This window comes from Ranitomeya imitator, chromosome 5, assembly GCF_032444005.1.
Source record: "Ranitomeya imitator isolate aRanImi1 chromosome 5, aRanImi1.pri, whole genome shotgun sequence".
Classification (NCBI taxonomy): domain Eukaryota; kingdom Metazoa; phylum Chordata; class Amphibia; order Anura; family Dendrobatidae; genus Ranitomeya; species Ranitomeya imitator.
In genome coordinates, this window is record NC_091286.1 from 583,270,174 (window position 1) to 583,342,262 (window position 72,089).

At 43.4% G+C, this 72,089-nt stretch overlaps 1 protein-coding gene across 2 annotated transcripts; it reads right to left on the bottom strand.

Moving 5' to 3' along the window:
• Nucleotides 1-3,187: 3,187 nt before the first annotated feature.
• Nucleotides 3,188-47,192, bottom strand: NRROS (negative regulator of reactive oxygen species). Of its 2 annotated transcripts, none has more exons than XM_069727904.1 (3): nucleotides 46,838-47,192; nucleotides 23,456-23,582; nucleotides 3,188-9,414 (listed from the first exon to the last, which is right to left on the bottom strand). In XM_069727904.1, the coding sequence occupies exons 2-3, from the start codon at nucleotides 23,561-23,563 to the stop codon at nucleotides 7,480-7,482; spliced, it is 2,043 nt and encodes a 680-aa protein (XP_069584005.1). In that variant the 5' UTR covers nucleotides 23,564-23,582; nucleotides 46,838-47,192; the 3' UTR covers nucleotides 3,188-7,479. The 2 variants fall into 2 exon arrangements, with proteins under 2 accessions (XP_069584005.1, XP_069584004.1); XM_069727903.1 differs by having other exon boundaries at nucleotides 23,456-23,579; nucleotides 46,838-47,174.
• Nucleotides 47,193-72,089: the final 24,897 nt, after the last annotated feature.

A 72,089-nucleotide genomic window follows, 5' to 3' on the forward strand; every position in this document is an offset into this window, starting at 1 on the left:
TTCATGGGCAGAGAGTGCGGGTGCATCCATGGACCGAATTTGCCGGGCGGCAACTTGGTCTAGCTCAAATACCTTTTGCAAGCACTACAAGCTGGACGTTCTTTCAAAGCAACAGACTAGCTTTGGGAGAAAAGGCCCTCCAAGCTGTAATCCCGCCCTAATAGGAGTTATTTGGTATTTCTCCTGTGGTGCTGTCATGAGGGACGACCTGGAAACTAGGAGTTAGTCATACCGGTAACGGTATTTCCAGGAGTCCATCATGACAGCACCCATTATTTGCCCTCCCTTGAACTACTGTCTGATGTGTGATATGAACATGTATAGAGAGGAAGTTCAATAAAATTGTGTTGTATCCATCCTGATGTGGTACTTTGTAAAATCACTGAAGGGTGGAGGTGGGGAGGGGCTATTTAACCTCTTCTGTGTTCCTGTCCCTATCAAGGATATGAAGAGCAACCTCCTGTGGTGCTGTCATGATGGACTCCTGGAAATACCGTTACCGGTATGACTAACTCCTAGTTTTGAATGGATCCTCTTTTCCCTAATTAATTGATTTTGGGGAGGTGCAGATACTATATATATTTGAGGATATATTCCTTTATTATACTTCTATGAGACTGTGTTTATAAATTTCTATAAACCTAACCATGGCCACACAGGAGCATGCCCGAAACTCCAGCCTGATCTGTAGAGATGAGGAGTGAGAGAATGCAACCACTGAGGGAAATAGAGAATGCTTATTGCTCAGCTGGACTCAAACAATACTTATTTTAATATAAAGTAGAAAAACTTGGATCATCCATATTATACAGATTTTCAAACTAAGCACCTCAGCCACATTAGGTTTACGAGATCTATTTAATTGATTATTTCCATCTCTTTTTGATGCCTTAAATAAGAAAAACTCAATTCAGGCTTTGACTATTGGAGGTGGAACCATGGAAACAGCAGAGAGCTGCTGAGCTGCAATGTTTCAGCAACTCCCTTTGATTTCAGAGGGAGTTACAGAATGGGAATTTCAAAAACTCCTCATATCCTGTTATCAAACTCACATTCATTTCAACAAAATCAAAAAAAATGAGCCGGAGCATAACTTGGTATATTTGCAAAGTGTAAGAGCATGTTCACACATTTCACCGACAAAACCCAAGAAAAAATATTACCATGTACATGTAAATAAGTAAATAGTAATAGTCCATGTAAATAACATAGGGTAATAAGTTTCTTAGCCCTGATTGGGTGCTTTGTCCCTATTGGGGACGCCTTGTCGCAGAGGGATGGCTTTTACACTCTTTTGATCAAAATATATATCCTCATTTTGCTTTGTTCTTGTTTTTTTTTCATATTCTTTTCAGTAAGAGTAAGTTGGGAGTGAGTAGCACTTTTCTATTTTCATAGCTCGATTTCTAGTGAACCTGATCAAAGTTATTCCCATCTCAGCCTTGAAATCTGAATAAATCTTTAAAAAGAACTTGTCGGATAAATCATGTTACCAAAACCACAGGCATCATGAATCAGAGCCTGGCTGCATGGTTTCAGTCAGGTATGTTTTTCTATGAAGCACTCTGGCATTTCAGAAAAAACATAGTTTGAAGAACTTAGTTGATTGACAGTTCTGTCCTATGTGTGCAAATAGGGAAAGACTTGTCAATAATCAGAAGCGGCGCTGGGAAAAGTCAACTTTACAAACTATTTTATCTGAAACGCCAGAGCGTTTGAGAGTAAAACCTGCCTGGCTATAAAAATGCAGCCAGGCTCAGTTTGTTGTTGCCCTTGATTTGGACAGTATGAATTGACTGACAGGTTCCTTTCAATAATATATGCAGTTTGCATTGTAAAATGTGATAACAAATGTCTCCTGAAGTTTTAGTCATAGATGTTACTATAGTGTTGCCTACAGATTCCTCTTTTTAATCACAAATGTCCTTCTGAACCCAAACCTCACTTACCAAAGGCTGGGATTTTATTGGTGTCTGAAGGGAATGGTGGTTCAAATAGCGAACATTGTGGACGCCTTTTGTTTCATGCACTGGGGCTTATTCTCATTATCTATGCTACTGGCTTTGAGGGTTTGATAGTGGCAGCTAAACTGTTAAAAACAATCCGATCACAATTTTACAATAATGTTTTAACGACATCTCCTCTTAATGAGAGGTGAGAAAGATTCAGAGATAGTTACTTGTGTGGTTTCCTGCTAATTCACTCAGTTGAACACCCGCAAATCACTCAAAGAACTGAAACTTCATACTAATTACATATCAGATGCCGAGAAGTCGGAGTTCAATCTACACTTGAGTTTTCTTCTGTGACCTAAAACTAGAAATAATGTGGATTTTTATCTTTAACACCTCTAACTTCTGCTCGCGCTATGTGTAGGAAGCTTCAGAGAATGCTACGCGTCAGTTCTTCTGAACACTTTTATCTAACATCATGAGGGCATCTTCATTCAAACAGCTCACAACTTCTGTATCTTCTCAAACCATCAAGTAAACCATTGCACAGTTTCCTTGCAAAGGCTTGATAAGAATCTGTTTAATGCAGCAGAATGAAACAAGAGGGCATAAATATGTCATGGCCTCTGTGCCACTTATACTGTATGTCGTCAGCAGAGTGCCAATGTGATTAGCTTGGGACAGACCGGTCTTTAGGGATGTGCTGCCTGCAGAAGGAAATCATTTTTAAGGCGTTTCCCAATGTACAATTTTGAGACAAAACGAAAAAAAAAAAATGCCAAAATGTCTCCATCTCCTCCACTGCCGGCGTCCACGGGAATCGCAATGGACTTCAGTGATATCCGAGTGCAGTGCGAGGTTTCACAAGCACCCATAGACTTATGTAGGTGCATGTCATCCGAATTTTGCATGCATTTGCAGCATGTTGCTCTTTTTTTCCTGACTAAGGCTGCCATCACACTAGCAGTATTTGGTCAGTATTTTACCTCAGTATTTGTAAGCCAAAACCAGGAGTGGAACAAATAAAGGAAAAGTAGAAGCATATGCACCACTTCTGCATTTATCACCCACTCCTGCTTTTGGCTTACAAATACTGATGTAAAATACTGACCATATACCATAGTGTGACGGCAGCCTAATTGCGATCTGATCAGAGCAGGAAAAAAAAACGGCATTGAGAACAAAAACATAGGATTCAATTGGTACGAATGCAATCCAAGTTTGCTGCATCCTGCTAATGCATTAGTTTCTGTGTCCTGAGCAGGTAAATATCGTTGCCTTTTTTGCTGTGATAATTCTTGAATTTTTGGGAGAATTGTATTCCTTTTTCTGTGGCTTTGCGTTGAATTTTAATATATCTTACACTACACTTGTTTTCATGTGTAGGCAAAACTCCTGTGTGTGATGCTGGTCACTGTTCGCTGGCAGAGAGGCTAGGTAGTCAAGAGGTCCAGGATCAGATACTAAGAGAGCTTATGATAAACAAAGGAATAAGACAAAGGCGTAGTCAGGTTACAGGTCCGAGGTCAGGATTCCCTGAAGGTAGCAGATCACGACAGAGGGGCAAGGCAAACAGATGGTCAGAACAAAGGATAAAGGTCAGGTAACAATAGATCTGAGCACAGGAACGAAAAAGGCACACAGACACTACCGAGTACAAGCTACAACTGTCAGTTTTTAGAGGCAGAGAGCCAGCTAAATTGCCAGGTAATCACAACAAACAAGCGACACATGGAGATAAACCGGCACTCCCCGGCTCTGATTGGGTGGCTGGACTGTTACGCAACACACTGACAGCTCACCATGCCCCAGCCTCCGATTGGACTACTGAGCCTTCCATCACCATACTGACTCCTCAGCACATTCCTGCCCTAGATTGGACGGCTGAACTGTCCAACTACACCAATAGGGCAGCATGGTGGCTCAGTGGCTAGCATTGCAGCGCTGGAGTCCTAGGTTCAAATCCCACCAAGGACAACATCTGCAAGGAGTTTGTATGTTCTCCCCTGTGTTTGCGTGGGTTTCCTCCGGGTACTCCGGTTTCCTCCCACATTCCAAAGACATACTGATAGGGAATTTAGATTGTGAGCCCCATTGGGGACAGCGATGATAATGTGTGCAAACTGTAAAGCGCTGCGGAATATGTTAGTGCTATATAAAAATAAAGATTATTATCATTATAGAATGAATCGTGACACTGTGCTATAACTTCTTGTACTTTTCTCCTTGGCTTCAGTCTTGTCTATTTTCTCCACTCTCTCCATTGTAGATTTGTGTACCTCCCTCTGCCACCTGCTATTTCTAACACTGAGAGGAGGGACAGGCAGCAGAGTGAATCCATAAGAGCAAAGGCAGTGGCTCTGATGGATTCGTGCAAAAGCAGCTAAATAAAAGACTTGCAGACATTTGTATTAACAAAATGGTAGCCAATTTGTAATGAAGACTATGCAGAAATTTGCTTCACTTTTCATCTAGGAAGCAATGTACAGTGTGGTACGTCATTTGCCGCAGGAACTCCTGGAGAAAGTGGATTTAACAGGTGAACGTGTTTACTTTTTTGTTGTATCATATTATTTGCTATTAGATCAGGGAGAGTTTTGCAGGCATGTCCAGCACCATCAGAGGTGATTAAAATCAAAGCTAGTTTTTTTGTATTCTTTGACAATAATAATAATACTTTTAAGAACTGTGACATACATGTCAGCAACTAGTCTGTTTTGAAGCCATTTTTTTTAGGTACACGAACGGTTCCTCTTTTTGAATGTGTTTACCGACATTGTGGTGACGTATTATTCTGTTTACCACTAGATCATATGAGTTTAGTAATTCAGTATTAGTTTAGATTCAAATCTAAACCTTATTTTTCTGATAAAATCACCGAAGCTTGAACTTATAAGCCCACACACATGCAAACATTTTGGTTACGTGACCAAGGTAAAATCTAGAACAATTATCATCAGCTGATATTTGTGAGCAGAGCATCTACTGCATGGTAAAAATATCAATATTTTTGGCTCGGAGACCCACATTAGAAGCAGGAGAACCTGTAAAAATAAGTCCTGTTAAGTGTTATCGTTTTAAAAAATGGGAGACTAAGACTAGTTTCATACATATGACACTCACAGTCAGAATACAGAACGCAAATAATGGAGCAGTTGTGAGTATCCTCACTATGACTCAACAGATGATCTACAGTTCTGTTCAGCAGCTGATGCACTTTTAATGGGGCTGTTCTACTGTCGGTAGTAACATCTGATCGGTGGGGGTACCAGGTGTCGATCTCTCACCCATCGATATTGGTTACCTATATTAAGGATAGTTCATTAATATTATATGCTCGAACAACCAATTGGCCGGACCACATATCAAGTATACCGGTAGTGATAAAACAAACAGGCAGGGAAATGTGCTCCCACATACAAACAAGCAGTTAAGAGTTCCTGACGTTTCTAAAGTATATTCACTTTTGCTTCCTTCCCTGGCCAGGAGCTGTGTATACATGATTATAAACTAGAGCAGCTCATCATGGTCAGACACAGCCATTACACAGTACACAGCAGGGACACATTTATAAAAGTATCTCAGCACAAAAACATTTTCTTAAACACATCCAATTGTATAACTTATTAATTGTAATCAAAGAAATAGATTGAAATGTACTTTTTTCTTATTCTTTTATGCGTTTAATTAAGGATCAGTGTTAAAATGACAGCTTTCACTGAGTCATCAATTTTCTTATACTTTCACTATAATTCAAAAGTATAATTGGCATTTTTCTAATTTTACCTTGGGGCGGTGCTCTAAGCGCTGATATTTATTAATATGTTGGTAACTCCAAAACTATTTTATTACTCTAATATCTAGGAGTCTCTGAAAATAAACATTTTCTTTTTATTCAGAGGTAGATGTGACCCCAGTTTTATGTTGCCAGCTAAGATTTTACAGATAATTAGATAACAGAACTACTGGCTTATAACTGCATCGGTTCAACTCAACGTCAGGATGGTGCATAAGGTGAATTGTATCGCAATTTGTTGAGTTTATAGATGTATTATGAGTAAACTTTAAGGAGTACATGTATTACATAATCTATACAATTTTAAGAAGGGGGTCACTTTTTAAAGGGAATCTGTCAGCCCAAACTGATACTATAAATTAAGGACATATGCCTGAAATGGATATAGACCCTGTAAAAACTGTACTTTTACAGCACTAATCCTTGCCATTATTCTGCACCAACTCAAGTTGAATCAATATGGTAATTGGGGTGCTCGGTGCACCTTTGGTGGGGTAAAGAGACTTCGTGCACTGTTCCGCCCACTGGTTTTGCATGTCCCCGCCTCACACACTGGTGATGGACAATGTGAATCTTTCTCTGCAGACACTGCTCGCTCCAGGCAAGCCAGCACTGCCAGTCATCAGTGATTCAGGCAGGGACATGCGAAACCAGTGGGCACAAAGGTACGCTGAGCATCTTGGCCACACCAATGGCACATCAAACACCCTAATTTGAATATTTGATTAAACTTCATTTTTTGAAAAATGGAGATCTCAATTAGAATTCTAAATATGAGATTTTTACAGGAGCTATAACCCATATTAGACTACATGCTAAGTTTACACTGTCTGTTTGGTTTGGATGATAGTGCTGCTTTTAAGGGAGTCTATCATTAAATTTCACCATACAAACTGTAAAAGTTATTAAATAGGTATTTTCAACCAGATGAGACTGATTTAGTTACTCTGACAATTCATGTCAGAATGGAATGGATGTGTAATCCTTTTTGAAAGTTTAAACTCCCTCTCTGCCAACCTAGCCTAACTGACAGCACCTAATTGTCCCTATTCCCTGCTCTGATCCCTCACTGCTCAGTACAAGCTGCATCTGTTGTTAAGGCTGGGTGGGTAGAGACAGAGACTAAACACATTTGGACTCATGAGCTCATTCGTTAGCTGGACTCATAAAATTATTATTTGATATATGGAATAAAAGTAGTTATATGGGACTCTTGAAGAATAAAGGGATAGGTTGCTCATGAAGAGTTCCACCCCATGCAAATGAAAAAGATGAGCACTTAGTACAAGGCAATTCAATTCATCATTCCATAGCATGGACATACTACACTTATACCTCTTCTTATACTCATTGTAATCCGTGTCTAATGAAGTCCCATGTTGTAGGGCCAAAACCTCACTGACTCACTTTTTGGATTGCCTGAATAAACATTAATTACACTTATTGGGGGGGCCAAGTTTCTCTCATCTTCTTTATATTTTATATCTGGATTATACAGCCATTTTGACATGGATATTCAACATAAATACACCAGTCTCCTCAGGTATAAAATATCTATTTAATAATGTATGCAGTTAACATTTTTTTTATCTACTGATAGGTGTGCTTCTTTTATAATGCACTATGCATGCTTACCATTTTTTCCTTCAAACATAAAAATATATAGCACCACTATCTCTGGAATAGTAATTCTATATTTTTGGCTACATCTGCTCCATCTACTTTTAAATCTTAGTAGCTTGATGATGTCCTGAAATGTTTCTTGAACACTTTAAGCAATGGTTTCTTGAATAGAAGAAACAAAAGGATAAAAGCCACCAACAAAGTCAAACAGATGGGAAGAGAAAGTACCAGTGACAGCAAAGTGCCTCCATTTCTCCAATGGCAAGCATGAATAACAGACTCCGGAAGATCATGCACAAACATATAGTTGTTGGTGAAATTACACGTGATCTGCTTGAGATCGGGGATGTTAATACCCTTGGATGTGGCAAGTATCTCATACCAGCTTAACTTACAGCAATCAAATGAGTTTCCACTTAGGTAAACAGTTTTGAGGCTCCTTATGAGAGGTTGGTAAGAACTAGATACCGGTATTGAAGTTAGCTTGTTTTCATGGACATCCAAAAACTGAAGAGTAAGATCCATTAATGACATGGGGAATGTAGTGAGGTTATTTTCAGATATATCAAGGGAAGTCAAGCTCTTGAACGCAGAGAAGTCAATGTTGCTCACAAAGTGTAAGCTATTTCGGAGAGAGAGAGACTTTAGCATTTTGACGGTGTCTTGCAAAAAGTCAAGGTTCATAAGTTGGTTGTATGAAACATCCAGATATGTTAATGTGGTTCCATGGAAAATAAATTGTTTGCCCATTTTTAACCCACAACCGGACAAGCGAAGATGCTGGAGAGACGGTATATTTCTAAGGTCCACACAGTTCGGGTAACCAACCATATTGGTTGAAGAGCAAAGGGAGATATGGTTATGGCTCAAATCCAGGGTGCTAAGAGTTTTCATGGTGTGGAAAAGCTTACCGGGCAGGTCCTGTAGTTCATTCTGGCTAAGGTTAAAGTAGCTTAGCTGATGAAGGCTAGAGGTACTCTCCTCTAAGCTTATCCTTGACAGTCTATTATTACTAAGATCCAAAAAATTAAGATTACTTGTAATCTGTTTACTTGATAAATCAAATGTTTCTAAGCAGTTCCAGTTCAGTTTTAGATAAGACATTGATGACATTGCAGCAAGAAAGTATTCGGGCAAGTAATCAAATTGGTTTCTGCTAAAATCCACGACACTTAATGCAGAGAGGTCACTTAAGGTATCCTCCCACAGATAAACAGTGGTGATATTGGACCCATTGTTTTTAAAAATAAGGAAATCTGCAGAGGAAGAAGATTCATCAAAATGTTTGCTATAAAACCTCATTTTGTTATCAGACAGCAGCAATGTATGTAAGTGATGCCTCTTCGGCAAAAATGGAAAAAATAACAATTGGTTGTGAGAAATGTCTAGTTTGTGCAGCTGGAAGTGAACATCAACTTCCCTTGAGAAAAACCATTCAATATGGTTGTAGCTGAGATTGAGAATTTGTAACTGCGTCAGACTAAAGTCTACAATACATGGCAGCAGGTTAAAAGCAAGGTTCAAAGTCTTCAGGTTCACCAGACTGTCAAATGTATCTATTCCAATCTCATAAATATAATTCCATTGAAGGCTCAACTCTTTTAAGTTCCTCAGACCTTCAAAAGACGACCTATCCAGACGCATGATAACATTGTGGTCCAAATTTAGATATTCCAGGGATGTCAAATTTGATACAAGAGTAATTACCATGTCCTCATTCAGAGCGTTTCTAGAAAGATCCAACCACCTAAGAGATGAAGCAGAACTCAAGCCTGAAGATATCAAAGTATATTTACTGAAAATAGTGTTGTCCTGTAGTGATAGTGATTCCAGCTTTGAAGTATGTCTAAAAGCATTCAAGTCTATATGACACAAACTGTTGGATATTAAGCTCAAACTGTTAAGATTGGGATATCGATGCAAGGTATCTTCATCTAGACTTTTCACATTGTTGTGATCTACAAGCAGTTCTTGTATATCAGATGGGAGGTCTTCAGGAATTGAGGTTAGCTGTAAATATCTGCAATTTGCTGCTTTGGAAACCTAAAGAAGAGTCAATATGTTACTTAATAAATGCAAGAAAACAAAATAGTATAATTTTGAGTAATGATGGTCATACATGTAACAGATGTCATTAACAGTAACTTACTTACAGTGCTGGTCAAAAGTTTAAACACCTGTTCTTGAACTGATTTTTTTTTGTTTTTTATTAGAATGTGCACATTGTATATTCAGACTGAAGGCAGGAAAACATGAAGGAACACATGGAACCAAGGAGTAAAGAAACACTTGTGAAATAAACAAGAATATTTGTTAAATCTTAGATTTCTGAATGTACCCCACTTTTACTGAGAACAATATACAGTACATACCCTCTTGACATTCTGTTAAGCAGCTTCATCAGGTGTTCACCTAGAATGTCTTTCTAGCAGTGTTGAAGGAATTCCCTGAGGTGCTGACTCTGAGCACTTCTTGCTTACTTTGGTTTCACTATCCAGTCCATCTCATCTCAAACCATATAAATTTGGTTGAATTTGAGGTGTGTTTAGGATATGTCATACCTCACGTTCTTGGTCACATAGCCCTTACATTCCCTTGAGCTGTGTTTTGGATCATTGTCCTGTTGCAAGACAAATGATGGTTCCACTGAAAGACTTCTGATATGTGTTGTTGGAAAAAGAGACAGAAACATTACCTCCCAATCGTCCTTACAATTCTGCTATTAATCTTGTCCCTAATGCCAAATTACCTAAAGCTCGTCTTTACAATTTGTCTGGGCCAGAAAGGACCACCATGAAAAATTACGTGAACAAAGGTTTACGGGTCATAGCTGTCCTTCCTCCTCCCCTGTAGTTGCTGGATTTTTCTTTGTAAAAAAGAAAGATGGTGACCTCTGTCCTTACGTCTATTTCCGAGTACTGATCAAAATCACAGTTAAGAATACATACCCACTTCCACTCATTCCCGACTTTAATAATCAGCCTGTGGGAGATAAGTGGTTTTCTAAGCTTGACCTGAGGGGGGCTTACAATTTTATACTCATCAAGAAGGGTGATGAATGGAAAATGGTGTTTTTGACATCTGGGGGTTTATTAGAAAATCTTGGATTAATCAATGCGACAGCAGTATTTCAAACCTTTATGAATTATATTTTTTCTGATTGTATTGGGAGATTTCTTGTGATTTACCTTGATGATATTTTAATTTTTCCACCAGATTTGGACTCTCACCAGCAACATGTTCATAATACAAAGGTTGAGGGAGAATTGTTTGCTAAAAATGAGAAATGCATTTTTTCTGTTCAGGAAATTTTGTTTATAGGATACATTTTATCGGCTCATCGGTTTAAGATGGATCCTGGGAAGGTGAAAGCCAAATTACCATATATGTGAGTATAAGCCGAGATTTTCAGCCCACTTTTTTGGGCTGAAAGTCCCCCTCTCGGCTTATACTCGAGTCATACCCAGGGGTCGGCAGGGGAGGGGGAGCAGGGGCTGTCTAATTACTCACCTGCTCCTGGCGCAGTCCCTGCAGGTCCCTGCTTCCCCGGCGCTGCAGCTTCTTCCTGTAGTGAGCGGTCACATGGTACCACTCATTACAGTAATGAATATGCGGCTCCACCTCCCATAGGGGTGGAGCTGCATATTCATTACTGTAATGAGTGGTAACGGTGACAACTTACTACAGGAAGAAAATGCGGCGCCGGGGAACAGACATGCAGCGACGGCGCCAGGAGCAGGTAAGTATGACGGGGGCAGTGCCCGATATTCACCTGCTCCTCGTTCCACCGTCGGCGCCGCTGTGTCTTCCGCAGTGATGCTCAGGTCAGAGGGTGCGGTGACGCGATTAGTGCGCGCCGCCCTCTTCCTGAACGTCGGTGCAGAGGATGGGGAAGACACAGCGGCGGTCAGCGGTGGAACGGGGAGCAGGTGACTATAGCAAGTGCCGGGGGCCTGAGAAGCGAGTATGTAATTTTTTTATTTTTTTAATCACAGCAACAGCTTATGGGGAAAATATCTGTATGGAGCATCTTATGTGGCCATGTGCAGCATTATATGGGGCAAATATCTGTATGGGGCATCTTATGTGGCCATGTGCAGCATGATATGAAGGCAAATATCTGTATGGGGCATCTTATGTGGCCATGTGCAGCATGATATGGGGGCAAATATCTGTATGGGGCCATGTGCAGCATGATATGGGGGCAAATATCTGTATGTGGCATCTTATGTGGCCATGTGCAGCATTATATGGGGCAAATATCTGTATGGAGCATCTTATGTGGCCATGTGCAGCATGATATGGGGGCAAATATCTGTATGGGGCGTCTGTATGGGGCCATAATCCACATTTGTTGAGCATTATACGGGGCAAATGTCTGTATAGAGCATCTTATGGGGTCATAATCCACATTTGTGGAGCATTATACGGGGCAAATATAATAATAATGATAATAATCTTTATTTTTATATAGCGCTAACATATTCCGCAGCGCTTTACAGGTTGCACACATTATCATCACTGTCCCCGTTGGGGCTCACAATCTAGGTTCCCTATCGGTATGTCTTTGGAATGTGGGAGGAAACAGGAGTACCCAGAGGAATCCTATGCAAACATGGAGAGAACATAAAAAAACTCTTTGCAGGTGTTGTTCTTGGTGGGGTTTGAACCTAGGACTCCAGCGCTGCAAGGCTGTTGTGCTAACCACTGCGCCACCGTGCTGCCCATATCTATATCAAATATCTGTATGGAGCATCTTATGTGGCTATGTGCAGCATTATATGGGGCAAATGTCTGTATGGAGCATCTTATGGGGCCGTGTGCAGCATTATATGGGGCAAATGTCTGTATGGAGCATCTTATGGGGCCATGTGCAGCATTATATGGGGCAAATATCTGTATGGAGCATCTTATGGGACCATAATCCACATTTGTGGAGCATTATACGGGGCAAATGTCTGTATGGAGCATCTTATGGGGCCATAATCAGCATTTGTGCAGCTTTATATGGGGCATATTTTAATATGGAGAATCTTATGGAACCCATCATACACTGTATGGAGCATTATATGGGGCGTATTTTGTATGGAGCATCTTATGGGGCCCATCATAAACTTTATGGAGCATTATATGAGGCTCCTGATTCAATATGGATATTCAAAAACACTTAACCTTCTGATGTCTCAATTAATTTTACTTTTATTGGTATCTATTTTTATTTTTGACATTTACCGGTAGCTGCTGCATTTCCCACCCTAGGCTTATACTCGAGTCATTAAGTTTTCCCAGTTTTTTGTGGCAAAATTAGGGGGCTCGGCTTATACTCGGGTCAGCTTATTCTCGAGTATATACGGTAGTTTGGGATTATCCTAAGGACCTGAAAGCGTTGCAACATTTTCTAGGATTCGCCCACTATTATAGAAAATTAATTAGGGGTTTCTCTCCGATTGCTTAAATCTCATACTGACCTCACACGTAAGGGGCGGATCTCAAGGTTTGGTCATCATTGGCTTTTGAGAAATTTGAAAGAGTCTTTTATGTCTGCTCCTGTTCTAATCCACCCCAATGTTTAGGAACCATTTATTGTGTTTTATCTCAGAGTTCCAAACCTCTGACCAATTTGCTGCCATGTGCATTTTTCTCGAGAATACTTTTGTCTGCTGAAATAAATTATGATGTGTGGAATCATGAGTTACTCGCTGTTAAATTAGCCTTTGAGGAATGGAGGCATTTTTTGGAGGGGCAGTTCATCAAGTCATTGTGGTCACTGACCTAAAGAATGCAGTATACATTGAATCTGCTAAATGGCTAACTCCTAGACAGACCAAATGGTCCTTATTTTTCTCTAGATTCAATTTTTCTATCACATTCAGGCTGAGGTCCAAGAATGTGAAGGCTGACACATTTATCATGCAATCTTAATTCAGTTTCTCTTTCAGAATCTCCATCCTCCATTCTCCCTAAAGGCATTGTGGTCTCTGTGGTATCCTCGGAGTTGGAAGTGGAGATTCATAAACTCGTCTTCCCACTGCTCCAGAATCCAAGTTATTTGTACCTGTGTACCTAAGACTGCGCCTGTTGAAGGAGTTTCATGATTCTGGGGTCACAGCTATGCAGAAAGCTATTGCTAGACTCTTTTGGTGGTCATCTATGATTAATGATATTAAAGATTTTGTGTCCGCTTGTGAAGTTTACACATTTGCTAAGGTCTGTCATATTCAGCCAGCTGGTGAATTGGCTCCATTGACAATTCCAGAAAGACAATGGACCCATCTATCCATGGATTTATCACAGATTTGCTTCTGTCTGGTGGGAAAACTGTCATTTGGGTGGTGGTTGACCAATTCAGTAAACAGCCTCATTTTATTCCTTTGTCAAGTCTGCCTAATGCACACTCTCCAGGTTGTTTATTTATCATCAGAGATTGTATGGAATTACATTTAACATTGTTTCTGATAGGGGAGTGAAATTTGTCTCCGAATTCTGGAGAGCTTTTTGTAATAGAACGGGGATTGACTTGTCAATTTCCTCTGCCTACCATCCTGAAACCAACATTCAGACAGAAAGGGCAAATCAATATTTGGAACAAATTTTAAGGTGTTTTGTTGCGGCTCAGCAGGATGACTGGTCTTCATTTTTATCTATTGCTAAGTTCGCCTTTAACAGTCAGGTCAATCAGTCCACTAGAACCTCAACATTTATTTGGTAATTATGGTTTCACCAGGTGTCACCCATTCAGTGTTATTACCTGGCTATTTAGCTGGCTGGCAATGATCAGACCATTGCCAGTTGTAGCCTAGCTCTGTGGTGTGTTTGCTCTGTGTTCTAATTTTCTGACCTTTGTTGCCAGACCTTGGGTTTGCCTCTTGACTACTCATTTGTATTATCCTTTTTGCTTTGACACACTCTGACCTTAGTTGCCTCCGCAGAATCCTCCACATCAGGTGGCAAGACAATGTCCCAGACACGGCAATTCTGGAACAAACTGGGCTCTGCAGTGTTTACACTCTCCTGCTGAAAGTCCAAGCCAGGTGGGCTGGACATGTGGTCCGAATGCCTGACAGCCGACTACCGAAACAACTGCTGTACGGAGAACTGTGCCAAGGAAAGCGAGCAGTTGGGGGGCAGAAGAAGCGCTATAAAGACTGCCTTAAGGTGTCTCTCAAAAACCTGGAAGTCAACACCAATGAATGGGAAGAGCTTGCCCTGGATCGTCCAGGTTGGCGGGGCTTGTCACCTCAGGAGCACGTGCAGCTGAAGATAGGAAAATCTGTGACGCAAAAAGAAAGCGTGCTGTACGCAAGGCACAAGCAGAATCTGGTGTACTGACCACATCTGCTTTCGTATGTCAAGTATGTGGGCGAACCTTCAGGGCCCGGATTGGACTCATCAGCCACCTCCGGACCCATAACTATTAGTTCTCTTCTAACCCTGAAGTCATGGTCATCTTCGAAAACGAAGGACGAACATCACCCTCCTGGCTTTTGACCATGTGCTTCTTGACTTCCACGCCTCACTGCTTGTCTGTAAGAAGTGACTCAGCATCACGTCCAGCAATTTCCTGGATAGACTGATCTTAATATCATATAGTAATGGATTGTTGTCTTTTTTACTTAGTTGAGTGAATCTTGCCATATTCTGGCTTAGAACTGTTGAGGAATACGGGTCAGCACTGTATGGAGCTGAGTACTAAAACTACTTTTGCAAACCACATCAGATGGCTGCTAACACATTATGTACCCTGGTGGTTCTACAAATGAACTCTGATGAGGCATACCTGATTATTTGAAGCTATTCCAGGTGACTAACTACTTGATGAAACTGCTTGAGAGAATGATGAAGGTGTATGAAGCTGGCATCAGAGTAAAATAGGCATACTTTGAAGAAACTAATCCTGCTCTCCTGCTTTGTCTGTCTATGAAGTGCACATAGTACATCACCCAACTTTCCACACAGACTTTCCTCTGCTCCTAGAATTCTCATGGTATGTTCATGCACCCAGCTCTCCAGCCTGCTCTCTTGCCTTGTCTTTCTATGAAGTGCACATAGTACATCACCCAACTTTCCACACAGACTTTCCTCTGCTCTTTGCATTCTCATGGTATGCCTTTCAGCTAACCCCAGCTTACTCTGTGTTATTTATGACCTTGTTTACTCTGGCTTGATTGTATGCATCTGGTCCACCCTTAATTCTCTGACCAAGATGAGCAGAAACCACTCCTCACTGCTTCACACTTGAATGCACTTAGTTGTACATATATTGCATAGTACAAGTCTGCAATGACTTTAGTCTGCTGTGTGATTCCTATCATTGTGTCCTAGAAGTGGGAAGATTAATTTAGAATTAAAACCAGAATTGAACCAGAAGGGAAATGAAGGTAACTGGACTCAGTCACTGTAAACAATGTTTCTGTTTGTTTTCACTTTCACCCCCATAATTCTTCACTTTCTGCAAACTCCCCTAATCCCTACTCCTAGTAAAGAACTGTTCATCTCCTCTTCAATCCTCCCAATCCCCTAATCCCTACTCCTAGTAAAGAACTGTTCATCTCCTCTTCAATCCTCCCCATCCATCTCACCTCCTCCTCAGAACTGTTCCTTAATTTACAATCTCTGTCTCCAAGCACAGACAGCCCCCTCATGCCCTCTACTGCTCCCACCTGCGAACACTTTCTCTGATCCTTCACACTACTGGTGATAACTCTCCAAATCCTGGTCCTCCTCACCACATCCCCACAGTCAGTTTTACCTCCCATACACGCTCTATCACAAATTTTCGTAACCTCTCTAACCTTATACCCATTCGCCCAGCTCCCACTTCCCCAGTCCCACTAACAGGAGCTCTGTGGAATGCTCGCTCTGTCTGCAACAAGCTTTCCTACATCCACGATCTTTTTGTTACTACCAAACTTTCCTTCCTCGCCATCACCGAAATCTGGCTCACCCCTTCTGACACAGCCTCTCCTGCTGCACTGTTGTATGGTGGCTTTCACCTTTCTCACACACCCCGCCTCAGCAGCAAGCATGGCGGAGGAGTTGGTTTTCTCCTGTCAGATAACTGCTCCTTCACCCCAATCCCACTGCCACTCTCTGTTACCCTCCCTTCCTTTGAGGTGCACTCTGTGCGCATCTGTGCCCCCACCAACCTCCAACTGGCTGTCATTTACTGCCCCCCAGGGCCAGCCACCACATTCTTTGACCACTTCACCACCTGGCTACTTCATTTCCTTTCTGCGGACATCCCCACTATTATCATGGGCGACTTCAACATCCCCATTGACACTTCCATCTCAGCTGCAACTAAACTTCTATCTCTCACTTCCTCCTTCGGCCTGACTCAATGGTCTTCTGCAGCCACTCGCAAAGATGGTCACACATTGGACCTCATCTTCACCCGCCTCTGCTCCCTATCTAACCTCTCTAATTCACCTCTTCCTCTTTCTGACCACAATCTACTCACATTCTCTTCCATCTGCACTCCTTGTCTACAATCCCCACCCCCCAAACTCGCACACCCTCGCAGAAATCTTAAACACCTTGATCTACATTCACTCTCTGAATCCCTCCTCCCTCTCACAGACATAAGTTAGCTGCATAGCTGCAGCTTTGGAATCTCTTGCCCCTCTCACACATACCAAAGCTCATAAAATCAACAGACAGCCCTGGCACACCAGCCTTACCAAAGAACTGAGGCGAGCTTCCAGGGCTGCAGAGCGGAGAAGGAAAAGATCCCACTCCAACGAGCACTTTATCGCATTTAAACAGTCCCTCACTACTACTCAAGACCACACTCGCCACAGTTAAACAAACCTACTTCTCATCTCTCATATCCTCCTTGTCTCACAACCCTAAACAGTTATTCAACACCTTCAACTCTCTCCCCGTCCCCCAGCACCTCCTCCCTCCCCACTCACCTCAGCTGAAGACTTTGCCTCATTTTTCAAGCAGAAGATTGAGAACATCAGAGACAGTTTTAGTCGACAACCCCCAGAGCGCTTCCTCTCAACTACCCAGCCCTCCACCTCCAAAACCAACTTCTCCACTATTACAGAAGATCGACTCTCCACTCTACTCTCAAGATCGCATCTCACCACCTGTGCACTTGACCCGATCCCTTCCCACTTCATCCCAAACCTCGCCACACTTTTCATCCCAACTCTAACCCATCTCTTCAACCTATCACTAACAACTGGTGTTTTCCCCTCAGGCTTTAAACATGCCTCAATCACACCTATCCTCAAAAAGACCTCACTTGACCCATCCTCTGTATCTAGCTATCGCCCTATATCACTTCTCCCCTATGCCTCAAAACTACTGGAACAACACGTCCATCTTGAACTGTCCTCCCATCTATCTTCCTGCTCCCTTTTTGACCGCTTACAATCAGGCTTCCGGTCACACCACTCCACTGAAACGGCCCTAACTAAGGTCACCAATCACCTATTAACCACCAAGAGCAAGAGACACTACTCTATCCTCCTCCTCCTGGACCTGTCCTCTGACTTTGACACAGTGGACCATTCCCTATTACTACAGACCCTCTCATCTCTTGGTATCACAGACTTGGCCCTATCCTGGATCTCGTCATACCTAACTGACCGAACATTCAGCATTTCCCATTCACACACCACCTCCTCACCTCGCCCCCTATCTGTCAGAGTCCCGCAAGGTTCAGTTCTAGGGCGCCTGCTCTTCTCTATTTACACTTTTGGCCTGGGACAGCTCATAGAATCTCATAGTTTTCAGTATCATCTCTATGCTGATGACACACAGATCTACATCTCTGGACCAGATATCACCACCCTACCAACCAGAATCTCTCAATGTCTATCCGCTATTTCATCCTTCTTTTCCGCTAGATTTCTAAAACTTAACATGGACAAAACAGAATTCATTGTCTTTCCCCCATCTCACGCGACCGCCCAACGAACCTATCCATTACAGTAAACGGCTGCCCACTCTCCCCAGTCCCACAAGCTCGCTGTCTTGGGGTAATCCTTGACACTGATCTCTCCTTCAAACCGCATATCCAAGCGCTTTCCACTTCCTGTTGCCTTCAACTCAAAAATATTTCACGGATCCGTACATTCCTAAACCAAGAATCTGCAAAAACCCTAGTCCATGCCCTCATCATCTCCTGCCTCGACTACTGTAACCTCCTGCTCTGTGGCCTCCCCTTGAACACTCTCGGACCCCTCCAATCTATTCTAAACTCAGCTGCCCGACTAATCCACCTGTCCCCCCCGCTATTCCCCGGCCTCTCCCCTCTGTCAATCCCTTCACTGGCTCCCCATTACCCAGAGACTCCAGTACAAAAGCCTAACCATGACATACAAAGCCATCCACAACCTGTCTCCTCCATACATCTGTGACCTCGTCTCCCGGTACTTTCCTGCACGCAACCTCCGATCCTCACAAGATCTCCTTCTCTACTCCCCTCTTATCTCCTCTTCCCACAATCGCATACAAGATTTCTCTCGCGCATCACCCCTACTCTGGAACTCTCTACCACAACATATCAGACTCTCACCTACTATCGAAACCTTCAAAAAGAACCTGAAGACCTACCTCTTCTGGCAAGCCTACAACCTGCAGTAATCACCGATTGAGCAAACCACTGCACAACCATCTCTATCCTTATCTACTGTATCTTCACCCATCCCTTGTAGATTGTGAGCCCTCACGGGCAGGGTCCTCTCTCCTCCTGTACCAGTTGTGACTTGTATTGTTCATATGTAAAGCGCCACGGAATAAATGGCACTATAATAATTAAAAATAATAATAATAAAACATATTCTGGATTGTTTCACACTTTCTTTTCTTCTTGTTTCCAACATTGTTCCGTTTGTAGTTTTGCTTCCTTCACTTTGATTCTACAATATACACATTCCAAAAAGAACAAGGAAAACCATTTAATGGACAGGTGTGGACAACTGCCATGGAAGAAAGAATCAGGCATGTGAAAATTGGGAAAAAGTCAGACTGTCACCTTAAACTTTATACCAGCAGACAATTTAACCAAAACTATGGGATTCAGACCATTTAATATAATGTGCGTGGCCTTCTTAATTCAGTTATGGAGGTTCAATATTAAAAGTTTTAGAAAATGTTTTATGCTAAAATAGAAATGTTCATACAAAAGGCAAGTAAACGTAATAATATAGCATTTCTTCAATATTTCTACAAAAGTATGTTTTCCTACTTGCTACTATGTTTTTTTTTTGTTTTACTTATTCATTTGCTTTTTTTTTTTTTCATCATGTTCAGGGAGCTATAATTTTTTACCTACTGAGCTGTGTGGGTTTTTTTTTTTTTTGCGTGAAGAGTTGACGTTTCCATTTTGGAAAATGATAAAGCTTGAAGAGGGCACTCTAAGCACAGGATTTATTTCTGGTCTTTAATATTAAAGGGGAATTGCCATCTCCAAAATCGTAACCCAATACAGTTAGGTTAAAAACAGGGTGTCACATGTTAAGGAGCTGAAACTCCTAAACCCTTCATCCAATTTTAATGTGGATACCCTCAAATGAAAGCTGAAAGTCTAAACTTCAACTGCATCTGAATTGTTTTGTTTAAAATTCATTGTGGTAATGTCTATAATCAAAATTAGAAAAATGTTGTCTCTGTCCAAATATATATGGACCTAACTGTATGTAGTAGGTATAATAATAATATTAGCAAATACCTGCAATTAGACATGTAGTATAGCTTTTCTGAGTTGCTATGTCTCTTTCCCCATGAGCAGGCATTGCAGGACCTTAGGTATCTATTCTTACACCCATTGATCAAGAGAGAGCTAGTTTCTAGTGGTCGTAACCATGGATACCTAAGGTCCTGCAATGCCTGCTCATGAGGAAAGAGAGATAGCGAATCAGAAAAACTAAACTACATTTCTAATTGAAGGTATTTGATAATATTGTTATTATTACACCTACTACATATTGGGATACGATCTTGGAGATGGGAATACCCCTTTAAAGATACACAAGTCTCAATGAAATAAAATGGCAGGGAATACAATTGTTTTCAACTTTGGAAAGTTGATTAATTTTATATTTTATATAAACCCTGTCCCGATATTGGACTTGCGGGTCAGAGCTTGCTTCATTCCTGCCAGATAATAGCTGTTATAAACAGCCAGAATCCGTCTGTAAGCCGAGCTCCATCCACTGCTTTGAACCAATTAAATGCAACTATAAATCTCTGACAACAGCGTTTAAAGTGGAAAGATGGTCCTGTGGGAGATTTTTACGATATAGTGCAAAACTCTGATACTATAGAATACAGCGCAAAGAGATTGGACAATCACAAGTTGTTGTTTTTTTTTAAGTGTAAAAATATAAAAGTTTTAATCATCTAATTTTTTCACTATTAAAAATAAAGAATGGTAAAAAATAAAAAAAATTATGCACATGTGCAATTGCTGTGATGGTAAAAGTCTGATCTATCAAAATATAAAATTAATTGAATTATCCTGATTGGTAAACACCGTAATGAGAAAGAGTATCAATAAATGCCAGATCGCCACGCAAACAACAATCCCTCACACAGCTCAATCAACGGAAAATTAAAAATTTTACTATTGGAATATGGTGACATGAACAACATTTCTTTTATGAGTATCTAAATTTTTTGTTCCACTTAATAAAAAAAAAAAGATGCAAAGATGCAAGTTTGATATCAGTGAAATCATACCGACCTGGAGAATCATGTTGGCAGGTCATTTTTAGAAACTATAAATACCGTTAAAAAACGCTCCAAAATGTAAAAAAAAAAAAGTTATAGCTCTTGGAACTCTTGGAAGGAGGGGAGTTAAAAAACAAAAAAAAACAAAAATGGAAAAATCATCTGGTCTGGGAGGGTTTAAAGGGAATCTGACAGAATGTTTTACCTCATCTTAGAGCAGAGTAATGTAGGCAAATAGACCTTGAGTCCAATGATGTATCACTTAGATTACTGGTGCAGCAGTTCTAAGTTTTTAGATTTAGCAATGCAGCAGAGCTGAGAAAGCTGCCCCCGCCCACACCAGGCCCTGTGTATACATTGTCTATACACCCTGCCTAGCTTATCACAGGAGGGGGCGTAGTGGCATGAGTGCTCGCCGTGCCTTATAGTCATCAGGAGATTAAACCTTCAGTCTAAGGCCACGTTCACATGATCAGTAATTGGTCAGTATTTTACCTCAGTATTTGTAAGCCAAATATTTGTAAGTATAATAGAAACACATCACCACTTCTGTATTTATCACCAATTACTGGTTTCTTGCCTTAGGCTATGGTCGCACGTTCAGTATTTGGTCAGTATTTTACCTCAGTATCTGTAAGTCAAAACCAGGAGTGGGTGATAATGCAGAAGTGGTGACGTGTTTCTATTATACTATTCCTCTGATTGTCTCACTCCTGGTTTTGGCTTACAAATACTGAGGTAAAAAACTCACCAAATACTGCGAGTGTGACTGTGGCCCAAGTAAACAACAGCACACAGCTTGACATATGATACATCATTGAGTTCTGTCTTTTAACCCCTACCTCATGCGGCCCTCAGATTACATAGAAAAAATCTGCTGACAGATTCCCTTTAAAGTTACCTCATACAAGTACAGGTGCTTCTCACAAAATTAGAAGATCATTAAAAAGTTAATTTATATTAAGTTCTTCAATACAAAAAGTGAAACTGGTATATTATATAGAGTCATTACACACAGAGTGATCTATTTCAAGTGTTTATTTCTGTTAATGTTGATGATTATGGCTTACAGCCAATGAAAACTCAAAAGTCATTATGTTAGTAAATTAGAATAATTAACAAAAAACACCTGCAAATGCTTCCTAGGCATTTAAAAAGGTCCCTTATTCTGTTTCAGTGGACTCCACAATCATGGGGAAGAGTCATTGCTTCATGAGCCACCACACACAGACGTATCCAGGACATGGACTACAAGTGTCGCATTCCTTGTGTTCAAGCCACTCATGACCAATAGACAACGCCAGAAGCGTCTTACCTGGGCCAAGGAGAAAAAGAACTGGACTGTTGCTCAGTGGTCCAAGGTGTTGTTTTCAGATGAAAGTAAATTTTGCATTTCATTTGGAAATCAAGGTCCCAGAGTCTGGAGGAAGAGTGGAGAGGCCACAATCCAAGCTGCTAGAGGTCTAGTGTGAAGTTTCCACAATCAGTGATGGTTTGAGGAGCCATGTCATCTGCTGGTGTAAGGCCACTGTGTTTTATCAATACCAAAGTCAGCGCAGCCGTCTACCAGGAAACTGGAGAGCACTCCATGCTTCCCTCTGCCGACAATCTTTTTGGAGATGGAAATTTCATTCTCCAGCAGGACTTGGCACTTGTCCACACGGCCAAAATACCATTACCTGGTTTAACAACAACAGTATCACTGTGCTTGATTGGCCAGCAAACTCACCAGCTGGCCAATCTATCTATGTGGTATTTTCAAGAGGAAAATGAGAGACACCAGACCAACAATGCAGGTGGACTGAAGGCTGCTATCAAAGCAACCTGGGCTTCCATAACACCTCAGCAGTGCCACAAGCTGATCGCCTCCATGCCATGCCACATTGATGCCCTAATTGATGCAAAAGGAGCCCGACCAAGTATTTAGTCCATTTACTGAACATACATTTCTGTAGGCCAACATTTCTGATTTTAAAATCATTTTTCAAGCTGGTGTCATAGAGTATTCTAATTTACAGAGATAATGACTTTTGGGTTTTCATTGGCTGTAAGCCATAATCATCAACATTAACAGAAAGTTTCACTTTTTGTAGTGAAGAACTGAAATAAATTAACTTTTTGATGATATTCTACTTTTGTGAGAAGCACCTGTAAGTTACAAAAGTGCAGGCTTTAGTAGTTTGTTTTATATGACTTGTATGATTTAACAATATGGAGGATAGAAGGTTGCACATTAATAGATAATGAAACTGATAACCTATGGAAATATGAAGCTGTTTCCTCACATAGACCTGTGTTACATTTGTAAAAAAAATAATGCATAGTGAATATAAAATGCTGAATGGATGCACCGATTCTACCATAATGAATGGATCCAGCTTGGGATAGCCATACCTACCAGCTGGCAGCCACTTGGTGATAAATGTTTTGCTCCATCAGCAATATTCCTCCAGTGTAATAAAATGGACATGTAAATCAATAGGCAGCAAAAGGACACAATGGCCATATCATCAGTAGATGTCCTGCTGAAGGAAAAGGAGACAGTCGTGACTTCTGTGGTATCACAGCTGAATTTGTTATACAGGACACATTTACGTGGTGATATCTTACCATATCCTTACTATACATGTAAGTGGAAGTTGCTAAAAAAACAAAAACTGAAACAAGCACTAGTGATTAAAAATATACAATATGCATATATAAATATTCATATGTGTATAAATATGTATATACTAGATTGTGGCCCGATTCTAACGCATCGGGTATTCTAGAATATGCATGTCCCCGTAGTATATGGACAATGATGATTCCAGAATTCACGGCAGACTGTGCCCGTCGCTGATTGGTCGAGGCAACCTTTATGACATTATCATCGCCATGGCAACCATTATGACATATACGTCGATACTGTACCCGTCGCTGATTGGTCGAGGCAACCTTTGTGACATCATCGTCGCCATGCTGTTCCCGTCGCTGATTGGTCGAGGCCTGGTAACCTTTATGACATCATCATCGCCATGGCAACCATTATGACATCTACGTCGATACTGTGCCCGTTGCTGATTGGTCGAGGCCTGGTGGCCTCGACCAATCAGAGACGTGGGATGTCTACGTCCTTTATGACATCATCGTCGCTGTGCCCGTCGCTGATTGGTCGAGGCCTGGCGGCCTCGACCAATCAGAGACGCGGGATTTCTACGTCGATACTGTGCCCGTTGCTGATTGGTCGAGGCCTGGCGGCATCGACCAATCAGGGACGGGCACAGCGACGATGATATCATAAAGGACGTAGACATCCCGCGTCTCTGATTGGTCGAGGCCACCAGGCCTCGACCAATCAGCAACGGGCACAGTATCGACGTAGATGTCCCCATAGTATATGGACAATGATGATTCCAGAATTCGCGGCAGACCGTGCCCGTCGCTGATTGGTCGAGGCAACCTTTATGACATCATCATTATCACTACATTTATTGTGTCCTGTTGTCTCAACTGAGTTAGATTGATTGCTAACGAGCTTTAACACAAAAAAAAAAAAAAAAAAGAGATCTAAGGGCTAGCCTTCTATAAATGTAGATGTAGCTTGGGGATGCATTCGTGCAGGGGTGCATTCGTGCACTGTTATTCGTGTATTTTTTATTCAAAGTACTTTTTTTTTCTAAGTACTCGGCAGTTATAACATGGCAGTTAGACAGGGCAGGAGACAGGTAAGAAAAACTAAATCTAATCCATATTCACTTGAAACAGCACAAATACTCACCATATTTATTTGTATAATCTATATTCTGGCTGCTGCATTCACTCACATTCACCGCCCTCGCATTAACTCTCTACACTCCATCCATATCGGCCCCTCTGTCCTTGCCTCTCCTATGTATAGCACTCATGCTCTATTCACATTGCTTAACAGCACAGATCCATTTAGTCCCAACATCCAACACAAGAGACGCTCTCACAAATCACTTAACCATCTGCTCACTCTTTCGATCCTCCTTCTCCTAGTCGCTGGAGACATATCTCCAAACCCCGGCCCCCCATGTTATAGCCAGTCAAACCTCCCAATTGCTACACCCAGAAACCCCTCTAACCTTATTAATATTCCCTGCATGCCTGCTGTCTCTTTCAATTGTGCCCTTTGGAATTCTCGCTCTGTGTGTAATAAACTCTCCTTCATTCATGACTTCTTCCTTTCTAATTCTCTTAATCTCCTGGCTCTTACTGAAACCTGGATCCAGCAGTCAGACACCACCGCTGCTGCTGCTCTTTCATATGGTGGACTACACTTTTCTCATACCCCAAGATCAGACAACAGAGCAGTTGGAGGCGTTGGTCTGCTCCTTTCACCCAAATGTACTTTCCAAGTTATCCCCCAAGTACCCTCACTTGTCTTCCCTTCCTTTGAGGTCCATGTGGTCAGACTCTACGTCCCCTTCTCCATGCGAGTGGCAGTGGTGTATCGTCCTCCCGGCCCCTCTCATCAGTTCCTGGATCACTTTGCCACCTGGCTAACACACTTTCTCTCCTGTGACACCCCCACCCTTATCATGGGTGATTTCAACATCCCCATTGCCTCTCCCCTCTCCCCATCTGCTTCTCACCTTTTATCTCTATCCTCCTCTTTTGGCCTCTCGCAGCATACCAACTCTCCAACACATGAAGATGGAAACTCCCTTGACTTGGTCTTCTCCCGACTTTGCTCAGTGGATGACTTCACAAACTCCCCTCTCCCGCTCTCTGACCACAACCTTCTTTCATTCTCTATCAAGAACTGCCATCCCGCTCAGGTCACCCCCACTTTCCACACCTATAGAAACATACAGGCCATTAACACCCAGAAACTTATGATGAACTTGCAGTCCTCATTGGCCCCTATTTCCTCCATCTCATGTCCTGATTCTGCATTGAAGCATTACAATGAAACCCTGCAAAGTGCTCTGGATGAAGCTGCTCCTCCTATACATAAAACAACTCGGCACAGACGGCAACAACCGTGGCACACGCTGCAAACACGTTTCCTGCAGCGGTGCTCCAGGTGCGCAGAACGTCTGTGGAGAAAATCTAATCTACCCGAAGACTTCATCCATTATAAGTTCATGCTAAAGACATACAATTCTGCCCTTCACCTCTCCAAACAAACCTACTTCAACACCCTCATCACCTCCCTGTCCAATAACCCTAAACGTCTCTTTGACACGTTCCAGTCCCTACTCAACCCAAGAGAGCAGGCCCCAACCACGGATCTCCGTGCTGACGATCTGGCCAATTACTTCAAAGAAAAAATTGACCACATTCGACAGGAAATCATCTCCCAATCTCTTCATACCATGCACTGTCCTCCCTCCCCCACTGCATCTAGTTCACTCTCTGACTTTGAAGCAGTTACAGAAGAAGAAGTAAGCAGGCTCCTTGCATCTTCTCGCCCGACCACTTGCACCAGTGACCCCATTCCGTCACATCTCCTCCAGTCCCTTTCCCCGGCTATCACCTCTCACCTAACAAAAATATTCAACCTTTCCCTCACTTCCGGTATTTTTCCCTCCTCATTTAAGCATGCCATCATACATCCATTACTTAAAAAACCATCCCTCGATCAAAACTGTGCCGCTAATTATAGACCTGTCTCTAATCTTCCCTTCATCTCTAAACTCCTCGAACGCCTGGTCCACTCCCGTCTTACCCGCTATCTCTCAGATAACTCTCTTCTCGACCCTCTTCAATCTGGCTTCCGCTCTTTACACTCTACTGAAACTGCCCTCATTAAAGTCTCTAATGACCTACTAACAGCTAAATCTAATGGTCACTACTCCATGCTAATTCTCTTGGATCTCTCTGCAGCATTCGACACTGTGGATCATCAGCTCCTCCTCACTATGCTCCGCTCCATCGGCCTCAAGGACACCGTTCTCTCCTGGTTCTCCTCCTATCTCTCTGACCGATCCTTCACTGTATGTTTTGCTGGTTCCTCCTCCTCTCACCTTCCCCTTACTGTTGGGGTTCCTCAAGGATCAGTCCTAGGCCCCCTACTCTTCTCGTTGTATACTGCCCCTATTGGACAAACAATCAGTAGATTTGGTTTCCAGTACCATCTCTATGCTGACGACACCCAATTATACACTTCTGCTCCCGATATCACACCGACCTTTTTAGAAAACACCAGTGATTGTCTTACCGCTGTCTCTAACATCATGTCCTCCCTCTATCTGAAACTAAACCTGTCAAAAACTGAACTCCTCGTGTTCTCTCCCTCTACTAACCTACCTTTGCCTGACATTGCCATCTCCGTGTGCGGTTCCACCATTACTCCAAAGCAACATGCCCGCTGCCTTGGGGTCATCCTTGATTCTGACCTTTCATTCACCCCCTACATCCGATCACTGGCTCGCTCTTCTTACCTGCATCTCAAAAACATTTCTAGAATTCGCCCTTTTCTTAATTTCGACTCTGCAAAAACTCTGACTGTTTCACTTATTCATTCTCGTCTGGACTATTGTAACTCTCTACTAATCGGTCTCCCTCTTGCAAAACTCTCCCCGCTCCAATCTGTCCTGAATGCTGCAGCCAGGATCATATTCCTCACCAACCGTTACACCGATGCCTCTACCCTGTGCCAGTCATTACACTGGCTACCCATCCACTCCAGAATCCAGTACAAAACTACTACCCTCATCCACAAAGCACTCCATGGCTCAGCACCACCCTACATCTCCTCCCTGGTATCAGTCTACCACCCTACCCGTGCCCTCCGCTCCGCTAATGACCTCAGGTTAGCATCCTCAATAATCAGAACCTCCCACTCCCGTCTCCAAGACTTTACATGTGCTGCGCCGATTCTTTGGAATGCACTACCTAGGTTAATACGATTAATCCCCAATCCCCACAGTTTTAAGCGTGCCCTAAAAACTCATTTGTTCAGACTGGCCTACCGCCTCAATGCATTAACCTAACGATCCCTGTGTGGCCTATTTATAATAAAAAAAATAATAAAAAAAAAAAAAAAAAAAAAGGTTCCTCGCATCATGTTTTCATACACTTTATGCAGTATTAGCCCTCTGTGTCTGTACTGCTATATACTTAGGCAGATAACTGGTTCATGCAGCTTTACATGAACACCTGAGCCTTACACTATAGCTGGTCCGAATAACTAAAGCAATTGTTACCATCCACCTCTCGTGTCTCCCCTTTTCCCCATAGTTTGTAAGCTTGCGAGCAGGGCCCTCACTCCTCCTGGTATCTGTTTTGAACTGTATTTCTGTTATGCTGTAATGTCTATTGTCTGTACAAGTCCCCTCTATAATTTGTAAAGCGCTGCGGAATATGTTGGCGCTATATAAATAAAATTATTATTATTATTATTATTATTATTATTATTATCATCATCGTCTCCATGGCAACCATTATGACATCATCGTCGCTGTGCCCGTTGCTGATCAGAGGCGCGGGATTTCTACGTCGATGCTGTGCCCGTCGCTGATTGGTCGAGGCCTGGTGGCCTCGACCAATCAGAGACGCGGGATTTCCTGGACAGACAGACAGACAGACGGAAAAACCCTTAGACAATTATATATATAGATGTATATATATATATATATATATATATATCCAGGGTCATGCAAAAGTTTGGGCACCCCTGGTCAAATCTCTAAAAATCTCTAAAAGGCCTAAAGTTAAAGATGACACATTTCGTTTGTATTTTAGGGAAAAAATAATATATATATTGTCTTTTTTCATTTTCAAAAATTACAAAAAGGAAAATGGGCCGATGCAAAGCCATGGACTCCCTTGGAGATTTGTGTGCTCAGATACCTTTGACCAAGATTTCAGACCTTAGTTAGCCTGTTAGGGTTAATGCCTGGTCAGTATCATCGTTAGGAAAGGCCAGGGGATTAAAATTTTCCAGCTTTATAAAAACTCAACAGCAGCCATAGGTTCTTCTAAGCAGCTACATAGCACTCTGAAAATGAAATGACAATTGTAGGTGGAGATAAATCAGACCTCCTGATCAATACTTTTAGTTTTTTTGTCATTAAAAAATAGATGTTGCCTTGTGGTTTTATGTGCATGGGAGTAACCTTTTTTAATGCATCGATTGCTATATGCCCTTTCTTGAAATCTAGATTTTAAATCTACGGCCTGACGCTCGAATCTCTCATTGGTGGAGCAGATCCTTCTCATCCTGAGGAATTGGCCAACTGGGACAGCCTTAATAGTCGAGGAAGTGTGTGCAGAGGATGCATGTAGCAATGAATTGGTTTAAGTTTCCTTGCGATATACACCAGTGTCTAGCACACCTTCATTACCTGCCTCTAAAGAGATATCCAGGAATTCAATATTACGTTGACTGGCCTCAAACATAAGTTTGATGTTAAATGGGTTGAGGTTATCCATAATCCATATCCATATCTTAGAGCCCTGCCAGATAATGAGTAGATCATCAATATATCTTAACCAGCACTGCACATGGTCAGCAGCCCGTGCCCCATCACCCTGGAAGATGGAACATTCCCAGAAGCCAAGAAACAAATTGGCATATAATGGGGCACAGGCTGCCCCCATCGCAGTGCCCTGCTTATGGAGAAAAAAATCTATCCTTGAAAACAAAGATATTATGGGTCAGAATGAATTCCAAAAGCTCCAAAATCAAATTACACAATTGGCTGTCCCGGTTGGCAAGCCCCCCAAAAAAGCAGCCCACCCCCAAATCATTTGACTGAGAGATACAAGTGTAGAGAGACTCAACGTTGGTCATGACTAACCACATATCAGGTTCCATCTATTTTTGTCAGGATGTCTGATGTATCACGAATGTGAGAAGGTAATTCTTCCACAAGGAACCTTGCCGTGCACTTGCAGATAACTATGGGTGAGTGTTTCTGATCCTAATTCTATGGCACATGCACTTTGCACTTTATCCTTCTGCTGCTATGTACTTTGTCCAAATTGGGTCTTAATAGTTTGTTGCAGCTAACTTATTATGTGCTGATGAATTGTGGTATCTGGTATTATACCAATTCACTTTTGTCTTATGAGATTCTTATGACTTATGTTTTTGACATAAAACTTTAATCCATACCGGTTCATTGTGATCAGTGACACTTCCCCTTTTCTAAGGCTGTGTTTCCTTGCGTGATTTCATGAATCATTCCTTGTCTACCTCATTTTTTATTGAATAATTATGTATATCCAATAAATTTTATTATTTTAACGAAGTGGGTACTAACTTTTGCATTCACCCTTTTTGTAATTTTTAAAATGTAAAAGATGACAATATTTTTTCTTTGCCTAAAACAAAGGAAATGTGTCAACATTAACTTTAGGCCTTTTAGAGATTATTTCTCCTTCAACTTGCTTCACTGTTCACAATAACAGTAACTTTGACCAGGGGAGCCCAAACTCTTAAATGCCACTGTGTGTGTATATATATATATATATATATATATATCTATAATATAACGCTGGGAGCGTCACTCTGTCCGAAGCCTCTATAGACTGCGCAAGCGCCGGCGCAGTCTGGGCCTCACAGAGCGACGCTCCCGGGAGATCGCGGTGTGCGTTCACACTGAACACACACCGCGATCTCCACCGCAGAAGCAGGGACCGCCAGGAGGGTGAGTATCGGCCTATATTCACCTGTCCCCGTTCCATCGCTGAGCGGCGCCATCTTCCCGGTCTTCGGTCTGTGGCCTTCAGTTCAGAGGGCGCGATGACGCGCTTAATGCGCGCCGGCGCCGCCCTCTGACTGAACAGTCACAGCCAGGAGACCGGGAAGATGGCGGCGCTCAGCGATGGAACGACGGACAGGTGAGTATAGTAAGTGCTGGGGGGCCTGAGCTGGCGGCGATACCGGCACCTGACCCCCACGGCGCGCCGGTGTCCCCGCCTGCTCAGGCCCCCAAGCACTCGGCGCCGAGCGGGTCAGAGGCAGCATGGGGACGCAGGATGGAGCAGCACATAAGGATGGGGACGCAGGATGCAGCAGCACATAAGGATGGGGACGCAGGATGGAGCAGCACATAAAAATGGGGACACAGGATGGAGCAGCACATAAGGATGGGGACGCAGGATGCAGCAGCACATAAGGATGGGGACGCAGGATGGAGCAGCACATAAAAATGGGGACACAGGATGGAGCAGCACATAAGGATGGGGACGCAGGATGGGAGCAGCACATAAGGATGGGGACGCAGGATGCAGCAGCACATAAGGATGGGGACGCAGGATGGAGCAGCACATAAGGATGGGGACGCAGGATGGAGCAGCACATAAGGATGGGGACGCAGGATGGAGCAGCACATAAGGATGGGGACGCAGGATGGAGCAGCACATAAGGATGGGGATGCAGGATGGAGCAGCACATAAGGATGGGGACGCAGGATGGAGCAGCACATAAGGATGGGGACGCAGGATGCAGCAGCACATAAGGATGGGGACGCAGGATGGAGCAGCACATAAAAATGGGGACACAGGATGGAGCAACACATAAGGATGGGGACGCAGGATGCAGCAGCACATAAGGATGGGGACGCAGGATGGAGCAGCACATAAAAATGGGGACACAGGATGGAGCAGCACATAAGGATGGGGATGCAGGATGCAGCAGCACATAAGGATGGGGACGCAGGATGGAGCAGCACATAAGGATGGGGACGCAGGATGCAGCAGCACATAAGGATGGGGACGCAGGATGGAGCAGCACATAAAAATGGGGACACAGGATGGAGCAGCACATAAGGATGGGGACGCAGGATGCAGCAGCACATAAGGATGGGGACGCAGGATGGAGCAGCACATAAAAATGGGGACACAGGATGGAGCAGCACATAAGGATGGGGACGCAGGATGCAGCAGCACATAAGGATGGGGACGCAGGATGGAGCAGCACATAAGGATGGGGACGCAGGATGCAGCAGCACATAAGGATGGGGACGCAGGATGGAGCAGCACATAACAGTATGGGGACGCAGGATGGAGCAGGACATAAGGATGGGGACGCAGGATGGAGCAGCACATAAGGATGGGGACGCAGGATGGAGCAGCACATAACAGTATGGGGACGCAGGATGGAGCAGCACATAAGGATGGGGACGCAGGATGGAGCAGCACATAAGGATGGGGACGCAGGATGGAGCAGCACATAAGGATGGGGACGCAGGATGCAGCAGCACATAAGGATGGGGACGCAGGATGCAGCAGCGCATGACAGGATGGGGACGCAGGATGCAGCAGCACATAAGGATGGGGACGCAGGATGCAGCAGCGCATGACAGGATGGGGACGCATGATGGAGCAGCGCATGACAGGATGGGGACGCAGGATGGAGCAGCACATGACAGGATGGGGACGCAGGATGGGAGCAGCGCATCACAGGATGGGAGCAGCGCATCACAGGATGGGGACGCAGGATGGGAGCAGCGCATGACAGGATGGGGACGCAGGATGGGAGCAGCGCATGACAGGAAAGGGAACGCAGGATGGAGCAGCGCATGACAGGATGGGGACGCAGGATGGAGCAGCACATGACAGGATGGGGACGCAGGATGGAGCAGCGCATGACAGGATGGGGACGCAGGATGGAGCAGCACATACCATGATGGAGACAATATACCAATATAAATGCTCGCCACCCGGGGGTAGAACGGGTTCAATAGCTAGTATATATATATATATATATATATATATATATATATATTGTGCATGTATCTCTATATATACAGTAGATATAAATATAGTCAGTGGTGACCACAGCTCCCTCCATGTGTTTCCTCTTCTGTATTGAAGAATTATAATTCCAATAATCTAATCAATGTGTCATTGCGATGGATACATACAGTAGGTAAAATGAAAAGCTGCTCATAGACCATAGTCAATTTTCTAAAACACGACCAATGATGAGACCTTGTAATTGTGGTAAGAAAAAGAAAGGATAAAATATTTAAAATTTCAGTTTTTTTTGGTTATTCGTTATAATCCTATCATCATTATTACATACATTTATCAATGTGACCAGTGGTTAAAGGGATTGTTTAATTTTGGGTACAACCTTTCCATTTCTAACCCGTCTTTCTATTACAGAGGTGGCCACAGTGTGGCTCATGGGCCTCATCTCAGTAACTCGTGACTCTCCAGCCCCATGAATGTCCAGAATTAGGTGTCTGTTACTGCAGAGATTGGTTTTTGGAAAATATTGCTGCATTGAAAGGATTCGTGCTAGGATAACATATAGGGGAGCGGATTTCAAATTCGGCCGGGTAATTGGGCAGCGTATAGAAAAATGTCCAAGTGGACTGAGCAAAAAGGAAGTAATTCTTGAAATAATTAGCTTTTTTTTTAAAACACCATTTCCCATTTAGAATATTTAACGTACCCCTTTTTCTGTTGGTCAATACAGTAATGAAAATACTAAATTAATTTTGCTTTGTTTTTTAATTTTTACCACTTTTCATTAAAAAAAAAAAATCACACCGCAAAAAAATTATTTTTTGGGTCGTCATTTTCTGAGAGGCATAACTGTTTTATTTTTCCATAGACAGAGTTGTGTGATGAATTACTTTTTGGGGGGCAAGTTGTCATTTTCAATGGTGCCATTTTGGAGGGTACATATAACTTTTTATTTAAATTTTTTGTAGGAGGATAAAAAAAAAATCTGCAATTCTGGCTTTGATTTTTGCATTCTTTGTGAGGGATCAGTAGACATATAACTTTATAATACGGGTCGAAAAGATTAACGTGATGCCCAATTGATACCATTTTTCACCATTATGTTTTATTACTTTGGCACAAGAAAATCACTTAAGAAAATTTTTTTTTTTCATATTCAAAGAGCCATATTTTTTTCATTTTCCAAGTACAGAGTTCGATAGTGGATTTTTTAAAAATGTAATCAGATGTAGATTTTACTGGTGCCATTTTGGGGTGCAAATTTACAATAACTTTTTATTTATTTATATGCAATGCGGAATGCACACAAATGGCAATTCTGCTGTAGCATTTAATATCTTTTTTGCGGCTGTCACTGTTTGAAATAAATAAACATATATTTTAATTGTACTTGTTGATACGGCCGCAAAATAATTTCAACTTTTTTAAAACTTTTACAAGTGGTTTGAGTGAGGCCACGCACGTCTGGTTGGAATGTGGCCAGGAGTATGCATGTCACATAGTTGTGGTCACACGACCTCCTGATCTCACCGCCGCCACTGGAGAACCCTCACAGCGCAGTGTGAGGATTCACATAAAGTGACTGCAGAATTTTGTAATAAAGCTGGAAAACTCTTTAAAAACGTTTTTTTTTTAAATTATATGTATTAGTCCCACAAGGGGTCACAAATGCTAATGCCCTGCACTAAATATGCAGTACAGAGCATTACCCAGTGCAAATATATCAATATATCATTGTTGCAATCAGTGCAGCTACACAAGGGTCTAAGAGGTAAAGGTACCGTCACACTCAGCAACGCTGCAGCGATATAGACAACGAGCCGATTGCTGCAGCGTCACTGTTTAGGTCGCTGTAGAGACGTCAAACACAGCAGCTCCAGAACGATGCAGGAGCGATCCAGTGACGTAACGGCGACTCGCTTATCGTTCTCGCTGGTTGTTCGCTCCATGTAAAACATTGCAGGCACTGTTGCTTTTGATGTCAAACATGACGATACACGCCGACCTGACGACGAAATAAAGTTCTGGACTTCTAGCTCTGACCAGAGATGTCACAGCGGGATCCAGATCGCTGCTGCATGTCAAACACAACGAGATCGCTATCCAGGACGCTGCAACGTCACGGATTGTTGTCGTTCTCGTTGCAAAGTTGCTGAGTGTGACGGTTCCTTAAGGGAGTCACTACCACCTCCAAAGCAGGTGGAGAGGTGCATTATGATGAGCTATTAGACTGAAAAAAGCCCATATATTGTTTTTGCACTTTGGCCCTATTATGTCTGTGTCAGACCTTGATCAATTGTTTACCCCGACAGCCTATTTAATAGACCTGGTCTCTTGCACAGTCTATTAGGCTTTGATGTATGGTCTATGGCCTATGGAGGCCATTATTAAATTTCTGGTTTGCATAGCAATCATCATAATGCACAGCAAGAATCCAATGGAATGACAATAGGGAGCAATCTCTCTATCACACTTGTTGACAGCAGAAAGTAAATTAATTAATTGAGTTAATTGAGCTGCTGCAAATTCTGACAACAATGAATTCCCTCTGCTCCATAACTGGTAGCAGGGTACCTAAAGACTGCTATGCTTCATTCACACTAGAATTATGATCGCATGGTTATTAATCACTGCCCTTTCACATCCTAACAGCCTTATGTCTATTAGGACATGAAAAATCAGGGAAGTGTTAAAGCGTACTTCCTTGGAAAAGCATGCTTCTCCTGCTTTCCTCTGCCTTGAGGACGCCTGTGGACTTGAGAAGACAGCCTCAGGGCCTTGTGTTCGAAACCACTGATATAGGAGCACTACATTTGAAAGATTCTTATAGACATATAACTTTTAAAAGCTGTTTTAGTGGTCCCCTACCAATAATAGGCTAGACCATATGGTCGGACTCTTACCCAAACAAGTAGGCAAGGACATGGACAGGAAACAGTTCAAACTTGTTTTTACTTCTGTTTGTTTTATTTTCCTTCACCATCTATTCAGCCGTATTTTTCCTCTTTTTCTCTGACTTTTTTTCCCCACATGGCTGTTGCCCTCTTGGACAAAGTCTGGTGGGATTAAACTCACATGAGGTTTCCTCATGCCTTCAAGTCTCAGAACCTACCTGACATTTTCAGGCCTTAATGGCATTTCCACCCACAATTCTTTCTCTGGTGGCCTCATCAATATCTTAGTGTACTTCCTTGGGTAGCTCAAAACTCACGATCAAAGGACTCTTCGCTCCTCACTCACTCTTCTGTAGGAACATCTATGATCTGCCCTCTCTCACTCAGCAAGGGCGGCAATACCCCTTCACACCGTTAGCACAAATGTGCGTTTCGCTTACTTACAAGTCACATGCTTACACAGGCAGCGTAAAAAAAGGAGAAGTTAGGACTATCCCGATTTCGGTACACCATGACGCTGATGGAATAGCTTTTCCCCTTTTTTTTTTTTTTTTAAATAAAAAACGGTGTATTCTAAGTGCCCTATGTTTTTAAATGCACTATTGCTTTTACTTATTTGCTTTTTGTTTCAATCTATAGTTTTATCTGTTTTAATGGCCGGTGTGAACATGGTCCTATATTTTGCATGAATAGTTACATATACTCCAGTTCATTTTTTTCTGATAATCATCCATAAATATTGTCTAGAGATACAATGGCCCATGACACTACCAAGCATGTATCCTCAATTCATCCACACACGTTATTAAGTCCATCAACTAAAACATGTATTATTTATTAAAATGGTCAGGGCACGCAGGGCATGCCAACTGGGGAGATCTTCAACCTAACAAGTTTTTTGCATAGTGGGTAAGAATGGCAAAAATTTCTAAATATCTGGTTCGCCGGGCGATACGCGTGGGGAATCACGTCACCAGGTGGTATTTCTATGGGAGGTTTCTCCTGCTTATACGTTGTGTCTCAGTTATACTATTTTGTATAGGCTACCCTGTATATGCCCTTTTTGGCTTGTTGCTGTTTTTTGCCTTGGACGTTTTTTGTGCGCTTGTTAATGCCTGCTCGCTCTGTTCTGTAGCAGCGGCCATACGAGCTAATCCTTGCACTGTCCCTCTGGTATTATATCTTTGCGCAACACCCCATGAGCCATTGGTTTTCTTTGGGTTAGCTGATTATACTGAGTCATTATATGTGTTTCCTGTGTGTTCTTGATGTTGTTTTTATGTTTTTAATTATGTTTTTATGATCTATGTTGTGTGTTTTGATCTGTGAATAAAATCAGCCTATGTTTATTAATTTTGTATTTATTTATTTAATGGTGTGCATTTTTGTGCAGTAATACTTTCTCTTTGGGTCTACTTGTTCAGCTTTTATTACTGTTTTTTTGCACCCTCAGGATTTTTTACTTATTCTATACAGCTGTGCGCCCTAAACTCGCTTTTTTTCTCCAAAACGACGCATTGCGACATACGCCAAACAATGCTAGTGTCAAAGTAGCCTTACTGCTGATATTACTGTTGAGTATTTTACTCCAGTTTTATGGTGTAAACACTTTCATATATTGGCCCCAAAGTGCATCATCTGAAAGTGAGACTACAATAGAGCTACAGAATAGAAAGTCTATGAACAACTTTTGCTTACAAAAGTGTATTTTGTTAGAAAAATTAATATTTTCCATCCAGGATGGATCCAGGGATCCATTATGTGGACAGTGGTAAAACCAGGTTTATTGTAGTGGCAAAGTTTTAATTAACCCCTTAATCCCATATGACGTACTATCCCGTCCAGGTGACCTGGGACTTAATTCCCATGGACGGGATAGTACGTCATATGCGATCGGCCGCGCTCACGGGGGGAGCGCGGCCGATCGCGGCCGGGTGTCAGCTGCCTATCGCAGCTGACATCCGGCACTATGTGCCAGGAGCGGTCACGGACCGCTCCCGGCACATTAACCCCCGGCACACCGCGATCAAAGATGATCGCGGTGTGCCGGCGGTGCAGGGAAGCATCGCGCAGGGAGGGGGCTCCCTGCGGGCTTCCCTGAGACGATCGGTACACGGTGATGTGCTCACCGTGTACCGAGCGTCTTCTCCCTGCAGTCCCCGGATCCAAAATGGCCGCCGGGCTGCATCCGGGTCCTGCAGGGAGCACTTCCGGGTCAGGATCAGGCTGCAGCTGCAGCTCTAATCCTGCCCGGCTGTATGTCAGATCACCGATCTGATAGAGTGCTGTGCACACTGTCAGATCGGTGATCTGTGATGTCCCCCCCTGGGACAAAGTGAAAAAGTTAAAAAAAAAATTTCCACACTTGTAAAAAAAAAAATAAAAAAAAAATTCCTAAATAAAGCAGAAAAAAAAAAATATTATTCCCATAAATACATTTCTTTACATAAAAAAAAAACAAAAAAACAATAAAAGTACACATATTTAGTATCGCCGCGTCCGTAACGACCCGACCTATAAAACTGGCCCACTAGTTAACCCCTTCAGTGAACACCGTAAGAAAAAAAAAAAAAAAAAAACGAGCCAAAAAACAACGCTTTATTATCATAACGCTGAACAAAGAGTGGAATAACACGCGATCAAAAAGACGGATATAAATAACCATGTTACCTCTGAAAACGTCATCTTGTCCCGCAAAAAACGAGCCGCCATATAGCATCATAACCAAAAAAATAAAAAAGTTATAGTCCTCTGAATAAAGCGATGCCAAAATAATTATTTTTTCTATAAAATAGCTTTTATCGTATAAAAGCGCCAAAACATAAAAAAAATGATATAAATGAGGTGTCGCTGTAATCGTACTGACCCGAAGAATAAAACTGCTTCATCAATTTTACCAAACGCGGAACGGTATAAACGCCTCCCCCAAAAGAAATTCATGAATAGCTGGTTTTTGGTCATTCTGCCTCACAAAAAAATCGGAATAAAAAGCGATCAAAAACTGTCACGTGTCCGAAAATGTAACCGATAAAAACGTCAACTCGTCCCGCAAAAAACAAGACCTCACATGACTCTGTGGACCAAAATATGGAAAAATTATAGGTCTCAAAATGTGGAGACGCAAAAACTTTTTTGCTATAAAAAGCGTCTTTCAGTGTGTGACGGCTGCCAATCATAAAAATCCGATATAAAAAACTCGCTATAAAAGTAAATCAAACCCCCCTTCATCACCCCCTTAGTTAGGCTAGGTTCACATTGCGTTAATGGGTTAACGCTAACGGACAGCGTTGCACGGCGAAAATGTCACAATTAACGCCGTGCAACGGGTCCGTTAGCACACCCATTGACAGCAATGTGATTTTCAGGTGTAGCGCATCGCTAGAGCGTGCCATTTTCGGCTCGCGCTAGCAAGGTGCCATTCTTTTGTGGCGCGCCTCAGACGCTGCTTGCAGCGTCCGCGGCGCGCCCGAGGTCCGATCCCCGATCTTCCAGAGCGGGGACGTTAACGCGACCACTAAACACGACACCTAAAAAGACATTGCGTTAGCGCAATCCGCTAGTGCTAAACGGATTTCCCTAACGCAATGTGAACCTAGCCTTAGGGAAAAATAATAAAATTAAAAAAAATGTATTTATTTCCATTTTCCGGTTAGGGTTAGGGTTAGGGTTAGGGTTGGGGCTAGGGTTAGGGTTTGGATTACATTTACGGTTGGGATTAGGGTTGGGATTAGAATTAGGGGTGTGTCAGGGTTAGAGGTGTGGTTAGGGTTACAGTTGGGATTAGGGTTAGTGGTGCGTTTGGATTAGGGTTTCAGTTATAATTGGGGGGTTTCCACTGTTTAGACACATCAGGGGCTCTCCAAACGCGACATGGCGTCCGATCTCAATTCCAGCCAATTCTGCATTGAAAAAGTAAAACAGTGCTCCTTCACTTCCGAGCTCTCCCGTGCGCCCAAACAGGGGTTTACCCCAACATATGGGGTATCAGCGTACTCGAGACAAATTGGACAACAACTTTTTGGGTCCAAGTTCTCTTGTTATCCTTGGGAAAATAAAAATTTGGGGGGCTAAAAATCATTTTTGTGGGAAAAAAAAGGATTCTTATTTTCACGGCTCTGCGTTGTAAACTGTAGTGAAACACTTGGGGGTTCAAAGTTTTCACAACACATCTAGATAAGTTCCATGGGAGGTCTAGTTTCCAATATGGGGTCACTTGTGGGTGGTTTCTACTGTTTGGGTACATCAGGGGCTCTGCAAATGCAACGTGACGCCTGCAGACCAATCCATCTAAGTCTGCATTCCAAATGGCGCTCCTTCCCTTCCGAGCTCTGCCATGAGCCCAAACAGTGGTTCCCCCCCACATATGGGGTATCAGCGTACTCAGGACAAATTGAACAACAACTTTTGGGGTCCAATTTATTCTGTTACCCTTGTAAAAATACAAAGCTGGGGGCTAAAAAATCATTTTTGTGAAAAAAAAAAGAATTTTTATTTTCACGGGTCTGCGTTATAAACTGTAGTGAAACACTTAGGGGTTCAAAGTTCTCACAACACATCTAGATAAGTTCCATGGGAGGTCTAGTTTCTAATATGGGGTCACTTGTGGGGGGTTTGTACTGTTTGGGTACATCAGGGGCTCTGCAAATGCAACGTGACTCCTGCAGACCAATCCATCTAAGTCTGCATTCCAAATGGCGCTCCTTCCCTTCCGAGCTCTGCCATGTGCCCAAACAGTGGTTCCCCCCCACATATGGGGTATCAGCGTACTCAGGACAAATTGGACAACAACTTTTGGGGTCCAATTTATTATGTTACCCTTGTGAAAATACAAAACTGGGGGCTAAAAAATTTTTGCGAAAAAAAAATAAATTTATTTTAACGGCTCTGCGTTATAAACTGTAGTGAAACACTTGGGGGTTCAAAGCTCTCAAAACACATCTAGATAAGTTCCTTAGAGGGTCTAGTTTCCAAAATGGTGTCACTTGTGGGGGTTTTTAATGTTTAGGCACATCAGGGGCTCTCCAAACCAACATGGCGTCCCATCTTAATTCCAGTCAATTTTGCATTGAAAAGTCAAATGGCGCTCCTTCCCTTCCGAGCTCTGCTATGCACCCAAAAAGTGGTTTACCCCCACATATGGGGTATCGTCGCACTCAGGACAAATTGCACAACAACTTTTGTGGTCTAATTTCTTCTCTTACCCTTGGGAAAATAAAAAATTGGGGGCGAAAAGATCATTTTTGTGAAAAAATAAGATTTTTTATTTTTACGGCTCTGCATTATAAACTTCTGTGAAGCACTTGTTGGGTCAAAGTGCTCACCACACATCTAGATAAGTTCCTTAAGGGGTCTACTTTTCAAAATGGTGTCACTTGTGAGGGGTTCCAATGTTTAGGCACATCAGGGGCTCTCCAAACGCAACATGGCGTCCCATCTCAATTCCAGTCAATTTTGCATTGAAAAGTCAAATGGCGCTCCTTTCCTTCCGAGCTCTGCCATGCGCCCAAACAGTGGTTTACCCCCACATATGGGGTATCGTCGCACTCAGGACAAATTGCACAACAACTTTTGTGGTCTAATTTCTTCTCTTACCCTTGGGAAAATAAAAAATTGGTGGCGAAAAGATTATTTTTGTGAAAAAATATGATTTTTTATTTTTACGGCTCTGCATTATAAACTTCTGTGAAGCACTTGTTGGGTCAAAGTGCTCACCACACCTCTAGATAAGTTCCTTAAGGGGTCTACTTTCCAAAATGGTGTCACTTGTGGGGATTTCAATGTTTAGGCACATCAGGGGCTCTCCAAACGCAACATGGCATCCCATCTCAATTCCAGTCAATTTTGCATTGAAAAGTAAAATGGCGCTCCTTCCCTTCCGAGCTCTGCCATACGCCCAAACAATAGTTTACACCCATATACGGGGTATCAGCGTACTCAGGACAAATTGGCCAACAATTTTTGAGGTTCAATTTCTTCTCTTACTCTTGGGAAAATAAAAAATTGGGGGCGAAAAGATCATTTTTGTGAAAAAATATGATTTTTTATTTTTACGGCTCTGCATTATAAACTTCTGTGAAGCAATTGGTGGGTCAAAGTGGTCACCACACATCTAGATAAGTTCCTTAGGGTGTCTACTTTCCAAAATGGTGTCACTTGTGGGGGGTTTCAATGTTTAGGCACATCAGTGGCTCTCCAAACGCATCATGGTGTCCCATCTCAATTCCTGTCAATTTTGCATTTAAAAGTCAAATGGCGCTCCTTCCCTTCCGAGCTCTGCCATGCGCCCAAACAGTGGTTTACCCCCACATATGGGGTATCAGCGTACTCAGTACAGATTGTACAACAATGTTTGGCATCCATTTTATCCTGTTACCCTTGGTAAAATAAAACAAATTGGAGCTGAAATAAATTTTGTGTGAAAAAAAGTTAAATATTCATTTTTATTTAAACATTCCAAAAATTCCTGTGAAACCCCTGAAGGGTTAATAAACTTCTTGAATGTGGTTTTGAGCACCTTGAGGGGTGCAGTTTTTAGAATGGTGTCACACTTGGGTATTTTCTATCATATAGACCCCTCAAAATGACATCAAATGAGATGTGGTCCCTAAAAAAAAATGGTGTTGTAAAAATGAGAAATTGCTGGTCAACTTTGAACCCTTATAACTCCCTAACAAAAAAAAATTTTGGTTCCAAAATTGTGCTGATGTAAAGGAGACATGTGGGAAATGTTACTTATTAAGTATTTTGCGTGACATATCTCTGTGATTTAAGGGCATAAAAATTTAAAGTTGGAAAATTGCGAAATTTTCAAAATTTTCGCCAAATTTCCGTTTTTTTCACAAATAAACGCAAGTTATATCGAATAAATGTTACTACTAAAATGAAGTACAATATGTCACGAGAAAACAATGTCAGAATCGCCAAGATCCGTTGAAGCGTTCCAGAGTTATAACCTCATAAAGGGACAGTGGTCAGAATTGTAAAAATTGGCCCGGTCATTAACGTGCAAACCACCCTCGGGGCTTAAGGGGTTAATGGGGTCCCTCTACTTCTGTTTGCATCAGTTATGCAACAGATTTGTTTTTGACATTTGTTGCGCTGTTCTTTTCCTAAAACGGAAAAGAAAAACAGGATGTCAAAATGCAGGTGTGAACATAACCTACTTGGTATTTCTTGTGTCTTGCTTACAGCACATTACTGGGCAGGACGAGAACAAGATCTGTAAATAAATTATTTGCAAATGTATTTTACTTTTTATGTAGATTTTGATGTAAGGCTAAAGAAGTGTTCTTCCATTAAGGCATTAAAACATCATGCTCCATTAATCGGAGCAGAAAGTCACTACCAACAGAGAATGACACAATACAATCACATGAGTGTCATATAAAACTAGAATTTCCATACAATGGCCTATATAGGTTACATTAGTCACGTGAACACAGCTTTGTTAATATATAATAGCTAATCAGTAGGGTATTCTGCTGGTACAGCCACCAGGTCCAGGTACAATAAGGCCAAGCGGGAAAACTGGCCTTTGTAAATAGCCCCAACTTCCGGTATATAGGATTACAGAGGCCTTTAAGTGTAGGTAAATATTGCTTCTTGAAAAATGAAATGCCATCCTGGCTTTATATACAGTGTGTCTGTAAAGTCATGGTGCACTTTTGACAAGTCACAGGATCTATTAATAGTTTACATTTTGGCGCCCCTTCTCTGGCCCAATCATATCAGACCTGTTCATGAGGAGAGATAACAAGAACCAATCAAACAACAAAAACTCATTTAAGCTGTCGCTGAGCCCCCTGTCAGATTAACCCCTGATAAACTGAACTCTGATTAATACACTGCCAGGTCTGTGACATCATGCAGCCACAAGCTTATGCCAGCTGTGTGGTTTTCCATGCCAGTCGAGATGTGGACGGTACAGAGGAAAGATCAGTGTGTTCTGTGGCTCGCTAAATTCGAATCCGTGACCAAAGTGCTACGTGAATAAGGGCGCTTTTATAACATGTAATGTAATAACATTACTCGGTGGGATAAGCAGTTGAAGGAAACCGGCGGTTTGGTGGAGAAACCCTGTTCTGGTAGGCCATCAGTCAGTGACAAGTCTGTAGCGACTATATGGAATAGCTACCTAAGGAGCCCTAAAAAATCTGTGCATGTGCTCGACAATTTCACCTAAGCAAGACAACAGTTCATAAGATGTTAAAGAAATGTCTCTGTTTTACGGGGTGCAAATTGCGGCTGTTGCATGCTATCAAACCGGCGGATAGACCCAAACGATGCGTGTTTGCTATAGATATGGTTCATGAGATCGACAATGATGCAAGATTTTTGCTGAAGATTGTGTTTAGCGATGAGGTGTATTACAAGAAGCCCCCCGACACGCGTTTCGCGTCCCTCTTCGACCGCTTTCTCAAGGGAAATACACCTGGCCTTGGATCCTCCAATCTCCACCTTGGTAAGTGCCTGCCCATTTCCCCATGCTTTGATGTTTGCCTCACTGGGGGCTAGGCTTGTATGGGGTGCTGCTTTGGCAGGTACACTTGCCCAGATGTTAGCACTATGCACCTTATGGTTAGCTGATTTGGCCTATAGTCATTAAGGTTTTTTGGTGGATCCTGTCCATCCCGGTGTACTGTTCCTGCACATGAACTATTGCTTTTGTACATGTATCGTTAAACTATGTGATTTGTCAATAAATTTTGGATGTGTACATTGAATGTATCAATGACATTAATCACTTGAAACAGAGAATCACAGACGTTATTCACTCTGTTACACCAGACGTCATTACCCGTGTGTGGTAAGAACTTCACTATCGTTTGGATGTGTGTAGGGCAACAAATTGAGCCGACATCGAACTGCACTGAATAGGTATGAAACTGGGAGAGTTTTTCTTTTATTTGGAGCAGATTTCACATTTCGTACGGTTTTTGCTGCTTTCCAGTGACTGGTCAAAAGTGCACCATGACTTTACGGACACACTGTATAATAGCTTTCACAGTGTATACACAACAGTCATGCACTCTCACCGGATGGTACAACTCTAGCCCTGAAACAGTCATCACTGCACCGTGTAACCTCTCCTGTAAGGTCATCAGCACTGTTCCCACTCTTACTTTCAGTAGTCGCAAAATAAGTAATAGCAGCAATCATTGCGTTGTCCCTATGTCCTTTCAATGATTAGTTCTCCCTCTCTTACCTCCCAGGATTAAGAATGCTCTGTTATCCCCGATAGTCACATCATAGTCTCCCTTCCCTTCCATATTAGTCACAGCAGAGGATTTCCCCCGGCAGTGATAGAACTATTCCGACCTGCACACTTCCCTTCCTTCAGCTATAGTCACAGCAGTGCCTTACTATTTGGGCTTACTGCTGGGGCTTTGTTCCCACTGGTGTTAATGGTTTTAGTTTATAATAGCAGCTGCGACACTTTACTGGATCCATCATGTCTAAGTGTCCCATAACAGACCTCATTGACTTATAATGGCGTCCAGTGAGTATCATAGAAGTTTCTGTAATTTTTGACAGCCAAAGTAAAGCTGCGTGCTGCGCTATTCCTGCTGACAAAATGAATGGCGACCATGACAGATTCATTAATAGAATGTGAATATACCCAGTGTCAAAATAGATTGCTACAAGATGTTCGCAACCATCCAGGAATTCCTGGACAGTCCTTAAAAATCGAGCACTTTTTTTTGCCCTGTTCGTGAAAAAATTTGAGGAGTCCATTCATTTTTTTGAAGGGGAAAAACGTATATATAGATTATTCTGACTGTAATTCTCATATCAGAATTATGGGCTGTAGACATGTATACTATATAATCAGAATGATTTATTATGGTTTTATGTGTCCATAAAAAAATATTGTCTGTTTGTGATTTTTTGATAAGCCGTCCATAAAAAAATAATAAGCCAAGTTGGCCACACTGGATGTAGTAGTAAGTAGGCAGTAGTAAGAAGAAGCCCAGAAGGAGCAGTCTGTGACCACCTCTGCCAATGTTCTGATTGTAGGTTCATGGATAGCCATGTGGGCATGGAGGCTTGTGGGGACCGGACAAGAAATTCCCATAGAAAAAAGATCTTCTGAATAAACATATTGTTTAACAACAAATCTTCCCATATTGTTTTCTCTTATGCCAAGCTTAAAATTGTAATGTTTCTAATCAAACATTTTTCCGGGAACCTGTCACCAGGTTTGGCCGATATGAGATACCGCCACCCCCTTTCAGGGCTGATATACAGTATTCTATGAAGCTGTTTATCGGCTACCAACCTAACCTGTAAGAGAAGAAAAATCACTTTTATTATACAAACTGTATATCAGCCCTGAAATGTGGTGGCCGTATCTCATATCGGTCAAACCTGGTGACAGTTTCCCTCTAAATCTAATCCCACTCCTGTTTCTAGGAAAGCCAATATAACTGGTATTGAACCTGTCCCACTTTTGTGACTCTGTAAAGGAACTGTTCGCCTACTAGTGAGGTGGGACCCTTTTCATATGGAGGTTGATGTCCAGACAAAATTTGTACTTGCAGTGGCCACCATTCAGATGAATAGAGGTCTATGTAGTGGATGGACAGGGTGGAGTTGTTCTCCATTAGGGGGTCCAGAGATCGTGATCTGCCCTCCATGAGACAACTCCAGATTCACACAAACACCTTTTATCTATTTCTCCACGTTTTTAGTCTATAGGACCACATGATTTTACATACATAGTATTTAATTTTGGCATATTTATTAGCCTTTTTTTTCTCAAACTACAGCCTTCGCTGGATTTGCCATTCTTCATTCAATTCTTTTTTCTACTATACAGATTTCTATAGAGTGTTTAATCTGCCATAAGCAACAAATCTAAAGCCACGTGCAGAAAAACGTGCTGAAATTAGCAGCGAAGATGTAAATCATTTTTGGCAGGCATTCTATATGTATTTTTTTTTAAATAAAAGCATAAGAACTTATGTAAACCTGGCCAAATGGCATATTTTCTTACCTCCGTTGATACTGGAACAAGGGGATGAGCCATAACTAAGGTGAATACAAGTGCAATGTTACATGCCGGCAGTTGCACTTATAATATCTTCTGACCTACAATATCCCAAATATCGTGATATAGGGTGTGTCTATACGTATAGTTTAACAGTGCAACTCCTTTTAATCATTGATTGATTCATTCATTTGCTTGTGGGCTACAAAACCCCAAAAGACACAACAGGAGAGTCACTTACCGCACATAACTGAGAGCACACCATCTTGGGTTCCGCTTGAGCTGCTCGGGGCCACAGGAATGAAAGAAGAAGTGGTGTCATCACATTGAATGACCTTGGGATTTGGAATTGGAACTCATCAGCAAAATCCACAAAGCAAACCTACACCATTCGTATTAAACTCTTCTGTAGAGGAGGTGACGAAAATCCCACAGTTTCAGCCATGCAAAGGTCATGAAGAAAAGAGCAAAGTGACCTAATATTGGCAGAACTGGAGGCGACCATGGGCCACTGAAGGCATCTGTAGGACGTTGCTTGAGGCTTAGCCACTCAGTTGATTAGCGAGGTGTACATGTGGTCGGCTTTGGCACATTCTGAAGCAGAACTGCACATTTCTTCCTTTTAGAGGTTATTTTAGTTCTTGCGGAAGGAAATAACGGAAACCAAAGTCACATGAACTGCTGTGAAATGAAAAAAAAGTTTGAGAGCAGTCACCAGGCTGTGTGTCACCTATAGATACTTCTTCTTTTTCTTCTTCTCGGTTTAAATTAATTATCTTTAGAACCTCAAAGACTTTTCTGGGTGACTCTTGCAATATTTTTCTTCGGGTTTTAGTGTCACATTGTTCTTAAGTCTATTTACATGAACTGGGTGTGAGGAATGAGGTCTACAACATGAAAAACTCACTTATTTTGCATGGTTTTAGGCAAAGCCTAATGCATGGGGCCTGAATGGAGGCTATTTGGAGAATGTTTCTTAGCAGGTTGTTTGGTCTTGACCTACAAGTCTGCAGTCACATTGCAATTACTGCGAGTAGTGAGAATTCTTTCATGCTGGGAGCTGAAGGCACATAACTGCCCATACATGCAATCACATACCAACTAGATGGGTGCGACCCCTCTCAATGTAAATGTATTGAGTGAGGCAGGACAAGTCTAGTCGGAATGTGGAAAATTGTATACTTGTGGTCCCATGACCACCCACTCCCAGTGCCAGAGAGTCCTCACAATACGCAATACGCCTGATATGAGGATTCTCAAGTCTGCAGTCACTTTATGTGACTGCAGACTTTTAGCTTAGAGGAATTGTCCGGTTTAGAAGGGGCGTGGCCTCACTCAATGCAAGTGTATGGAGCAAGGACGCGCCCACTAGACTGCTTCTGCCAGGGAGTATGTATATCGCATACATCACCGCTGTTCCCGGCTCAGAAACTGACGAAACCTCACAACACACAGTGTGTGTGCTGGGGGCATTCATAAGTCTGCAGTGAAACAGGGTGACTGCAGACTTATTAAGTTAGACCAGCAACCACGTAAAGACCAGATAACCCCTTTAAGGCCGGACAACCCACTTTAAGATGATGAACGTGGAACAAATAATTTTTTTTTCCATCAGATTCATTAATAATTAATAGAATAAAAGTATGGCTGTATAGTAAACTTGTTAAAGCGTGGGGAAGATTTATTAAGAACTAAAGGGGTTGTCTAGTACCTGGACAATGTTGACGCCTGGTCTTCTGTAGCTTGTGTGACATTGTTATGCCACCTGAGCTCTGCAGCCAATCAGTGACTGCTATTAAGCTGCTGTGCTTTCACTTCTTCCACTTGTTAGATGGAAGTGAGAGCAGAGGAGACCAAAAGCGACTGCTGATTGGCTGCAGGGCTCACATGGTATAACAAAGTCACATGGTGTGGAGTGGCGGACTGTACTGTCGCGTTACTACCAATGAAGCCACCGCTCACATTGTAGTATAGTGTGAATAAGGTTACGCATTTTATATATATATACTGTGGTATCTATAGTGTACACTGTAGCAGTGGTATAAGTTAAGATTTAGGATGTAAGATGTACTTGATAAGCAATGTAAGTGTAATATATTCAATGTATAATGTATAGAGTGTGATAAGGAATTTAAGGATTTTTAGCACAATATACATACTGTAGTGTGCAGCAGGTATTCTCTATAATGTAAAGATAAGTGACTTTAAATGTAGTAGGATTTTACAGAACTGAATTGTATTGTATAATGTTGTGAAGGTGATCTGCCCAGCTACATACTATAGGGACAGACATAGTTAAAGTTTAAGACTAGCCCATAGTTGGAGGGACAAGTCCCAGTAAAAAGGGACTGCTTCCTAGTAGTTAGTTAGATAGGGAAGTACATTAACCAAGGCCATGTTCAAGTGCATTGGACTGCTAGTGTCAGCAAGGATGTATCATTCACGGCAGGAAGAGGCTTTACTGGAATCCCTTGCGGACATTCCTTTAACGTCGGGAGCTCAAGGCTCAGTACAGGTATCATGGAAAGTGTCTTATCCTCTGGCGTACAGGGGAGGATGGACTTGGAAACACGTGAAGGTAAGGTAACGGATTCCGGGTGTACTGCGGGACGTGACGTGGAATCTGCTGTAGATAAGCCCCTAAAGGAGGTGGCCGCAGCTTATATACGAAAAAGTAGGTGACAGATTCCCTTTAACTCAGAGATCTACAGCTTGACTCTCCACCTCCTCCATCAGGCTGACAGCTTTACAGCAGTACACAAAGACTGACAGACTGCACCTAACTGGAATAAACATTGAGGAGGATGAAGCTGGAAATAACTCCCTCCTTGTGCTCAGCAAGGAAGTGATTTATTTCATCACATATGACAGCCGTGCTCCTGCCCGCTACCTCCATCTGAGGTATGTGTGATACAGCTCTTGTCACATGAGATGTGGGTCTTTGGAGCTTTTATGTCTTTAGTCTGAAGCCCAACCTGACACGTGACTAGGCTAGGCTAAAAAACTGAACTATATCAGGGACACCATTTTATCTCATCATCACATGAAAGAGTGGCTGCTGGCAGAAAATTAACCTACATCCTCATGGCAGCCACCAGCTTTCCATCATAGAGACGGGCCTGCAGCGGGTACAGCCACCTATTTGTCTACAGTGGATGGAGGCAGTAAGCACACCGTGGCTTAACAGCTTAACTGTGAAGAGCAAGCTGTCAAAGTGCCTGGGCATGCTAACAGCTGTTGCTCACTGTTCACTGAAAGGTGATTGTAGTCGCTCTGTGCTCGTCTCTATGACTGAAAGCCGGTGAATCCTGGGAGGAAATAAGTTCAGTGTCAGACTGGGGTGGCAAAAGCCCCCAGTAAAACGGACTCTGGTGGCACACTGTTCACCTACATGCAAATACTACATTGACCTCATTCACAAATTTACCTCTGCTTCTAAGTAATAGTACTGTAGTTTGTTTAGTGAATGAAGAGATGGTGCTTTTTTTCTGTACAGAGTGAAGCAAAGCGGTATTGGGCCAGCTGTTGTTCATGTTGGGGAGTAGGTGGCTTAAGGTACCGTTACACTAAACGACTTACCAACGATCACAACCAGCGATACGACCTGGCCGTGATCGTTGGTAAGTCGTTGTGTGGTCGCTGGGGAGCTGTCACACAGACAGCTCTCCAGCGACCAACGATCAGGGGAAAGACTTCGGCATCGTTGAAACTGTCTTCAACGATGCCGAAGTCCCCGGGTAACCAGGGTAAACATCGGGTTACTAAGTGCAGGGCCGAGCTTAGTAACCCAATATTTACCCTGGTTACCATTGTAAAAGTTTTTTAAAAAAAACTACATACTCACATTCCGACGTCTGTCACGTCCCCCGGCGTCAGCTTCCCTGCACTGTGTAAGCGCCGGCCGTAAAGCAGAGCGGTGACGTCACCGCTGTGCTCTGCTTTACGGCCGGCCGGCGCTGACACAGTCAGTGTGGGAAGCTGACGCCGGGGGACGTGACAGACATCGGAATGTGAGTATGTACTGTTTTTTTTTTTAACTTTTACAATGGTAACCAGGGTAAATATCGGGTTACTAAGCGCGGCCCTGGGCTTAGTAACCCGATATTTACCTTGGTTACTAGTGAACACATCGCTGGATCGGCGTCACACACGCCGATTCAGCGATGACAGCGGGTGATCAGCGACCAAAAAAAGGTCCTGATCATTCCCAGCGACCAACGATCTCCCAGCAGGAGCCTGATCGTTGGTCGCTGTCACGCATAACGATTTAGTTAACGATATCGTTGCTATGTCACAAAAAGCAACGATATCGTTAACGAAATCATTATGTGTGAAGGTACCTTTACTCCTGCATAGGAGCCTACCAGGGGATTTTCCTATTCTCCTGTGGGCCAGCCTGAGCCTATATAAATTCATTTTTCCCCAGTAGCCGCACTTTCAGTACAATGGCTGGATAGCATTGGAATGCTATGTATCTGCAGAAAAACCCTATATTTGCAGGTAAATAACATCTGGAGAACTTATAAGCTCCATTCAAAGCTGAATCCTTTTGGTGAAGTTTTTTTTTTGCATTTTGTTACTTTTCAACAATTTGCATATCTGAGAAGAGTAGATCATTACAGGAAAAGCTTTGAAACCACAAAGGGCATGACTTTATAAAGTGAGGTTTCTGCACAAGATATAGTCAGTTGGGGACAGCCAACCTCATATTCATTGTCAGTCAAGTGTTGTTGATTTTAAATACCGTAATTATCTTTGTCTTGCCTTTAACACTTTAAAACTCAGAATGTTCTACAGCGAACCTATTGCCAGGCCAAAAGTCGCAAATGTTTGCTCTTTTGCTTTTATCCCTGCTGCTCGAACAGTAATCCATTTTTTATGGCTCTTTACAGTTTTATAGATATGAGCCTTTTTACTTATTAATAATTTATGGTGTTTACTAAATGGGCGTGGCATACAGAATAATAATGCAAAACACCCTAAACAAACACCCTGAGAAAATACTGTGAGCCACGCCTCCTTGGTAAACACACAAGTGTTAAACAAATCCTTTAGGTGGTTGAGGGACAAGTGTAAGCCTGCTGTGCTGGGGGTCCTAATACCTCATGCAGCAGCTCCAACTGGATTTTTGCTCAGCCACACTCAGGTGCGACAAATATCAGCTTGGTAGACCACTAATGTTAGAAAAAGTTAAGGTAAGTAACACAGGTAGTTTATTGAAAGTAAGCACAGGCCCGCCGCTCTGGGAGCCCTACTGCTACAGGCAACACAGATGAAGGAGACCCAACTTGGAGTGCAAACATTTAAAAAAAATATTGTCACACACCACCAAAGTGTCATCAATTTCCCCAAAGCACAATTAGTATAATGAGCCTCTGACACCCTTTAACCCCTTAATCCAATTGGACGTACTATCACGTCGAGATGACCTGGGACTTAATTCTCAGTGACGGGATAGACGTCCAGCATGATCAGCCGCACTCACGGGAGGAGCGCGGCCAATCACGGCCGGTGTCAGCTATCGAAGCTGACATCCGGCACTATGTGCCATGAGAAGTCACGGACCGCTCCTGGCACATTAACCCCTGGAACACTGCGATCAAACATAATCGCAGTGTTCCAGCGGCATAGGGAAGCATTGCGCAGGTAGGGGACTCCCTGCGTGCTTCCCTGAGACCCTTGGAGCAACGCGATGTGATCGCGTTGCTCCGAGGGTCTCCTACCTCCTCCTCCCTACAGGCCCGGATCCAAAATGGCCACGGGGGGCCTTTCGGGTCCTGCAAGGAGGAGGCTTTCAAGCGCCTGCTCAGAGCAGGCACCGGGAAGCCTCCCTTCAGTGCCTGTCAGATTGCTGATCTGACACAGTGCATTGCAAAGTGTCAGATCAGCGATCTGTCACTATAGTGTGATATCCCCCTTTGGGGCAATGTAAAAAAGTTAAAAAAATTAATATTTACATGTGTGTAAAAAAAGAAAAAAAATTCCTAAATAAAGAAAAAAAAAATATATTGTTCCAATAAATACATTTCTTTATCTAAATAAAAAAAACAATAAAAGTACAAATATTTATTATCGCCGCGTCCATAACGACCCGACCTATAAAACTGTCCCACTAGTTAACCCCTTCAGCGAACACCGTAAAAAAAAATAACGAGGCAAAAAATGACGCTTTGTTATCATACCGCCAAACAAAAAGTGGAATAACACGCAATCAAAAAGATGGATATAAATAATCATGGTACCCCTGAAAACGTCATCTTGTCCCGCAAAACGAGCCGCCATACAGCGTCATCAACGAAAAAATAAAAAAGTTATAGTCCTCAGAACAAAGCGATGCAAAAATAATTATTTTTTCTATAAAATAGTTTTTATCGTATAAAACGCCAAAACATAAAAAAAGATATAAATGAGGTATCGCTGTAATCGTACTGACCCGAAGAATAAAACTGCTTTACCAATATTATCAAACGTGGAACGATATAAGCGCCCCCAAAAGAAATTCATGAATAGCTGGTTTGTGTTCATTCTGCCTCACAAAAATCAGAATAAAAAGTGATCAAAAAATGTCACGTGCCCAAAAATGGTACCAATAAAAACGTCAACTTGTCTCTCAAAAAAAGCCCTCACATGACTTTGTGGACCAAAATATGGAAAAATTATAGCTCTTAAAATGTGGAGACGCAAAAACTATTTTATGCAATAAAAAGCGTCTTTTAGTCTGTGATGGCTGTCAATCATAAAAATCCGCCAAAAAAACGCTAAAAAAGTAAATCAAACCCACCTTCATCACCCCCTTAGTTAGGGAAAAATAATAAAATTAAAAAAATGTATTTATTTCCATTTTCACATTACGGTTAGGGCAAAGATTAGAGCTAGGGTTAGGGTTAAGGGTAGGGTTAGGGTTGGGGCTAAAGTTAGGGTTAGGGCTACAGTTGGGGTTGGGGCTAAAGTTAGAGTTAGGGTTGGGGCTGAAGTTAGGGTTTGGTTTATATTTACGGTTGGGATTAGGGTTACGGTTATGGCTGGGATTAGGGTTAGGGGTGTGTTTGGATTAGGGTTTCAGTTAGAATTGGGGATTTCCACTGTTTAGGCACATCAGGGGCTCTCCAAACACGACATGGCGTCCGATCTCAATTCCAGACAATTCTGCGTTGAAAAAGGAAAACAGTGCTCCTTCCCTTCCAAGCTCTCCCGTGCGCCCAAACAGGGGTTTACCCCAACATTTGGGGTATCAGTGTACTCAGGACAAATTGGACAACAGCTCTTGGGGTCCAATTTCTCCTGTTACTCTTGGGAAAATACAAAACTGGGAGCTAAAAAATAATTTCTGTGAAAAAAAGATTTTTTATATTCACGGTTCTGTTTTATAAAAAGTTCTCACAACACATCTAGATAAGTTCCTTGGGGGAGTCTAGTTTCCAATATGGGGTCAATTGTGGGGGGTTTCTACTGCTTAGGCACATCAGAGGCTCTGCAAATGCAACATGACGCCTGCAGACCAATCCATCTAAGTCTGCATTCCAAACGGCGCTCCTTCCCTTCCGAGCTCTGCCATGTGCGCAAACGGTAGTTACCCCCCACATATGGTAGATAAGTTCCCTAGGGGGTCTTCTTTCCAAAATGGTGTCACTTGTGGGGGGTTTCAATATTTAGGCACATCAGGGGCTCTCCAAACACAATATGGTGTCCCATCTCAATTCCAGTCAATATTGCATTGAAAAGTCAAACGGTGCTCCTTCCCTTCCAAGCTCTGCTATGTGCCCAAACAGTGGTTTACCCCCACATAAGGGGTATCAGCGTACTCAGGACACATTTTACAACCACTTTTGCGGTCCTATTTCTTCTGTTAACCTTGGAAAAATAAAAAATTGGGGGCAAAAAGATCATTTTTGTGAAAAAATATGATTTTTTATTTATACGGCTCTACATTATAAACTTCTGTGAAGCACTTGGTGGGTCAAAGTGCTCACCACACATCTAGATAGGTTCCCTAGGGGGTCTACTTTCCAAAAATGGTGTCATTTGTTGGGGGTTTCAATGTTTAGGCACCTTATGGGCTCTCCAAATGCGACATAGCGTCCCATCTCAATTCCGGTCAATTTTGCATTGAAAAGCCAAATGGCGCTCCTTCCTTTCCGAGCGCTGCCATGCGCCCAAACGGTGGCTTACCCCAACACATGGGGTATGAGCGTACTCAGGACAAACTGCACAACAACTTTTGGGGTCCAATTACTTCTGCTACACTTCAGAAAATAAAAAAATTGGGGGCGAAATATAATTTTTGCTAAAAAATTAGTTTTTTTATTTTTACGGTTCTGCATTATAAACTTCTGTGAAGCACTCGGTGGGTCAAAGTGCTCACCACACATCTAGATAAGTTCCTTAGGGGGTCTACTTTCCAAACTGGTGTCACTTGTGGGGGGTTTCAATGTTGAGGCACATTAGGGGCTCTCCAAATGCGACATAGCGTCCCATCTCAATTCCAGTCAATTTTGCATTGAAAAGCCAAATAGCGCTCCTTCCCTTCTGAGTGCTGCCATGCGCCAAAACGGTGGCTTACCCCCACATATGGGGTATCAACGTACTCAGGACAAATTTTACGACGACTTTTGGGGTCCAATTTCTTCTGTTACCCTTGGTAAAATAAAACAAATTGAAGCTGAAGTACATTTTTTGTGAAAAAAAGTTAAATGTTCATTTTTTTTTAAACATTCCAAAAAATTCCTGTGAAACACCTGAAGGGTTAATAAACTTCTTGAATGTGGTTTTGAGCACCTTGAGATGTGCAGTTTTTAGAATGGTGTCACTTGGGTAATTTCTATCATATAGACCCCTCAAATTGACTTTAAATGTGATGTGGTACTTAAAAAAATATTGTTGTAAAAATGAGAAATTACTGGTCAAATTTTAACCCTTTAACCCTAACAAAAAACATTTTGGTTCCAAAATTGTACTGATGTAAAGTAGACATGTGGGAAATGTTACTTATTAAGTATTTTGTGTGACATATCTCTGTGATTTAAGGGCATAAAAATTCAAATTGGAAAATTGCAAAATTTTCAAAATTTTCGCCAAATTTCCATTTTTTTCACAACTAAACGCAGGTAATATCACATAAATTTTATAACTATCATGAAGTACAATATGTCACGAGAAAACAGTGTCAGAATCATCAGGATCCGTTGAAGCGTTCCAGAGTTATATCTTCATAAAGGGACAGTGGTCAGAATTGAAAAAATTGGCCCGGTCATTAACGTGCAAACCACTCTTGATGGATCCAACTTGGAGTCACCATATTGAAAAAAATTGTTTGTAACAGCAGCAGTAGCAACAGCAGGCACAGAAGACACCACAAAGGTGTAACAGACTGCAGTAATGCGAGATCATTGCATCACACTAAAGCCTGCACCATTGCGTAGTCTGCCCAGTCTGTGACTTGGGTGCAAAAGACGCTGGAAATCCATGACTTGTTCATCTTGATGAAAGTTAGGTAGTCTACACTTCCAGGGGACAGCCGGATGTGCTTATTTATCAGGACACCACTAGCAGCGCTGAAGTCACGTTCTAAGATAACGCTGGTTGTCGGGCATGACAAAACCTCCAAATCTTGACAGGCGAGCTCAGGCCAATCTTCCATTTTTGAAGACCAAAATGCACAAGGATCCACATTCCCCCTGATAGCACTGACATTTATTTATTTAATCGTATGTACATATATTTTAACAATTTTAACCTCATATAAGCATAAATAACAAACCATAAACAGTGATTGAAAAGAGCAAAGGAACGGAACTCAGAGTTTGATATCGAGGTTTTCTATGGATGCAATAACATTATCATTTCCAGTGTAGAAATCATTCTTGTCACCAGTGTAATATCTGAGGGAACATTCCTCAACAATGTGCTGAATTGTTTGATGGTCAGCTCCACAGTCACAGGCAGGAGAGTCAGATTTTCCCCACTTATGCATACGATCTGCACAGACACCAAAATTTGTTCTAAAACGATTCAAAATGACCCAGGTTAGGTTTTCCTTGGCAGATTAAAGTCTGGTGGTGGATTTTGAAAGTGAGGAAACGTTTGAGGCTCACTGTCTACTGCACTGACCCAAAGTTCACGCCATTTCTCTTCTAAATTGAAATCGTGTTCATACAGGGTAATTGCGGTTTGGATGGGTGGAAGTCTTGATTTCAGTCGCTGTATTTGAACATCTTGGATATTTTGATGTATTGGTAGATTTTCATTATTCACTACTTTGGTGTCTTCTTTAAGTAGGAGCTTTTGTCTTCTCAGATTTGCAGGTGATATGGCTCAAGACAGAAACCAGTGGACGGGCGTAGGTCTGATAGCACCAGATATTATGTGCATAGAGTTGTTCAGCTGATTGTCAATTGCATTCACATGACAACTATTCAGCCATACTGGAGCACAATATTCCGCGGCAGAGTACACCAAGGCAAGGGTAGATGTTCGCAAGACAGGTGTTGAGGACCCCCAGGAGGATCCAGAGTTTCTGAATAATATTACTGTGTGCTTCCCGTTTCTGTGCTGTCTTATCAAAGTGAGATTTGAAGGTTAGGCTTCTATCAAGCATTAGGCCTAAATACTTGGGATTGAAGTTGTGTTTGACAAGTTGACCTTCAAAATCTACTTTGTGTGTTCAGTCTTAGCACTTGCGTTGTGTAATTGAAAGCAACAATTCAATTGACATTTAGCACGAGATACTCCTGCACCATCTTCTTGAGTTATTCATAACATGTCAGACTTGTACTCTGTTCTGCTGGTGCACGTGCTGGTTGAAAAAATTCTGTTTGGAGTACTAATTGGGGCTCATTATTCTGTATGAATCAGTATATGGGGCTCATTATACTGTATAGAGGACTATGTGGAGCCCATAATACTGTATGGATGACTACTGCATTTTTTGGACAATAAGACACAGTTTTTTCCCCCCAAATTTTGGGGAAAATGGGGGTGAGTCTTATAGTAGGAATGTACTTACAGTTAGTGTGGTGGCAGCAGGAGTCGGGTGATTCTTCTGGTGGTCCGACGCTGCAGGGCGATGATCTCACTCCCATCCCAGCCTGTTGTGGCTGGTGCAGCAGGTTCGGCAGTGCTCGGTGAGGCGGGGGGCTCTGGCGACATTTTGTGAAAGCCCCCACACTTCTATTGCCTCGATGCTGTGGCCTCCGGGAAAATGGCCGCCGGAGGCCAGAGCAATAGTCAAATTTAACAATGGACGCATGAGAACAATCCTGCTGGCTGATACCGCAAAATACTTTCTGTGCCTCTTCCGTGTACCTTCTCTCCAATATAGTTATTAGTGTTATGTACATTGCATGTTTTTGCAAAGGGGGAATAATTAAAAAAAAAAAGTAAAACAAAAAAAATGTTTAAGGCTTAAGAATCAAACGTTTTAGTAGTCAAATTTAACAATATATACAAGCCACATGCAGTTACTGTAAATTACTTACTGTGCATGGACCTAAAACAAATTAACATTCTAAGTTAGGTTTTTTGATCAGAGGGATAATCGTGGCTTCAAAAATATATAAATAGAAATGTGAAAACATTATACACATGATTTCCTTTCTGCAGCCCTTTTTGACTATTTCAATTTGCCAGTCGTACACCCGACAACTATACTGTGGGTCGTTGCTGCATTTTGATACTGTGTTCCTACTTCCTGGCATTCATTTGTTGTTATGTGTTTAATTATGGGGTAATTAATTTGCTTGAATAGACATTATTAGAGTAAATTGACTTATTTAGTCTGTTTTGGCACACTTGTTTATATTGTGAACTAGAGACACATACGCGTCATTCCATTATTACGGTACTTCATTATCCTTTTTGTCCATCACTTGAGCCCCTGCTCTACAGTTTTGGTTCATTCCACTGTTTTTCAGGGTTTGCAAGATGTGTAATGGTTTCAGATTTTGGTAGAGGACCTAAACGTTATATTTGTGCCCAAAATGTACTGGTGGGTGTAGTAGACTCGGCTACCATTGAAGGAAGCTAGTACAGGGAATACTACTACAGGGATCTGAGAACTGACAAGTGTGTTAGGAACAAACTCACAACATTGCACAGACACCTCCATGTTGGAGGAGGCAGTTTAAATAGTAAAGCCAAGCTATTGGCTGGGGACACTTTAGAGGAATGCGCATCGCCCCATTAAGAAAGAGGAAGTGTGCGCGCGCTCTAAGCACAGTACCTGGAGACCTGCTAGGAGCGGGTGCACCCGGGCAGCAGCAGACCCGGAGGCAGCAGGATGGGAGCCTTGGCGGTGAGTACGCTGGTGTCTGCAGGGAGAGAGGGACTGCAGGCAGAGATGCGGGCGCTACATTCTTCTCGGTCACAGAAGGATCAAATAGCCCCTGACAGCGACACCATCTGCTGCAGTCAGTGTTCTGCACAGTCCACCTCCTCTGCTGCCATAATACTTAATGTTGTACAGGACTGAATTTCTGTTCCATAAATGACACCTGTTTCTGTTTAGACCGTTAGTCCCCTAACCACACCACCCAAGGCTAAAGGAGATAAAACCACAACGACATCTTCTATTTGATTTATTGGGAAAACTGAACAAGTCTTGTCCTCGGAAGACGTGGCTGGAAGAGATGGAAGACCCTGTGTTGCTGGCTTTGCACGCAATGTAGATAGGGGCGGACACTGGACTGACAGTAGGACTTGGAGTAAAGGAAATTTTAAGGTGGTAATCGGGTGGGTGGGAGAGGAGCTACGGCTATTTCCCACACAGAGGCAACTGTCAGCTGAATTGGCAACGAAAAATGATGATGATGATTCTGTGGTGGATAAGACCTGGGAACTAGACAATGTTGCTGAGGTGAAATCAGAAGAGCAAGGTGTTGGCCCCACCAATACACAGCACAGTTGACATGCAGTCAAAAAATCCTCTGGGCAAAATCTGAAGCAGGTGATACTGTTGGTGGGGGGTCTCAACAGAGTCTGAATGTTGTGGTGGCGCCTATATGTGAGCATCTCAGGTATGGGATTTCTTTTCCATGTTATCAGTGGACCAACCTATTGTAATGTGCAGGATTTACTTTTAGAAAAAAAAGCTTTGGACATACTGGCACACATTGACTAGGAACTACATCACTCGATCAGCCCGTGAAACGGCATTGGAGCGCCCCCGTGGGGCCGTGGTGTACTTGGTACCGGGTCCTTCAGTTCACGGGGGGATGTCATGGTGGCTGACCCGGTCTGTGGCCCTGGGACGTCCATGTAAAAGAGAAAGGTCTTTAAAGGGATATGTTCGTGACGCCACCTGTGGTATTCGGTCAAGGTGACCGACGCTGCTTTAAGGGGTCCGCTTAGGTGATGTTATGGCAGCTAGATGGTATACCTTCCCACAGGTGAAGTATGTCCCCAGGGCTTCCCAGTGTGTAGATGGTGGATGGTGAGAGGCACAGTGAAGAGCGAGGACACAAGGTTGCAGTCTCTTTACCTTTTACTGAAGGCTTCAACATCCACAGTCCAGAGCACCAGATCACAGGGCAGGCAGAGTCCGGCCGGTTTGGAGGCAAATCCAGAGTCCCCTTTTCCAGGTGGAAATCAGTAGCCTTCCTCTAGCGCTGCAGTGTTGTAGTACCTTACTGCTAAGCCTCTCATAAGGTCCTCACAGATGTTGTAGATGTTATCTCTCTCTCTGTCCCCCAGATGGATAGGACAAACCCTTATGACCGGTGGCTTGAGGCTTCTTACAGGGACTCTATCATGCCCCGGCCTCTCGTGGGTGCCACCTTGCCTCCTGGGTATAGGGCGGATCAGTAACTTGCAATTAACTGTCCTGCCGGTCTCTGGAGCAAGGCATAAAGGACTGTTGCTCCCTCGGTGTTTCGGCTACTGGGATCCTGCGCCTCAGAAGGAGGCAGCCTGTGCAGGGCAGAACTCCTTCTAGTTTCCACTCCTTTGCTATGACTTCTTCACCCTCGCTACGATTCAGTTCTCTGTTCGTGTCCTTTCTTAGGAACTGCCGCACTTAGGGCAGGCGCAGCTCCGTATTCTTGTCTAGGCCTCTGACAGGCACTTACCCCTGTCAGGGACAACTGCCTGAGCGAAGCTCAGCCAGCAACTGCCTAACTTCCCCTCCAGGCCACCAGTTTTACCTAATTGGGAAGAGTGCCCTAATAAATAGGAGCCCCCTGGTGGACTGGAGTACGAAATGTGTTGTATGTTTGTGGTACCTGGTAAAGAAATCTCCTTTATTGCCTCCAAACGTAACATCACTCCCCCCTAGAGGAAAACGATATTACTGCAACAAAGAGGAGCCTGGAGCGCTGTAGCATCACCTGCTCATGTGGGGGTGGCAAAAGCACCAGCAAGATGAGGAGGGCTCAAGCTACCTTTTACTTGTCATTATCTTTCTGACAACCAGTCAGCACCCAGTAGTGCCTTGACATTGTCATCAGTAGGGTTGAGCGAAACGGGTCGAACATTTTCAAAAGTCGCCGACTTTTGGCTAAGTCGGGGTTTCATGAAACCCGATCCGACCCCTGTGCGGGGTCGGCCATGCGGTACGCGACTTTCGCGCCAAAGTCGCGTTTCAATGACGCGAAAAGCGCCATTTCTCAGCCAATGAAGGTAAACGCAGAGTGTGGGCAGCGTGATGACATAGGTCCTGGTCCCCACCATCTTAGAGAAGGGCATTGCAGTGATTGGCTTGCTGTCTGCGACGTCACAGGGGCTATAAAGAGGCGTTCCCGCCGACCGCCATCTTACTGCTGCTGATCTGAGCTTAGGGAGAGGTTGCTGCCGCTTTGTCAGAAGCAGGGATAGCGTTAGGCAGGGTCCATTAACCACAAAACCGCTTGTGCTGCAGCGATTTGCACTGTCCAACACCACCCTCGGTGTGCAGGGACAGTGGAAGTTTTTTTTTTTTTTTTTTTTCCTCAGCGCTGTAGCTCATTGGGCTGCCCTAGAAGGCTCCCTGATAGCTGCATTGGTGTGTGTACGCCGCTGTGCAAACCAACTGCTTTTTTCAAAGCACAAATCCTCTTGTTCCTTCCTTTCTGCACAGCTATCTTTTTTGTTTGTCCACACTTTTTATTTCATTTGTGCATCAGTCCACTCCTTATTGCTGCCTGCCATACCTGGCTGAGATTACTGCAGGCAGGGAGATAGTAATTGTAGGACATTCCCTTTTTTTTTTTTTTTTTTTGGTAGGAGATTAAGATTGGCAATTTGGCATTTCTGCTAGAGTGCCATCCCTGTGTGTGCCATCTCTCTCACATAGTGGGCCATAGAAAGCCTTTTAATTTTTCTGTATTTTTTTTTGTGGGGTGTATAAATTCTCCCTGATAAAAATACAGTGGGAGATTAATATTGGCCTTTGGGCTTGTGTGCCAGTCCTGAGTGTGCCATCTCTCACAAATAGTGGGCCATAGAAAGCCTATTTTATTTTTTTTGGGGTTTTATAAATTCTCCCTGAAAAAAAGGGAGATTAATATTGGCCTCTGGGCTTGTGTGCCAGTCCTGAGCGTGCCATCTGTGCCAGCCCTGAGCGTGCCATCTCTCTCACAAATAGTGGGCCATAGAAAGCCTATTTATTTTTTTTTTTGGTTTTATAAATTCTCCCTGAAAAAAAGGGAGATTAATATTGGCCTCTGGGCTTGTGTGCCAGTCCTGAGCGTGCCATCTGTGCCAGCCCTGAGCGTGCCATCTCTCTCACAAATAGTGGGCCATAGAAAGCCTATTTAATTTTTTTTTTTGTTTTATAAATTTTCCCTGAAAAAAGGGAGATTAATATTGGCCTCTGGGCTTGTGTGCCAGTTGTGAGCGTGCTATCTGTGCCAGTCCTGAGCGTGCCATCTCTCTCACAAATAGTGGGCCATAGAAAGCCTATTTAAATTTTTTTTTGGTTTTATAAATTCTCCCAGAAAAAAAGGGAGATTAATATTGGCCTCTGGGCTTCTGTGCCAGTCCTGAGCGTGCCATCTGTGCCAGTCCTGAGCGTCCCATCTCTCTCACAAATAGTGGGCCATAGAAAGCCTATTTTATTTTTTTGGGGGGTTTTATAAATTCTCCCTGAAAAAAAGGGAGATTAATATTGGCCTCTGGGCTTGTGTGCCAGTCCTGAGCGTGCCATCTGTGCCAGCCCTGAGCGTGCCATCTCTCTCACAAATAGTGGGCCATAGAAAGCCTATTTTTTTTTTTTTTTTGTTTTATAAATTTTCCCTGAAAAAAGGGAGATTAATATTGGCCTCTGGGCTTGTGTGCCAGTTGTGAGCGTGCCATCTGTGCCAGTCCTGAGCGTGCCATCTCTCTCACAAATAGTGGGCCATAGAAAGCCTATTTAAATATTTTTTTGGTTTTATAAATTCTCCCAGAAAAAAAGGGAGATTAATATTGGCCTCTGGGCTTCTGTGCCAGTCCTGAGCGTGCCATCTGTGCCAGTCCTGAGCGTCCCATCTCTCTCACAAATAGTGGGCCATAGAAAGCCTATTTTATTTTTTTTTTGGGTTTTAGAAATTCTCCCTGGAAAAAAAAAGGGAGATTAATATTGCCCTTTGGGCTTGTGTGCCAGTACTAAGCGTTCCATCTCTCTCTCTCTCTCAGTCAGTGGGCCATAGAACGCCTATTTTTGGTTTTATTTGTTTTATAAATTCTCCCTGAAAAAATCATTTTATTTTATTTGGTTTCTAAATTCTTCCTGATAAAATCTTTTTTTTTTTATTATTTTTTTTTCTAAAGTCTCCCTGAAAAAAAAAAAAAAAAACAGTGGGAGATTAATATTGGCCTTTCTGCTTGTGTGCCAGTCTTGACTCCTGGGTGCGTCATCTCTCAGTCAGTGGGCCATAGAACGCCTATTTTTGGTTTTATTTGTTTTCTAAATTCTCCCTGAAAAAATCATTTTATTTTATTTGGTTTCTAAATTCTTCCTGATAAAATCACATTTTTTTTATTATTTTTTTTTCTAAAGTCTCCCTGAAAAAAAAAAAAAAAAACAGTGGGAGATTAATATTGGCCTTTCTGCTTGTGTGCCAGTCTTGACTCCTGGGTGCGTCATCTCTCAGTCAGTGGGCCATAGAACGCCTATTTTTGGTTTTATTTGTTTTCTAAATTCTCCCTGAAAAAATCATTTTATTTTATTTGGTTTCTAAATTCTTCCTGATAAAATCATATTTTTTTTATTATTTTTTTTTCTAAAGTCTCCCTGAAAAAAAAAAAAAAAAAACAACCAAAAAAAACAGTGGGAGATTAATATTGGCCTTTCTGCTTGTGTGCCAGTCTTGACTCCTGGGTGTGCCATCTCTCTCTCTCTCTCTCTCTCTCTCTCTCTCCAATTGTGGTCCATAGAAAGCCTATATTTTTTTTCCTTGATTTGGGTTCTAAAATCTACCAGAGAAAATAACTACATCAATCATTGGTAGAAAAATATTGGCCTCTGGGTTTGTGTGCCACTCCTGACTCCTGTGTGCGTCATCTCTCAGTCAGTGGGCCATAGAACGCCTATTTTTGTTTTTATTTGTTTTATAAATTCTCCCTGAAAAAATCATTTTATTTTATTTGGTTTCTAAATTCTTCCTGATAAAATCATATTTTTTTTATTATTTTTTTTTCTAAAGTCTCCCTGAAAAAAAAACAAAAAAAAAAAAAACAAAAAAAACAGTGGGAGATTAATATTGGCCTTTCTGCTTGTGTGCCAGTCTTGACTCCTGGGTGTGCCATCTCTCTCTCTCTCTCTCTCTCTCTCCAATTGTGGTCCATAGAAAGCCTACATTTTTTTTCCTTGATTTGGGTTCCAAAATCTACCAGAGAAAATAACTCCATCAATCATTGGTAGAAAAATATTGGCCTCTGGGCTTGTGTGCCACTCCTGATTCCTGTGTGCGTCATCTCTCACTCAGTGGCCCATAGAAAGCATATAGTTTGTTACATTTGTTTTCTAAATTCTCCCTGCAAAAATCTATTTTTTTTTTTTGGGGGGGTTTCTAAAGTGTTCCTGAAAAAAATAAAAATAAAAAAAAAATAATAGTGTGACATTAATATTAACATTTGTGCTTCAGTGACAGTCCTGCGTGTGGGGCATCTCTCTAATTTGCAGCCACCAAAAAAAGAGTGTGTAACATTGGGCCTGATTTTCGCTGTGGTCTCACCAACCTGTAAAGGGGTAGCTAAATCATACTGAAGTTATAGCTCACCGTGTAAGTTGTGTGACTGCAACAAATAACGTTAGTTTGGTTACGTTTTTAAAACAATGAGGAAGTCTAGTGGAAGAGGTCGTGGCCGGGGGCGTTCATTGTCAGCTGGTAATGAGGGTAGTGGTAGTGGTGGAGCATCAGGTGGTCGTGGGGGAAAAAATATTGCACCTAAGTCTGGAGCTGTGGAGCCAGGTTCGTCGTCCGGCTACACAAGGCCTCGAACGCTCCCTTTTCTGGGATTAGGAAAACCGCTTTTAAAGCCGGAGCAGCAAGAGCAAGTTTTGGCTTATCTTGCTGACTCAGCCTCTAGCTCTTTTGCCTCATCTCGTGAAACTGGTAAAAGTAAAAGCAGCGCGTCGTTAGTGGATGTTCACGGTCAGGGACAAGTCACTTCCTTGTCCTCTTCAGCAAAAACAACAACAGAGAAGAATGCAGCAGGCGACACAGCGGGTTACTCCATGGAGCTCTTTACACATACCGTCCCTGGCTTAGAAAGTGAAGCAGTTAACAGTCCATGCCCATTACAAATTGAATCTGACATGGAGTGCACTGACGCACAGCCACAGCCAGACTACTATGCTGGTCCTTTGACTCAGACCACAACATTGCCCTCGCAGGGTGCTGATCAAGAATCAGACCCTGATGAGACTATGTTGCCCCATCACGAACGCTATACCACCGAACGACACGGTGACACAGACGAAGTTGCGCAGGAGGTACAAGAAGAGTTATTAGATGACCCAGTTCTTGACCCCGATTGGCAGCCATTGGGGGAACAGGGTGCAGGCGGCAGCAGTTCTGAAGCAGAGGAGGAGGAGGGGCCGCAGCAGGCATCAACATCGCCACAGGTTCCATCTGCCGGGCCCGTATCTTGCCCAAAACGCGTGGCAAAGCCAAAACCTGGTGGAGGACAGCGTGGCCATCCGGTTAAAGCTCAGTCTGCAATGCCTGAAAAGGTATCCGATGCTAGAAAGAGTGCAGTCTGGCATTTTTTTAAACAACATCCAATTGATCAGCGCAAAGTCATCTGTCAAAAATGTTCTACTTCCTTAAGCAGAGGTCAGAATCTGAAAAGTCTCAATACTAGTTGCATGCATAGACATTTAACCACCATGCATTTGAAAGCTTGGACTAACTACCAAACGTCCCTTAAGGTTGTTGCACCCTCGGCCAATGAAGCTAGTCATCAACGCAACATCCCTTCCGGCAGTGTAGGACCACCATTTAGCGCACCACCTGCTGTATCTGTGCAGGTATCTTTGCCAGGCCAAAGCAGTCAGGGTCAGGGAATCACCAGTTTCGTAGTAGGAAACACTGCATCTAGGGCACCGGCGGCAACAATACCATCTCCCACCGTCTCTCAGTCTGCCATGTCCACCGGCACCCCCGCTAGTTCCACGATCTCCAGCTCTCCAGTCCAGCTCACCCTACATGAGACTATGGTTAGAAAAAGGAAATACTTAGCCTCGCATCCGCGTACACAGGGTTTGAACGCCCACATAGCTAGACTAATCTCGTTAGAGATGATGCCCTACCGGTTAGTTGAAAGCGAAGCTTTCAAAGACCTGATGGACTACGCTGTACCACGCTACGAGCTACCCAGTCGACACTTTTTTTCCAGAAAAGCCATCCCAGCCCTCCACCAGCATGTTAAAGAGCGCATCGTCCATGCACTCAGGCAATCTGTGAGCACAAAGGTGCACCTGACAACAGATGCATGGACCAGTAGGCATGGCCAGGGACGTTACGTGTCCATCACGGCACACTGGGTAAATGTGGTGGATTCAGGGTCCACAGGGGACAGCAAGTTTGGGACAGTTCTGCCTAGCCCACGGTCTAGTAAACAGTTGTCTGTAGCCGTTCGCACCCCCTCCTCCTCCTCCTCCTCCTCCTCGTCCTCCTGCAGAAGCAAGAGCTCGTCCACAGACCGCAGTCGCACAAACACTCCATCCGCACCTGCCACTGTTGCACACCAGGTCTCCCATTATGGGGCAGCTACTGGCATACGTCAGCAGGCTGTATTGGCTATGAAGTGTTTGGGCGACAATAGACACACCGCGGAAGTTCTGTCCGAGTTCTTGCAGCAAGAAACGCAGTCGTGGCTGGGCACTGTAGATCTTGAGGCAGGCAAGGTAGTGAGTGATAACGGAAGGAATTTCATGGCTGCCATCTCCCTTTCCCAACTGAAACACATTCCTTGCCTGGCTCACACCTTAAACCTGGTGGTGCAGTGCTTCCTGAAAAGTTATCCGGGGTTATCCGACCTGCTCCTCAAAGTGCGTGGACTTTGCGCACATATCCGCCGTTCGCCTGTACACTCCAGCCGTATGCAGACCTATCAGCGTTCTTTGAACCTTCCCCAGCATCGCCTAATCATAGACGTTGCAACAAGGTGGAACTCAACACTGCACATGCTTCAGAGACTGTGCGAACAGAGGCGGGCTGTTATGTTTTTGTGGGAGGATACACATACACGGGCAGGCAGTAGGATGGCAGACATGGAGTTGTCAGGTGTGCAGTGGTCGAAGATTCAAGACATGTGTCAAGTCCTTCAGTGTTTTGAGGAATGCACACGGCTGGTTAGTGCAGACAACGCCATAATAAGCATGAGCATCCCCCTAATGCGTCTGCTGATGCAAAGTTTGACGCACATAAAGGATCAGGCGTCTGCACCAGAGGAAGAGGAAAGCCTTGATGACAGTCAGCGATTGTCTGGTCAGGGCAGTGTACATGACGAGGTACCGGGCGAAGAGGAGGTGGAGGATGAGGAGGATGATGGGGATGAGTATATTTTTAATGAGGAAGCTTTCCCGGGGGCACGGGAAATTGGTGGCGTGGCAAGGCCGGGTTCTGGTTTTTTGAGGGACACAAGTGACGTAGATTTGCCTGCAACTGCCCCTCAACCAAGCACAACCGCAGATTTGACAACGGGAACTTTGGCCCACATGGCGGATTATGCCTTGCGTATCCTCAAAAGGGACACACGCATTACAAAAATGATGAACGATGACGATTACTGGTTGGCCTGCCTCCTTGATCCTCGCTATAAAGGCAAATTGCAAAATATTATGCCACATGAGAACTTGGAACTAATATTAGCAACAAAACAATCAACTCTTGTTGACCGTTTGCTTCTGGCATTCCCTGCACACAGCGCCCGTGATCGTTCTCACACGAGCTCCAGGGGCCAGCAGACCAGAGGTGTTAGAGGGGCAGAAATCAGAAGTGGCGTTGGCCAGAGGGGTTTTCTGACCAGGTTGTGGAGTGATTTTTCTATGACCGCAGACAGGACAGGTACTGCAGCATCAATTCAAAGTGACAGGAGACAACATTTGTCCAGTATGGTTACAAACTATTTTTCATCCCTTATCGACGTTCTCCCTCAACCGTCATTCCCATTTGATTACTGGGCATCCAAATTAGACACCTGGCCAGAATTGGCAGAATATGCATTGCAGGAGCTTGCTTGCCCGGCAGCTAGTGTCCTATCAGAAAGAGTATTCAGTGCTGCAGGTTCAATACTAACAGAAAAAAGGACTCGTCTGGCTACCCAAAATGTAGATGATCTAACCTTCATTAAAATGAACCACAACTGGATTTCAAAATCTTTTGCCCCACCCTGCCCGGCTGACACCTAGCTTTCCTATGAAAAGGTCTTGCCTGTGGACTATTCTGAATGACTTTTCCAATCTCGTAATTTTCTTCACCTGATTGTCCAGCATACGACATGTTTCCACCTCACGAAATGGCCAAACTCCCCACACGGGGCCGTGCTATCGCCACTTTGCGCTTGGACCCTTGAGAGTGCTGTTTGTCTGAAGAGGTGGGTGTGGCCGCTTTTGGTCGACGGCACTGCCACTGGGTCCCTCATAGTACAATAAAGTGTCTCTGGCGGTGGTGGTGCGCACCCAACGTCAGACACACCGTTGTAATATGAGGGGCCCTGTGCCTGTACCGCCGGCCACAAGACAGTTCCCCCCCCCCAGCTCAAACAGTGCTCTACCACTAGCAAAATTATCTCTCACAGCTTCACCAATGTGTAGTCTAGGCGCTGACATCCTTCAATGCCTGGCACTGACAATACCATTGTTTTGACATTTTTGTTATGTTAGGCCTTCGAAGCCTGTCTGCGGTCCCTTCTTTCTACAACTACTACACTGACCAGGCCACTGCTGGCCGTGTTACCCTGGAACCAATTTAAAAGTGCCTACAGTCAGCCCAATTTTGTTATGTTAGGCCTTCGAAGACTGTCTGCCGTCACTCCTTCCACTAGACTTCCACTGACCATACACTGCTGCCCATGTACCCCTGGAACCAATTTAAAGTGCCTACAGCCAGCCCAATTTTGTTATGTTAGGCCTTCGAAGCCTGTCTGCGGTCACTCCTTCCACTAGACTTCCACTGACCAGACCACTGCTGCCCGTGTACCCCTGGAACCAATTTAAAAGTGCCTACAGCCAGCCCAAGTTTGTTATGTTAGGCCTTGGAAGCCTGTCTGCGGTCACTCCTTCCACTAGACTTCCACTGACCAGACCACTGCTGCCCGTGTACCCCTGGAACCAATTTAAAAGTGCCTACAGCCAGCCCAAGTTTGTTATGTTAGGCCTTGGAAGCCTGTCTGCGGTCACTCCTTCCACTAGACTTCCACTGACCAGACCACTGCTGCCCGTGTACCCCTGGAACCAATTTAAAAGTGCCTACAGCCAGCCCAAGTTTGTTATGTTAGGCCTTGGAAGCCTGTCTGAGGTCACTCCTTCCACTAGACTTCCACTGACCAGACCACTGCTGCCCGTGTACCCCTGGAACCAATTTAAAAGTGCCTACAGCCAGCCCAAGTTTGTTATGTTAGGCCTTGGAAGCCTGTCTGCGGTCACTCCTTCCACTAGACTTCCACTGACCAGACCACTGCTGCCCGTGTACCCCTGGAACCAATTTAAAAGTGCCTACAGCCAGCCCAAGTTTGTTATGTTAGGCCTTGGAAGCCTGTCTGCGGTCACTCCTTCCACTAGACTTCCACTGACCAGACCACTGCTGCCCGTGTACCCCTGGAACCAATTTAAAAGTGCCTACAGCCAGCCCAAGTTTGTTATGTTAGGCCTTGGAAGCCTGTCTGCGGTCACTCCTTCCACTAGACTTCCACTGACCAGACCACTGCTGCCCGTGTACCCCTGGAACCAATTTAAAAGTGCCTACAGCCAGCCCAAGTTTGTTATGTTAGGCCTTGGAAGCCTGTCTGCGGTCACTCCTTCCACTAGACTTCCACTGACCAGACCACTGCTGCCCGTGTACCCCTGGAACCAATTTAAAAGTGCCTACAGCCAGCCCAAGTTTGTTATGTTAGGCCTTGGAAGCCTGTCTGCGGTCACTCCTTCCACTAGACTTCCACTGACCAGACCACTGCTGCCCGTGTACCCCTGGAACCAATTTAAAAGTGCCTACAGCCAGCCCAAGTTTGTTATGTTAGGCCTTGGAAGCCTGTCTGCGGTCACTCCTTCCACTAGACTTCCACTGACCAGACCACTGCTGCCCGTGTACCCCTGGAACCAATTTAAAAGTGCCTACAGCCAGCCCAAGTTTGTTATGTTAGGCCTTGGAAGCCTGTCTGCGGTCACTCCTTCCACTAGACTTCCACTGACCAGACCACTGCTGCCCGTGTACCCCTGGAACCAATTTAAAAGTGCCTACAGCCAGCCCAAGTTTGTTATGTTAGGCCTTCGAAGCCTGTCTGCGGTCCATTCTTTCAACTACTACTACACTGACCAGGTCACTGCTGCCCGTGTACCCCTGGAACCAATTTAAAAGTGCCTACAGCCAGCCCAAGTTTGTTATGTTAGGCCTTGGAAGCCTGTCTGCGGTCACTCCTTCCACTAGACTTCCACTGACCAGACCACTGCTGCCCGTGTACCCCTGGAACCAATTTAAAAGTGCCTACAGCCAGCCCAAGTTTGTTATGTTAGGCCTTCGAAGCCTGTCTGCGGTCCATTCTTTCAACTACTACTACACTGACCAGGTCACTGCTGCCCGTGTACCCCTGGAACCAATTTAAAAGTGCCTACAGCCAGCCCAAGTTTGTTATGTTAGGCCTTGGAAGCCTGTCTGCGGTCACTCCTTCCACTAGACTTCCACTGACCAGACCACTGCTGCCCGTGTACCCCTGGAACCAATTTAAAAGTGCCTACAGCCAGCCCAAGTTTGTTATGTTAGGCCTTGGAAGCCTGTCTGCGGTCACTCCTTCCACTAGACTTCCACTGACCAGACCACTGCTGCCCGTGTACCCCTGGAACCAATTTAAAAGTGCCTACAGCCAGCCCAAGTTTGTTATGTTAGGCCTTGGAAGCCTGTCTGCGGTCACTCCTTCCACTAGACTTCCACTGACCAGACCACTGCTGCCCGTGTACCCCTGGAACCAATTTAAAAGTGCCTACAGCCAGCCCAAGTTTGTTATGTTAGGCCTTCGAAGCCTGTCTGCGGTCCATTCTTTCAACTACTACTACACTGACCAGGTCACTGCTGCCCGTGTACCCCTGGAACCAATTTAAAAGTGCCTACAGCCAGCCCAAGTTTGTTATGTTAGGCCTTGGAAGCCTGTCTGCGGTCACTCCTTCCACTAGACTTCCACTGACCAGACCACTGCTGCCCGTGTACCCCTGGAACCAATTTAAAAGTGCCTACAGCCAGCCCAAGTTTGTTATGTTAGGCCTTGGAAGCCTGTCTGCGGTCACTCCTTCCACTAGACTTCCACTGACCAGACCACTGCTGCCCGTGTACCCCTGGAACCAATTTAAAAGTGCCTACAGCCAGCCCAAGTTTGTTATGTTAGGCCTTGGAAGCCTGTCTGCGGTCACTCCTTCCACTAGACTTCCACTGACCAGACCACTGCTGCCCGTGTACCCCTGGAACCAATTTAAAAGTGCCTACAGCCAGCCCAAGTTTGTTATGTTAGGCCTTGGAAGCCTGTCTGCGGTCACTCCTTCCACTAGACTTCCACTGACCAGACCACTGCTGCCCGTGTACCCCTGGAACCAATTTAAAAGTGCCTACAGCCAGCCCAAGTTTGTTATGTTAGGCCTTGGAAGCCTGTCTGCGGTCACTCCTTCCACTAGACTTCCACTGACCAGACCACTGCTGCCCGTGTACCCCTGGAACCAATTTAAAAGTGCCTACAGCCAGCCCAAGTTTGTTATGTTAGGCCTTGGAAGCCTGTCTGCGGTCACTCCTTCCACTAGACTTCCACTGACCAGACCACTGCTGCCCGTGTACCCCTGGAACCAATTTAAAAGTGCCTACAGCCAGCCCAAGTTTGTTATGTTAGGCCTTCGAAGC

What these genes read in the sequence shown, in the direction of transcription:
- NRROS (XM_069727904.1), bottom strand. Translation starts at nt 23,563, where the DNA reads ATGGCCATTGTGTCCTTTTGCTGCCTATTGATTTACATGTCCATTTTA. An exon ending in CACCAAGTGGCTGCCAGCTG is followed by an intron (nt 9,415 to 23,455) that starts GTAGGTATGGCT and finishes ACTCTTCTTTAG; the next exon opens with GTTTCCAAAGCAGCAAATTG.